Raw genomic sequence first — 72,089 nt, forward strand, 5'->3', positions numbered from 1 at the left:
GAATTAGAGCCACGACTTGCTCTTATAAGCTGCGGCGCTAGTAGAAGTCAGAGGCGAACCCAGGTGGTGCATCAACACGCAGGCCGCTACCTGGGTTTAGAGGGTCGCGGTGCCTGAAGACTAAACCAGAATTTGAAGTACCTTAAAAATGACACGGGTCGCGACCTAAGAAAGGCCAAGTCACGGCCCGCCTATGGAAAAAAGAAGAAATCGTGGTTTTTTAGTATAAATTCATACTTTATGTTTTAATTAGGGTTATGTTAGATTTTAATTACAAATTTAGAGATTAAATTTGATTCTGAGACAAGTTTTTCTGCACTTTCATATTTTTTATTTCTTCAAGTCTTTGAATTTTATGTTTCTGAATAATTATTTTGTTGTTTTAGTCATGTCTGATAAGAACTAAACAGCTCTATCTAGGGGTTAATGTAGTCGCTTGGATTTCTATTTAATGTTATTATGATGTTCTGTTGATTCTTCTTCTTTATTTTACTCTATATAATGTTTGCTTAATGGTAGTAAATACCTGATCAATATTTTCTTGATTTATGATTTTGATTCAAAATTCGAAAGATGAGAATTGAATATGTTATCGTTAACTAGACATAGGTTACATATTGGACGAAAGTACATATATGGCTTGTGTAGCAATTAGTTTTTTTATGCTTAATGCCTGCTATATGTTTAAGTTTATCGCAGAGATGTAGAAAGCCTGCATATAGGTTAAGATCTTATATCTTGAAAAAGAATAGGAATCGATTTATATTAACCTACAATTAGAATAGGAAGAAAGAATTTTAGAACTTATTAATAAAATTAATAGAATGAAAAGTTGATAAAGTTAATACCGTATGTTTTTTTTATTATTGATTTTCATCTTTTAATTAATTATTTTGTTTACAGTTATTTAAATTTTATAGTTAGATCTACTCATCTTAATTTTACTTGCCAAATAGAAAGTAAAGAACGATTATTGGTAATTGATTAATAGTCTCTGTGGGATGATATCCGTTCTTCTGGAATTTATTACTTGACATGACCACATACACTTGCGTGCATATAATATAGATCATGGAAAAGACCTTGGCCAACTTTATTCAAAAAGTAAAAAGAAAAGAAAGGCTTAGTCCAGCCTTCTATAGTCAATGTAGTTGGGAATAAGTTTATCCCATACATAGAAAAATTATACAAAATGGATGCAAATAGAACTATCCATTAAAATTCATTTGGAATGTGACCATTATGTAAAAGTGTTTCTCTATAGTAATCTATTATATCCATTAGGTCATATTTTTCTTCAAACTAATTAAGACAAAATTAATTGGAAACCACCCTTGCATAGTGAGAGTGAGTACAAAAATGGGGCAAAGTAAACATGCACCATTAAAGTTAAGGAAAAAAAATTGAGGCAACTCATATACTTGTCCTATTTGATTAAAAAAAGTTGTTCAACCCATCCTGCTGGTGCCATATCTCTCACAACTCCGCATACCTGGGACCAATATAATAGTTGTAGTTAATATTTGCATGTTTCTCTCATGTGCCCTGTTTTCAGACAATTGCTGCATGTTTTAACTTGTCCAGTTCTTCGAGATTTCTTTGAACCAGGTGGAGGTTCATCTGTCTCCCTTCGCCTAGCTTTCTTAGGTCTTTCAGGCGGCTTCGTCTCAGGTGGTGGATCAATTGGGTTGAGTCCTGTCTGAGGCCACATAGCTGGACTAGGCATAGGATGCACACTCTGTTCATATGCTTTTTGCAACGATTCTTTTTTATAGAATCTGTGGACATAATCAATGACATTACCTCCCATGAACCAGATAGTAGCTATTGCATGGCCACAAGGAAGCCCAGATAGTTGAAACCTCCTACATGTACAAGTTCTGAATTCCAAATCAACAACCAAGGCACTACCATTGCTGCATTGAACCTGAAACTCAAACTTGTCAGACATAGTAATTAGGCAATGCTTTGCAACCTCTTTTTGCTTCTCAATTATCTTCAAAATTCTCTTCCCCACAGGTTGAGTCATCTTCTCCAACTCAAATTTTTTGTTATAAAACCAAGACATCAACCAAAATCTAATTTTCTCTAGTAAAGTTATAATTGGCTTGTCGCGAGCATCAAGTATGGCTGCATTGAAACTCTCACACAAATTATTCACCAAAATGTCACATTTCAGGTACTCTAAAATATGTGACTTGCTCCATTCTGTGGGGTTCTTCCCTACTAGCCAATTGTAAGCACCATCTGATACATCCTTGACTTCTTCCATTGCTCGAGCAAACCCAGCTTGTGTTGTAGTATTAGTTGTTGCCCACAAAAGTTGTTTAAGTAAAAGCCCATGATATTCCTTTTTAAAGTTAGCATGAAGATGTCTAACACAATACCTCATTTCACACCCACTAAAGATGGCTCCCACTGCATTTTCTAATCCTTTTTTATGATCACTCATCATTGGTAGGACTCAAATTCCCGAGATCATCCTTCAATAGCTCCAAGAACCAAGTCCAAACATCGGTGTTTTCCTTTTCAGCAACACAGTAGGCAATGGGAAACATGGAGTTATTACCGTCAATGCCTATTGCGACCAATAAAATTCCCCTGCAATATCCTTTTAAAAAGCAAGCATCAAGATCAATTAGAGGTCTACAACCCCCCAACATCTTGACAACCCAATTAGAGGTAATCATCAAGAATGGCGTATTGTTCCTTGACAGACCCTTCTAACATCTTCCTTGCTTTTGTCTTGGCTCTGTAAAATGTCCAACTAGACACACATGAGTACTTGGACTTTGCAGTGATCTCCCTAAATGCAGTGTATTCCATACTCGGATTTAGCCTAAATTGCTCCAAAAAGTGCTTTGCAAACTAAGTTGAGGTCAGCTTTTTATTGTCCAAAACAATGCCACAACTATGCTTGTCAACAAGTTTTTTGACCCTCATTGTCTTGCCATCTGTCTTGTTAACTATTGAAGAAAACGACATCCATTCACAATTTGCACCCTTGCACTAACTCTAACTCTATTTGAATCATTGGCAATAAATACATATTCTCGATCACCTTCAATAAATTACTCCCTTATTGCATTCCTTAAAATTGTAACAGTACCAAATTCCATGCCAATAACAAATTGGAAGTTTTGCATTTTGGTTTTTGGGTTGAATTCTTTGGAATTCTTACCAGCATCAAACTCATCATCCGACTTCAATTCGTGTAACTCCTCCTCAGAACATATACCATCTGAGTCTCCATCATCAACATTTTGAGTATAAAAATCTGAAATTGATAGCCACCACCTCCTGGGGTCAGAATGTGTTCCCATCTCTCTCTCAGCTTCAACATCTTGCTCAAATTCTTCCTCCTCCAATATGAAATCTTCATCATTCTCTCTTCTACTACAACTAGTTTGCTTTCCTTTCCCTTTTCTATCACGTTGAACTTTGTATTGGCTCTCCTCAACTATACATCAGCTTGCTTTCCTTTCCCGTTTCTATCACCCTGAACCGGTTCTTGGTTCTCCTCAACTATATCTTCCCTCACATCCCCAAATCATCCTCTGAATCTGAAAGCACAACCACCTCTGGTATTTTTCTCCATATCACTTTCATAATCCATGCAGTCAAACTCTTCTTCATATTCCTCTTCATCAGGTTCATCAACTTCAGCACCCTGAAATTCCTCTTAATATTGATCAGCATCAAACTCTTCCTGTTCCCCATCCATGGCTGCATCAACAGGGATACCAACAACATCTGCAGGGACATCACAATCATCTGGTAGTTCCTCTATAATACATCTTTTCAGAGGAGGTAAAGTGGTAGTAGGGACATGTTTAACAGCTTTTGAATCTTCCTTCCAATCTAAATGTCGGACTGTTTTAGGAAAAAAAAGATATGTGTCAATCTTTGTAGCCCAATTCCTCTCAATTTCCTCCACAACTCTTTGGATCTCCTTATCCCTTACCACCATGAACCCATATTAAGCACCTTGTTCTATTAGTTTGTACAGAAAACCCACTGGAAGTTTATGTCCTAAGTCCAAGGCTATTCCATCCAACTCCATCCTAGTGAAGTAATCAGTATCAACCCAATCAACATAATCAACTTTACCTCCTTCATATCTTCTATTTTCGAATGGAGTAAACCAGCTTCCTCTGTGGTGTATTGCAAGAGTGAAGATGTTAGTATGGCCACATGTTAAATAAAGACAACACTGGTTTAGAATACTACCCTAGTCAACAAAAATAAAAACTATTATGTCAACAATTCACACACACACACACACACCAACTGAAACACAATATACTTCACACACTTGAAGAGCAACACAGTCCACCACACGATTGAACCATGGACCAAAACAACAAAGATTCCCTCAATAAACAAAGCATATATTTCAATGGACCCCACTCTGTCAACTGTATAAACATGCTTCCCAACAACAATTTGACTCAAATTTAATACTACCACCTACTGTAAATCAACAAAACTCTCGACCCCCAAAAAATTTAAAAACTGATACCCTTCCCCGCCCAAAATGCTCTATATAGAGTATCCTTATCATTATCCCCAAAAATTGTAAGAACACTTTGAGAAGAAATAAAACCCAGTCAACAAGTTCTGTACAAAAGAAAAGAACTCACCGTAGTCGAGTGGTTGTTCCTCCGGTTGTCGAACGGTCGACATTGTGGAGGTGAAGCTGTCGTCGTCTCTTGCATGCTCCTATTGCAAAATGGATGGCTTCTTTGAATATTTTCTCTCAAGCTCCTCCTCTGAACTTTCTAGGTAAAGAATTTTTAGGGATTCATTCGATTGGGTTTCCAATTGGGTTATATTTTGGGTTTGGTTTTAGAATATTTTTTTATTTTATTTTAGATTAATTTTAGAAATGTTATTAAGATATTAAAAAAAACCAGTTTTTGTTAATAGTTAATTACTTAACAATATAAATATTTTTTTTATTTTAAAATTTAACCTAATCGGGTTGTGCCACGTGTACCCTAGTATACTCCTAACGGCTCAGAGACCAACGGCTGCACCAAAACATTAACGGTAGGCATTATTGCCGCCAAAACTTTTACATAAGCATTTAAGTGAAACAAACTTAACTACATAGACATTATTGCCACAAATATCCCGTTAATTTTTAACTAGTGTTTCTATTCACACCTCTATTGTTTCTTTCCACATCTCCTTTTTGATTAATTAATTCTTCCTTAATATATCTTTATTATAAATTTACACAAAATATTTTTACTAATTATTTAACAATAAAATTATATTTCTTCACACACTTTTAACATATAAACTGAATAACAAGTATAAAATAAATTATCAATGTTAATTTTTTTTTACAATCATGAAAGACAAACATATTATAATTTTCTAATTTTTTTATGTAGGAAGTTTTTTTTTTAATTTTAATATCACTTGTTCTTATTTTGTGTTTCAGCGAAAAAAATGAAATTTTACAATTGATTTTTTCTTAATTAATATGGAGAAGTATCATTTTTTTATTATTTTAATCAACTACGAGTGTAGAAAGATATTGTTTTTTTTTTCATTTCTTTATAAAAGGGTAATTTTGTACTAATGAAAATTAGGAAGGGGTATGAAAATAATTTTTTTTCAATTTTTATTTTATAAGGGGTGTAAATAGAAAGGTGGTGAGAAAATAAACACAAAAGGATACAGGGACGGACCTACATTAGGTGCAGTGGGGGCTTAAGCCCCCATTAAATATTAATTAATTATTTATCTAATTTTAACAAAAAAAAAAATCTCAAATTCTTTGTACTTTACTAATTATTAACTCAATATTAATAAAAAATCACCATAAATATTTTTAAAGTAATTAATCCTTCATAAATATAGATAAACTACTAAAATTAATTATATTTTTTATTTGAAGTAGACAACTACAATTTTTATGTTTATCAATGTAAATTAATACATATATTTTTTATTCTAAGCCCCCGTTGTATAAAAATTATGAGTCTATCACTATAAGGATGTGCCAATTTAATTTAGGGTGCTTCTATTCACACACTCTTATTTTTATTTCTCACCAACTTTCTCATTAAACACCCCATAAAATTTTAAATTATAAAATTATGTTTTAAAAATAAATACTAAAGGAAATACTTTTTTCTCAACCCCTCTACATTATTATTTATTAATTTTCCCATCTAATATATATATATATTCTTAATCAAAATAATTATAATAAGTCTATGGAGAATAATAAAACTAATAGCTTAGAAACATTAACCATACTTTACAATAGTTCAAATATAAAAAATCACAGCTGATCACATTAAAAAATATATACAAATACATATACATATACATATACATATATATTTTATGAATCAGGCAAAAACATCTCAAAGATGATATATATATATACTATGACAACTTACTTCCTAATCCTTTCACATATTGTTTTACCCTAACATACGAGCTCGATTATCTTACCCGGGGTACAACTGGCAAACAATAAATGATGGAAACTGGACTCTAAATTAAATAGCTTGAGGTTGTGCCACCAAGTTTGGGATAGCTTGAGATCCTCCAGATCGCCTCAAATGCCGGTAACAGAGATCGAGATACATGGTGTCTAGATCTTCTTCATCAACCTCCAAGCATGATCCAGGTCAGATCATCATGCTCCCATAACATCCAGTTCGAGTAGCGCATCCATCTCGCGGAAGTCCAATGATTTACATAAGGAAGAATCTCAACAAACTTAGTGATTCTTTATGCATAATAAATGTTTATAATCTTTATGTATCCAATGCCCGATATAACAACCATAGGTTTAATTAAGGCATTTATGAATACAATTATTTGGGAAGTTGCCCATTCTTGTAAGTTACATTTTATTGTACGATTACCCAATATTGTCCACTGCAATTCCCTATAAATATAGAGGGAATTGACAATAAAAGGGATTGAATTTTTGTATGCTAAAAATCTGCAAAAATTACCATAAACAATTTCTCCAAGAATTCCTAAACAGAAATAAGAGTGACTTGTGGTCTAGGTGGATTTTAACCACTGAACCATGTAAAATCTTGTGTGTTCATACTTTCGATTTATTATAAGTCTAATATCTCTATTTTGTATTTCTTAATCCCCTGTTGGAAAAAAAAATTGTGTCAACATATTGTAGCTTTCATTTAGAGAAGATTAGGCTTGAAGTTTGTCAAAAAATATTCAATCCCAACAACCATCATGGTGGTAACACTTCCTATGCGTGATAACGAATCGGAGAGACCTGGTGATCATGGTGATTACCGTACGGCTGACCCTACTAGAGAGGGCACCTCCGTACAGCACCATCCTAGAAAGAAACACGTGAACCATGACGATATTGGAAGCTCAACTTCAAGTCCTCAAAACTCGAATCCAGGGTATCTAACTGCCATCGAAATTGAGAATTCCCAACTAAGAAGCCAACTTGCTCAGGTTAATCGATGAATAGATGAGATCGTGTCTCAGTTACCTCCTCCTGTAACTGACGAAAATGTTAGAAGGAGACAAAGTGGGTCCCACCGATCTCGATCCCACAGAAATAACCACCCCAACGTGAATCGTTTTGTCAGAAAAACAACCCTGAGCTTTGTGCCATCCGAACAGACTCCTAGAAACAACCAACCTGCCAGCAATCGTGGAATGAACAAATGACCCACACCCTCAGGAATCAGCCCAGTCAAGCGAGGCGAGCAGGGACTGCATCAAGAAGAGTGGAAGTCCCTATAAATACCCCAGCACCTTGACCAACAGCCCAGTCACAAAGAAGTACAAAGAAGTGAAGGAACATTTCCATCAATTCGCGATATAAAGGTGGATAACAGGCGAGCTAGCCTGATACGTCATGATGGGAGGCACATCGCCTTACCAATAAGGCACCCTCCATCACCTATACGCCATTCAACACCCCCATGACAGCAAAGAAATGTTCCAGCTCGTGAGAACAATAGGAGAAATTATGTACCTGCAGAAGATACGTATGTCCCACGACCTCAACTATGAGCAGTTGTTTCGTGAATGACAGCTATTGGACAGAAAGCCATCATAGGGGCAGATCAGAGAATATTCACAATAACTCCCGAAGGCAAGAAAGCAATCTGAGAAATCATTTGAGCTTAGCTCAAAGTTTACGTTCTAACCCTCAATCTAATTTTCATGAACATTTGAACGTACAGAGATGATAGCCAACCTGTATACTCAGGAAATGGGAGATCTGTCAATTGTGTGTGATAATGGGAACATCCCAAATAACTGAGCTTCGGCTTGGAGGGACAATAACTTGTATAACGCGCAGAAAAGGATGGGAGCTAATAACCAGTTCCCAAATAACCTAGAGATGAAGGATCCAACCCTTGAACGGCTGGCTTTGATGGAAGAACAGATGAAAAGACTTTTGTCCAGGAAAAATGTGGACGACTACGATTCTGATGAGGAGCTCGAGCCATTTGCTTCCCACATTGCAACAGCTCCATATCCCATTGGCTTCAAAATGCCAAACATGCCCACGTATGACAGAACCAATGATTCGTTGAACCACAACGGGACCTTCAACACTTTAATAAAAGTCCACAATGTCGACATCGACCTGAGTTATATCTTGTTCCTAGTCACTTTGACAGGACCAGCCAAATTATGGCTCAACAAGTTTAAAAGGCACTCGATCACTTCCTGGAAACATTTATCGACTAAGTTCAAAAATCAGTTTCGAGCTGCGAAAGAATTTCGAGTAGAGGCAAACTCCTTCGCCAATATAAAACAGCAACCGGGTGAATCCCTTAAGGCATACATCAACCGATTCACAAATATAGCAGCTCGAGCTAAGGATATTGATGATAGTGCCAAGCTCATGGCCATGCAGTTAGGAATCACTGTAGGAGGTGAATTGTTGAAGGAACTCCAAAGGAAATGAGTGAAGAGTACGGAAGAGTTCTTGGCCCAAGCTCAGGAATGGAATAACTTAGAGGAAGCAGAGTCTGTAGTCGCTGAAACTAGCCAAAATCCCATTCAACGTTCTAGAGTGGCGGCGAATGTTGTAGCCACGGCTCAGCCTGTTGCCCATAACAACCAAGCGGGGGGTAACAAAAGAAAGGGGAATGGAGAAGGCAACCAGGTTGGGTCCAAGAAGAATGAGCTCGAAGAGAATACATTTCTATATTCGCTAAAAAAATTGTTTTCATAACAACATTGTCCATAACACTGACTATTGTCGTCAATTGAAGGATGGGATCGAGACACTCATCCGAGCTGGGTCGTTAGCACAGTATGCTCAGAAACAGGGTAGCTCCCAATCCACCAACTATGTAGAACCCTCAACCAGCTCAGGGACACCAAGCAAATCCACCTCTAGCTCTCCCAACTCCAGGCAACCAAATTATCCCTCCTCCCGTTGAAGGAAGATATATAGCCACCATTGCAAGCAACCCTCATTTGGCGAACACAAGCAATGAGGCTCAGAAGAGATATATTCAGGAGATGAAGACTCATGAGAGCACGGTATTCACCCTGAAGCAGAGGTTATCAAAAAAATAGCAATAGGATAAACAACCAATCATTTTCACAGAAGAAGACACTAGCCACGTCCAATTCCTACATAATGAGCCGCTGGTGATAACTATTTATCTCACAAATTGGAGGGTGAGAGGAATCTTGATTGATAGTTGAAGCTTGGTAAACGTGCTATTCAGGTCCACGCTAGAAAAGATGGGGCTATCAGTAGTCAATCTTAAAGAAATCTCCAAGACTCCCCACAAATTTTTGGGAGAAGGAATGGTTGCCATCAGGACAATCGAGCTCGTGGTGACTCTGGGAGAAAAAGCACGAGATGTTGCTAAAATGATTGAGTTCGTAGTGATCGATAATCCAGCTGCCTATAACGCAATCTTGGGAAGATCGACATTAATGACATTTTGAAGATGTAACTTATGTTCACCATTTAGCTATGAAGTTCCCCTTGTCCTCGGGGATATGTACTGTAAGAGGGGACCAGCTCGCTACCTGGGAATGCTATAGCATTTCCATGAAGGGAAAATCACAACCCGGGCAGCAAGCCATGGTGATAATTGAAGAAACCAACGGAAATATATCCAAGGATAGGCAAAGACTGATCTGAGCTCCATGCCTTAGAGCTGCTAGAAGAGGTAATCCTCGATCTAGAAACACCTTTAAGAGTTGTAAAGATCGGAAAGAATCTAAATGTTGAACGAAAAAAGAATCTAGTCGAGTTCTTGAGGAAAAACCTCAAAGTCTTCGCCTGGTCACACGCAGACGTGGTAGGAATCTATTTGAATGTGATTATGCACACGTTGAATTTGGACAAAAATGTGCACGCAAAGCAATAGAGATGGAGACTTTTAGGAAAAGAGCGAGGAGAAGCTCTAGAAGAAGAAGTATCTCACCTACTAAAATGTGGATTCATTAGGGAGGAAATATATTCGACCTGAATAGCCAACCCCGTTTTGGTTCCAAAACCAAACATAAAATGGAGAACCTGCATTGAATTCTCCGACATCAACAAAGCCTCTTCGAAAGACTGTTTTCCCCTACCAAGAATAGATCAACTAGTTGACACCATGGTCGACCACGTTCTCATGTCCTTCATGGACGCATATTTTTTATATAAAAAGATCGTGATGAACCCTGCGAACCAAGAGCACACCAACTTCATGACTAAGCACAATGTTCATTGCTACAAAGTCATGCCCTTCTGGCTAAAGAATGTTGGAGCAACGTATTAGAGGCTGGTCAACAAAATGTTCGTTGAGCAGATCGGAATGAACATGGGAGTGTATGTCGACGATATTCTTGTCAAATCGAAAATTGCCAGCCATGTATCTAATCTGGAAGAATGTTTTGGCATCCTGAGGAAGTATAATATGAAGCTAAATCCCCGTAAATGTACCTTTGGGGTCTCGTCGGGGAAGTTTTTCTGCTTCATAGTAAACTCAAGGGGGATTAAGGCAAATCATGAAAAGATCAGATCATTGTTAGAGATTTCATCGCCAAGATCGCAGAAAGAAGTCCAGAGTCTAACTAGAAAAGTTGCGACCTAAATTGGTTTGTATTCAATTCCACGGACAAATGTCTCCCCTTCTATAATCTGCTCAGGGGAAATAGACAATTCGAATGGACAGAATAATGCAAACAGACATTTCTAGCTCTGAAAAAGCATCTAGCTGAACCCCCCATATTGTTAAAAACCAATTGTTGGGGAGTGTCTATATTTATACCTAACAATAACAGAGACGCGGTTAGCGCAGTATTAGTTCGAGAAGAAAATTAGGTAGAGAAACCAGTGTACTACATAAGTAAGAGGCTTCTGGGAGCTGAATCCCAATGTCCTCTAATTGAGAAGCTCGTGTTTTGCCTGATTTTGGCCTCAAGGAAGCTCAGACCGTATTTTCAGTCCCACACGATACATGTCTTAACCGATGAACCTTTAAGGCAGGTCTTGCAAAAGCTTGAAGCATCGGGACACCTATTGAAGTGGGTTATCGAACTCAGTCAGTTTGACATATTATATAAGCCACAAACAACAATAAATGGCCAAGCGCTTTCTGATTTTGTAGCTGAATGCACCGGGTTCCAAGATGAGCCTATGAGGGAACCGGCACAAGAGTTGTTGTAACGACCCAAAATTACTAATGAGGCTTAAGGGCCTTGATTAGTGTGCCGGGAGGGCATAATTGGAGGTTAAGAGAATTAATGGCAAGAAAGCATGAATATGGGTATTGGATAAGCAATGCGGGCCCTGTTTGGCTGGTAAGGTCATAATTGTAATTTTGGCCCGTTAGGGCATAAACGTGATTGTGTGTGTGATAAATTGTTGAGACCACATTATTATGTGGATAGGTAGATATATATATGTATGCATGTGTGTTTGTAGCTTTCGGCACAAGGCGATCCTAGGGCTAGATAGCGGGAAAAGTCACAACGGAGCTTAACAGTTGACTTTGGATAAGTCATGGGTATTTTAGGTATCGGGTAGTTATTTAGAATATCTGGTTATGATAATAAATATATGGAGATATATTTGAGGTTAGGAAGTCTAAGCGGGAATATTGGGGAATTTTACCGTTTTGCCCTCGGGGACGGTTCCGGCACCCCGAGCCTCGGGTTTGACCTAAATGATAAGGTTAGACTTAAGAAAATAGTAGAACACAAATAAACCGACCTTTTTCTTTCTTCTCAGCTTTTTTTTCTCTCTCTCAAGGAAACTAGGCAGGCCCACAAGGAAAGAAAAAAAGAGAAAACCAAGTGGATTGAGCTGGGAATTGCTGAGAATTCAATGGGGATTTAGAAGCTCAGTTCAAGGATTATCCAAGAAATCTGTAATCAAAGCCAAGGTGAGAATTGAACTGTGTTTTGAAGTTAGAAACTTTGAGCTTTTGACTGAGTAGTAAGATGATTGTGTTGTTGATGTTTAAGGTTAAATTGGAGCTGATAAACTTGGGAATTAACTGGGATTCTGCTTAGAGAAGGGGTTCAGCTGAAGAGGTAAACTTTAATTTATGATTAGAAGCTTAAACTTGAGTTTTTTTTGGTTGGTTTTAGTGTTTGAAGTTCTTGAGTTTCAGAGATTGAAACATGGATTTTAATGAGTTTTAGGTTGGATTTTCTGTTGAATTATGCTGTTAAAGTTATCTTAAAAGTGTTGGGAATAATTGATATTGAAATAGGGAGCTTTGGGATGATTTTGGGTAAGGTTTAGAGGTTGGAAATGGTGGAAATTCTGGGCTCGAAAGGAAGGGCCGCGGCTCTGTTCTAGAGCGTTGCGGCCCTAGGATGAAGATGAGCCAAGAGGGCTCGGCCAGGGTTGAGCGTCGCGGCGCCCAAAGCAAGGGCCGAGGCGCGTGTCTTCTTCCATGGAGGGCTTAGGTTCTGTTTTAGGGCAGGGCCGCGGCTAGGCTTCAAGGGCTGCAGCCCTTAGATGTTTACTTGAACATTAGGGGTTTTAAAGCACGGGAATCTAACCTAAAGTGCTTGGGATCGATTTCACCACCGTGTTTGGTGGAAATCGATTTCTCGGAAGCTAGTTTTGTACCCGAAAACCTATATTTGAATATTAATGGAATCCATTATCTTGGTTGTGACTAGGTGATAAGCTAAGGCTCGGGAAACGGATCGTGCTCAGGGGTCGTCCTTTCTAATTAAAGCACTTGGAATTAAGGTAAGAAAACTGCACCTATGTAGGTGGATAGGATGGGACTAAGTGTTCCCTATATTTGTATGTGTTGTTATGTGACTATGATAAACCATGTGAATATGTTGGGACTAAGAGTTCCCTATAATTGTATGAATGTCATGAGGTGGTATTATGCCACTGGGACATTTGATAAACGGCCTAAGGGTGCCGAAATCAATACTTGCGCACATGGCGCGGCTCGGACACTGGTATCCGAGGATAGCTTATTAATCACTGAGCTCGGTTAAGCTGGCCGGAGTCAGTGGGTATGTCACTAGGCTTGGCCTAAGCGAGCCAAAGACAGTGAATTAAATAGAGGGTGCGGTCTGCGGGCATTAACCCTAGTTATTGCTTGACATATGTTCTATTGTTGATTATTGTGTATGACTTGATGAGTATCTGGAGCTGAATTATTAGTTATTGACCAGTGTGCTGCCTTGAATGTATTTTATGGTTTGCTGGTAACTGATTAATGCCTTGTAATTATTGGATTATGCTCTATGAACTATTATGTTACGATATTATGTTTTCTTACTAGGCCTCGGCTCACGGGTGCTACATGGTGCAGGTAAGGCAAGTTGACCATGGGTTGGAGAGCTCTGGGGGCGTGGTGTACATTGTCAGCTGCTCGGCCACCACGGATGAGGAATTTTTCAGGGACGGGAACCTAAATCGTATATTTTGCCATTAGAGTGGCTTGGTTATTTATTTGTTATTTAGAATTTTGTATTTACGTTATTTAAACCTTGTTTTGGGATCCCATGTATCAAACATGTATTTTAATAAAATTTAATCATTTATAACCAAAATTATTTTTAACCTAATTTGTTTATGTCATTAGATACACATTTTGATTTAAATGACTTGATTAGCAAGTCTTGCACTATTTCAAACACATAGTGTAACGGTCTTGGTTATCCAGGGCGTTACAACTTGGTATCGGAGCATCCTAGGTTTAAGGGTTCCTGGAGATAGGCTGGACATGTACACTCGCCACTAAAGACAAGCTCGACTTAGGGTTCTATAATTGAATATATGAGATGGTATGTTTAAGCTTTTGATCGAAGTATGAATGTATCATGTTGTATGACCATAGGGAGCATGAGAACTGATAGGGCCTGGCCCTTGACTATTATTGCATGATGAGATGGAGGCGTGCTGATCAGCATTGCTGTTGCATGTGAATGAATATTTGAACAATGGTTTGCATATTGATTGCTTGTGGGTGATTGCCCAAGCTGAATTTATATGTTATGCTTGTCTATTGATTTATAGGAAGCATGAGAAGGCGTGAATAAACATGGCAGCAATAAATTTGGTAGCTAAGTGCGTAGAAATGTGAATTAATGTCTATTATGTTCTATGTGTGTATGAATATTGTGATTACTTGGACCTGGATGTAGTTTGGTTCGGAGTGTGAACCTCAGGGTTGAGAAGTTTAGTCAGCAGTGGCGGATGAACTCAGATTGTTTGCATCCAGGATGGTTAAGTAGACCTGGCATCGTAATACAGGAGGGTTGTAGATGATAATTGGGGTTGGAAACCTCCATCTACCCTGAAAGTCACAGAGATGTTCGCTAGCATATGAGTAAATGGTGTTGGTTTAGTATAAGGATACAGACAGATAAAGGATACTAAATGGAAGGCCTAAAAGGCATTATCCTCTGGTTTGAAGAGGAAAGTTTGGGTTTGCCTAAGAATTATTTAGTGGATGGGCAAAGCTAATTCCATTCTTGGTTATATAAAGGTGAGAGGTCATAACTAAGGGATTGTGCTAAGTACTTGTGGCAGGAGGATGCTAGGAAATGGTATTCAGATTGAGATATTGGCATGATGGATTGGAAAGAACTCAAAAGGGGATTCGATAAAAGAAGTTATAAGGACACAGTCTGAGCTGCAGAGATTAATAAATCTATGAGCTTGATTTGAAATGATAAGACAACGACAACATGTGTTAATGAGTGTTAGGAGTTGGATACTTCATTTTGGAAATTTATACAAGCGGTGGTAGTTGGGAATAATGACCCATGTAAAGGTTAAATTCTGGAATGGTTCAGGGTGACAGGGCCGCTCCAATGTATCAGATCTTTGGTTGTATTTGAGCAGTAGAGAGGGCCATGTTATTTGAGATCTGTGGAATGAGGTATCGAGCATGAATGCTGCAGGGCAAGGGATGCAAAAGATAGTACTTCTATTGGTAGGATTCAGTAAGGACAGATTTTCGATTATCGAGGTAGAAGGACCCTAGACAGTGCTAGGGCACCTAGTTTGTGATAGGAAAAGGGTCTGATTGAAAAGGTAGTTGTGAAGAGGGTGACGGGAACTAGGGAGGTTATTTGGTATGCACCTGAGGCAGAGGATGCAACCTGAAAGGATGTAAGGTGAGGGCACTACTTCTACATGAAATAATTCGATATGTTAGGATGGATTTCCCATGGTGAGGGAACGAAAGACTAGAATGTCTCGTTACATTCGAAGTTCGAGGCTGGTTCCTCGAAGATGAGTATTTAGCTAGATAGTCTATGTTTAGGTCATGTAACGAGCTAGAAGAATTCAGTGTTGAGAATGTTCCGAGAGAGAGTTAGACATAGAGAATTTGCCTCAAGGGTACTGTGCGAGAAGCTAAAGATAGTAGTATTTATTGAGGAGGAATTAGAAACTTCTGGCAGATGAATTGAGATACAAGTAATCAAGAGGGTCGTAGTGAGAACAATGGAGTTCGTCGTAAGGAAGCCTCAACATGAGTCAGAGTGAAAGTGAATATTTTAAGAGACAACCATGGATTGTAGGGGATATCATCTGGAGTATTTTAACTGGACTGAATGGAAACTAAGCTGACCAGTGGAAAATTTAGATGGGTATATAAGGAAAGATTGGGTGTACTTCAAGGTCAGACTACAGGTAGGTTTGGTATCAGGAATGTTGTGGAAGATAGTACTTGTTTACAGAAAGAATTACTGAAGCAATTGAAGAAATTTGACCTTGGATTAGACAGAGCATCATACTGCGGGGATTGTTAGCATCTTCGGATAGGAATGAAAAGCTTTAATGTTGATACAAGATGGGACAATGTCTCCAGGAATTGATCTACAATTTGGTTTTTACTAGCTGGAGATCAAGGAAAGAGACATTTAAGGAATTACTACTTGTATTGAGTAGGGTGTGATGAAATTGGTAAAAAGGGTTCTTAACTGGTTCAAGCTTCAGCTACACAGGTAAGCTCTTCAAGCAAGAAATATAAGAGCGATACAGGTAAGTCTTCTTCAGGTTTACATGCAGTATGTTAGATTACTCTCCAGTCAAAGTGAGAAGCAAGTGACCATTATGCTGAAGACATTAGCACTAAGGAAGCAGGGTCGCAGGTAAGGTTCTATGAACTTTCAGTTTGGTTTCGCCAGGGGTACTCAGTGTAGAGCTACAAGAAGAAGGGACGGGTATGAGGAGATTTGATGTGAATCCACAAAGAAGCTACTGAATAACGTTTGAAGAACAAGAAGTACAACGAGACTTTCAAGCGCGTCATCTATCACATAAGTATCTTCGCAGAAAATTACACCAGAGATTGGAGAAACAGTAAAACTTGAAGTTAGACTGAATGGATAGTGTCAAATCAGAGTTTAGAAGACAAGGTAAGAATTGATTAGCACTTGGTGATGCAGGAATACACGTGTTATGGTTGGATATGGAAGAGTAGCATAAAGAAGCGAACTTCTGAGAAAGATATAAAACTGTGAGGGTACACCACGGGTTGGGGCATGCCCAGGCTCAGACAGACGCGAGGATGGATCGAGCCTCGCGAGAGGTAAAAGAATGGGAACATGGTGGATACACATGGAATGTTAAATTGATCGTTTATGCATAGTGTAAGGTACTTGAGTGTTTGGTCATTGGTAAGAAAGATAATCTTGAGACTAAAATTTAATGGAACGCAGTAGATGGATGGTTGATGTTAGAAATCCTTGACTGTACGAGGAGGGGATTTAATTAGAGGCGGGTCTCTTACCTGAAAGGTATCAGTTAAAAGGAATGGCACAAATTACAATGGAATGGGCAAGGTAACGATTGAGATGGGTATAGTATTAGTGTGTGGTGATGAACATATACGTTTTCTTTGGATAATGGAATCCAGAGTGATGGTTTTGTGGAAATGGGGAAGAACCCTATGAGTATAATACAAGATAAGGTACAAGGATTAGATGAATGGTCTAATGAGAGTTTGATGTGGAGATGAGAAATATAGGTGGGTGTCGTTCCACCTCCTATGGTTTGATGTACCGGGAGGTTTTAGCGGATGGTAGAATTTGGTACTCGAATATTGAAAAGTAAAATAATATGATGATGGATCATAAGAATGGACCACATTAGACTGTAAATAAGGTGATTGAACAGGGGAGGAGTTGTAACTCAGCTGAATGAGATAGCATAATTTGGTTTGTATAAATTAGTAATGAAGTAGAGCATTGGTAATGTTGAGTTGAGACCCTGTAGTTTCTAAACTATGGAAAGGGACCAGAGAGCGAAGAAAACAGAGTGGGAATCTGGAATTACTGATTGATTGCAGATAGGATAGCAATCTGAGGGCTTAACAATTATGTTAAGGGATTAGGCATTGAATGTGCAACATTTGGGATATCAAGGGAAGTGTATTCTTTGATGAGACAGTCACGGCACTGAATGTTGGAGTATAGCTAAGGTGACACAGCATAGGACATGGTAAGATAGAAAGCAAGGAGTACTATATAAAGTAGAGAAATGAAAAAAGAATGGATACTACGGTTTAGTATTGGTTCAGGGAAAGACCAAAAAGGTTGTTGGAATCTTAAGGAAAGAGTGTATGCTTGTCTTAAAGGACATAATAAGTTGAAAGTTATTAACTTTAAAATACAAAGTTCCAGGAGGAGAGATTTGTATCTCTCCAAGTATGTGCAGACAAGGGAAGTTCTGACTTTTGATTCAACAAGAATTTTAAGGTTGTATCAAGGTTTAGGCCGGGGGCCTATAAGCTGAGCTCACCTTGGTAGGGGTGATGACTCATTAGTATCTCTGGTAATGAGAACAAATCAATGAAGTGATTGTTGTGAACTAACAGACTCTGGGGATTCAACAGATCTTATGTGTAAGTAAAAGTTAAAGAAAGTATAATTTTCAAACAAGATCATGTGAAACAATATTGTTACTCACGTTTGAGTATCATCAAAGATTAAGAGTAAAGGCATTGGACCTTGGGAATTATCGTCAGAGGTATGAGGTTTACTGTCTGATGTGTTCAAGAAAATTTCGGGGACAAAATTATTATAAGGAGGGGATAGTCGTAACGACCCAAAATTACTAATGAGGCTTAAGGTCCTTGATTAGTGTGCTGGGAGGGCATAATTGGAGGTTAAGATAATTAATGGTAAGAAAGCATGAATATGGGTATTGGATAAGCAATGCGGGCCCTGTTTGGCTGGTAAGGGCATAATTGTAATTTTGGCCCATTAGGGCATAAACGTGATTGTGTGTGTGATAAATTGTTGAGACCACATTATTATGTGGATAGGTAGATATATATATATATGTATGCATGTGTGTTTGTAGCTTTCGGCACGAGGCGATCTTAGGGCTAGATAGCGGGAAAAGTCACAACGGGGCTTAACAGTTGACTTTGGATAAGTCAGGGGTATTTTAGGTATCGGGTAGTTATTTAGACTATCGGGTTATGAATATAAATATTTGGAGATATATTTGAGGTTAGGAAGTCTAAGCGGGAATATTGGGGAATTTTACAGTTTTGCCCTCGGGGACGATTCCGGCACCCCAAGCCTCGGGTTTGACCTAAATGATAAGGTTAGACTTAAGAAAATAGTAGAACACAAATAAACCGACCTTTTTCTTTCTTCTCAGCTTTTTTTCTCTCTCTCTCAAGGAAACTAGGCAGACCCACAAGGAAAGAAAAAAGAGAAAACCAAGTGGATTGAGCTGGGAATTGCTGAGAATTCAGTGGGGATTTAGAAGCTCAGTTCAAGGATTATCCAAGAAATATTTAATCAAAGCCAAGGTGAGAATTAAACTGTGTTTTGAAGTTAGAAACTTTGAGCTTTTGACTGAGTAGTAAGATGATTGTGTTGTTGATGTTTAAGGTTAAATTGGAACTGATAAACTTGGGAATTAACTGGGATTCTGCTTAGAGAAGGGGTTCAGCTAAAGAGGTAAACTTTAATTCATGATTAGAATCTTAAACTTGAGTTTTGTTTGGTTGGTTTTAGTGTTTGAAGTTCTTGAGTTTCAGAGATTGAAACATGGATTTTAATGAGTTTTAGGTTGGATTTTCTGTTGAATTATGCTGTTAAAGTTATCTTAAAAGTGTTGGGAATAATTGATATTGAAATAGGGAGCTTTGGGATGATTTTGGGTAAGGTTTAGAGGTTGGAAATGGTGGAAATTCTGGGCTCGAAAGGAAGGGTCGCGGCTCTGTTCTAGAGCGTTGCGGCCCTAGGATGAAGATGAGCCAAGAGGGCTCGGCCAGGGTTGAGCGTCGCGGCGCCCAAAGCAAGGGTCGCGGCGCGTGTCTTCTTCCATGGAGGGCTTAGGTTCTGTTTTAGGGCAGGGCCGCAGCTAGGCTTCAAGGGCCGCAACCCTTAGATGTATACTTGAACATTTGGGGTTTTAAAGCACGGGAATCTAACCTAAAGTGCTTGGGATCGATTTCACCACCGTGTTTGGTGGAAATCGATTTCCCGGAAGCTAGTTTTGTACCCGAAAACCTATATTTGAATATTAATGGAATCCATTATCTTGGTTGTGACTAGGTGATAAGCTAGGGCTCGGGAAACGGATCATGCTCAGGGGTCATCCTTTCTAATTAAAGCACTTGGAATTAAGGTAAGAAAACTGCACCTATGTAGGTGGATAAGATGGGACTAAGTGTTCCCTATATTTGTATGTGTTGTTATGTGACTGTGATAAACCATGTGAATATGTTGGGACTAAGAGTTCCTTATAATTGTATGAATGTCATGAGGTGGTATTATGCCACTGGGACATTTGATAAACGGCCTAAGGGTGCCGAAATCAATACTTGCGCACATGGCGCGGCTCGGACACTAGTATCTGAGGACAGCTTATTAATCACTGAGCTCGGTTAAGCTAGTCAGTGTCAGTGGGTATGTCACTGGGCTTGGCCTAAGCGAGCCAAAGACAGTGAATTAAATAGAGGGTGCAGCCTGCGGGCATTAACCCTAGTTATTGCTTGACATATGTTCTATTGTTGATTATTGTGTATGACTTGATGAGTATCTGGAGCTGAATTATTAGTTATTGACCAGTGTGCTGCCTTGAATGTATTTTATGGTTTGCTGGTAACTGATTAATGCCTTGTAATTATTGGATTATGCTCTATGAACTATTATGTTACGATATTATGTTTTCTTACTAGGCCTCGGCTCACGGGTGCTACATGGTGCAGGTAAGGCAAGTTGACCATGGGTTGAAGAGCTCTGGGGGCGTGGTGTACATTGTCAGCTGCTCGGCCACCACGGTCGAGGAATTTTTCAGGGACGGGAACCTAAATCGTATATTTTGCCATTAGAGTGGCTTGGTTATTTATTTTTTATTTAGAATTTTGTATTTACGTTATTTAAACCTTATTTTGGGATCCCATGTATCAAACATGTATTTTAATAAAATTTAATCGTTTATAACCAAAATTATTTTTAACCTAATTTGTTTATGTCATTTTATACACATTTTGATTTAAATGACTTGATTAGCAAGTCTTGCACTATTTCAAACAGATAGTGTAACGGTCTTGGTTATCCAGGCGTTACAGTTGTGGAAACTCTTTGTTGATGGATCATCCAATGAACACGGATCCAGAGGTGGAATAATCATGATCACACCTGAAGAACATCACTTCCATACAACTCTCATATTCAGCTTCAACGCATCCAATAACGAAGTGGAGTACGAGGCTTTGTTGGCTGGACTTAGGGTAGCAAAGGAGCAGAAGGCGAAAACAATCCAATGCTTCAGCGATTCTCAACTCGTGGTTAATCAAGTGTTAGGGGAGTATCAAGCTTGAGGAATCAAAATGGCTAGCCTCTCTAGCAAAAGTAAAAATCAAGCTGTCAGAATTTGAGTTCTATTCCATCGATTAAGTCCCTCGCGAGAAGAACACCAATGCAAACGCTCTAGCCTGACTCGCCATAACCAAAGAAGCTGACACATTGAATGTGTTCCTGGTGGAGTTCTCAGATAAACTGAGTATAGAAGAAGAGGCAAGTGAGGTCAGAATGATTCGTGAAGGACCGACCTGGATGACCCTGATAGTAGAATACCTCACATTTAGAAAATTGCCTAAAGACTGCAAGGACGCTCAAAAGTCTCTGTACTAGGTCCCAAAGTATATTATGGTCGAGGGGATTCTATACAGGCGAGGCCATTCCATTCCTCTTGTAAGATGTGTTCTGCCCGAACAAGCGCATGTTATCCTCAAAAAAATCCACGAGGGATTCTGCGGAGACCACGCTGGGGGGCAAAGCTTGGCCTTGAAGGTACTAAGGCAGGGTTATTTTTGGCCCACACTAAAAAAGGACTCGACGTCATATGTCCTAAAGTGCGACAAGTGCCAGCGTTTTGCCACTATTACTCGAGTTGCACCCACGGAGTTAACCATGATCACTTCTCCCTGTCCATTTGAAATTTTGGGAATCAATCTAATTGTTTCATTACCTACTGGAAAAGGAGGGGTTCGCTATGCGGTGGTCGCGATCGACTATTTTACGAAATGGGTTGAGGCAGAACCACTGGTGAATATAACATCGAAGAGGGTACTGGACTTCTTAGTGAAGAACATAATATGTCATTTTGACTCCCAAAAAAGATCATGTCGTATAACGAAACTCAATTCGATAGCGATCTATTCACAATTTTTTTGAGAAATATGCTGTGACTAAAAGTTTATCTTCAGTAGCATACCCACAGACCAATGGGCAGGTCAAGGCAGTAAACAAGATTCTAAAGGTGAGTCTAAAGAAAGGACTAGAGGATGCTAAAGGGCTATGGCTTGAACAACGTCCACAAATTTCCTGGGCCTATGGGACCTCACATCGCACTCACTGAGCAAACTCCCTTCTCCCTAACCTTTGGAAGCGAGGCCATGCTCCCAGTTGAAACTTTGGTGATGTCACATAGACAAAGAACCTTTGACCAGGAATAGAATCACGACATGCTTAATACATCCCTGGATCTAATTGAAGAGCAACGAGAAGAATCTCAGTTGCAGGTTGGCCATTACCAGCAAAAGGTGGTGTAATGCCCCGGATTCCCTAATATGGTTTAATGGCTGGATTAGTAGGCCGGGAGGGCCATAACTGTTTAATTATGCCATTGAATGAATTTATGCATGTTTATGAGAATTATATTATAATATGATGTTAAATGCATGCATGTGGGTCCACATTTGTTTATAGGAGTATTTTGGCAATTTGGCCCGTTGAGGGCATAATTGTATATTTGTTTGCATGTCAATGATATATTTTGAGGCCACATTATAATGTGGGTTGGTTCGAGTATTTCGGCATGAGACGATCTTTAAATGTGATTTATCGGTTTGGTCATAGCAGGTTTAAGCTCGGGGCTCGGGGCTCGGGGTGAGTCTCGGGGTGTTTTTAATGATTAGAGCATTACCGGGGATTATAAGGTAACGGGATATGAATTATTGGTGTTTGAGTATATTGAGATTAGTGGGAATTGGGAAGCGTTAATTATGATTAACGGGATAAGTAGAAAGTACCAATTTTACCCTTGGAATGACTTTAGAAACCTTGAGTGACCTAGGGGCATTCAGGTCATTTGGGTTTGGATTTATATGACTTTAAATGGCTGTAGAAAAAACAGAGCAAAATAGGGTTTTACTTCTCCTTCCCGTACATCATTCTCCACCATTTCTCCTTTGGAGTTTTTGAGCTCAAAGTGAGGTTTCAAGCTAGGAAATCAAGGGGCTGGGTTTGTAGACTTGGTTCAGCCATTGAAGGAGGTTCAAACTCGGATTTTAGGTGAGTTCACCCATAAGTTTCTGGTTTTTACTCTGTTTTAGTTTAAGATTTCAGTTTGTGATTTCTTGATGATAGTTTGGATTTATGGAGGTTTTGATTGATGTTTAGCTTGGGTTTTGATGAGGGTGAGTTATAGGTGATGTTTAGAGGTTGAATTGAGTGTTTGGAGGAGGTTTGGAGTTGGTTTGAAGGCTTGGTTCCAAGGGAAAACACAGGGGAGGTCAAGCTAGTGCGTGTTGGATTTTTGGCTGGTCTGGGTATTGAGCCGCGGCATGGCTGTGGTGCGCTGCGGCCCATGGTGTTTGACAGAGAGGGTCACCCCTGTTTGAGGGGCGCGGTGCGGCGCGGCTAGGGAGGGTCGCGGCCCTTAGGGAAATTTTGGCCAGAATTACGTTTTTATCTTGGGGATTCAAGCCTTAGGCCTCGGGGTCGAACCTATTACCCGGTTGAGTAGTGTTTGATGTCTCGGAGGCTAGGTTTTGGTTTGGGAACCCTTTGTTATCATTTTCATTGATGAATTCTATATTTTGGTTATGACCAGGTGACCGTCAAGGAATTTAAAAGATTGATCGTTCTCAGGGGTCTTTCTTATAATAACTTTCACTCGAACCAGAGGTAAGAAAACAGTGTATGAATATAGTTGCACCCTGTATAGGTATTTGACATGCATGGTTTGTTATTGAAGCATGTTGGTTGATATATGTGGACATGGATTTCATATTAAATGCTAGTGATTGTTGATTACTTGTTTATGGCACTGACTAGTCAGGGACACTGACCCAAGAGTCAGAAATGGCAGAGCGTTATAAACGCCGGGCCAAATGAAGATTAGATCTGATCGATATCAGCATTGAATGGCTCCATGGCATTAATGATGGACCGACCCTAAAGTCAATGAACTTATAAGCGCTTGGCTAGTCTAAGACTAGTACTCAAAGTCAGGGCATAGGGCCCCGGTGACTGTTTGTCACATGGCTAGGGAACGTTGTTCCATAGTTACGACTCTAGAGTCGGGAGGAAGGTTATGTTGGTGACCATTCACCATACACCTATCCTGATCAAACTTATGAAAGGACAACTTATCAGTTAAGCCCTGGTGACCCTATCGTCACATGGCTAAAGGGAGCTGTACCCACTTTTGGTGACTTTTGCTACTATCACCTATCTGTTTTGGACTGTTAGTCCTGGATGATTATTATGATCATTGTTGATAACATATCCTGCTTTATTGTGTTTTCTTGCTGGGCCTTGGCTCATGGGTGCTATGTGGTGCAGGTAAAGGGAAAGAGAAGCTCACCCAACCTTGAGTGGAGAGCTTAGGCGGTGTTGTGTACATATTTGGCCGCTTGACCACCACAGTCAGGGAGTTCTCAGAGGGACTAGGGGTTTACACTATTTTTGCCGCTTAGGTCGGCGGGGATTGTAAATTTGAAACAATAGCAACCATTTTGTATTGTAAACAACTTGTAAACGTTTTGAAAGGCTCATGAGCAGTTTATTTATTTAATGAAATGTATCCTTTCCTTTTTACTGGTTTTTCCCCTTAACCTGATAATAACACTTAGATTACATTTTTAACCAAAGGACTCAGGTAGCGGGTCAAATTTCCGGTTCACTATTCACCGTAACTGTTCTGGGGTAACCAGGGCGTTACAGGTGGCATGTTACTTCAATTCAAAGGTCAGAGAATGAAGACTTGAACTGGGAGACTTAATGCTTCAAAGAGTATTCCTAGCCCAAAATACCCTAAGGATGGTGTACTTGGACCAAACTGGGAAGGACCCTATCAAATTGTGGAAATTTTACGAGAATGATCCTTCAAACTAGCTCGCCAAAATGGAGAGGTGGTTCCACGAACTTGGAATGCCTTGCATCTAAAAAAGTACTACCGGTAATAGGAAATTTTGTTAGGATCCATTTATATTATCTTTTGTAAGGCTTAATTATAAAATTCGTGTCTTTTATTTGAATTTTAATTAATAGAAAGTTGTTGTGTAGTGTAAACACGGTACCATAATTTTTTTTCTCATATAATCTTGTTGTTTAGCACGAGTTAATTGTGTAAAAAAGATCTAGAATATTTATAAATTCTAATCGCTTGGGGGCATATATAACCCTTGATAGTCTTTGAAATATTCTACATACTTAGGATAAATTTTTGCAACTTAGAATTTGGAAATTTTGCGGCTTTTTAAAGCTCGAATTTTCAAAATAATTTCAAATGCGAAATAAGTTGAGAAAATTCAAAGCAAAACAAAAATTCTAGAATTTAACAAGGTACAAAAAATCCTAGAACTAAACTAGATCAGAGGCTTGAATCCTAACAGGTATGCGCAAATAGGTGATCAAACTCCAGGACATAACCAGGTATACGACCCGAAGTTAACTGGTCAAGCCATTAGGCATACATTTAGATCTAAAAAGCACTCCTTAAAACTATGCAAGTGTATAAAGACTTTGAAAGTCTAATAAACACAATAATAAATAGTAAAAGGAGATAGGAGAAAGATGGAGCATAAAAATAAAAAACATATATAAAAGAAGTATATTTAAATTAAGGACGATGATCCCTAAGGCAATTGTCTCGATTTAAAAGGCCTCAATACAAGGGGATTGGAATACCCCCAATATATATATATATAACCATAAAAATATAGAAGAGCCTCTCATCCCTGAGTTCCGGCAGCATGCCCCTGGGATGAAACGTCTTCATCTCCTCCTACACCTCCAACCCTGGAGGCTGTCTCAATCGTCTCGGTTGGCTCCTTCGCTAATTGATCTTCCAACTTAGCAAGGTAATGCCCCTAAAGCTCAGCATCAAGGAATGAGAAGTCCCCGTCTTGGTTGAAAACCCAGACCTGATAGAACGTCTCTTCCAAGGAGCTCTCCAACTTGTTCATTTTCTCCTTCACCTTCAAATCGAGCTCCTCGATCCGAGCAGCGTTCTCCTTGGTCTTGGAATGGAACCTTTGAATCTTGGCCTCATACTCAGTGGCCTTCAACTTGAGCAGCCCGACCTCTTTTTAGAGTCAGTAGCAACTTTGGATCACCTCCAAAGCCTACGCCTTAGTTATTCTCTTGTTATTCTTTGAGGTCTCCAAGGCTGTTATAACTTCCTCCAATTCCCTCAGTTCTGAACGGACCCAAGCGATGGCCGGGATATGGGCAAAGCAGGACTGCGACAGAAAATTAAGGGGTCAATTCGCAAAACCAAGGAAGTTAAGAAAGGGAGAGTAAGGACAAAACTTATGGTCAGAGACATCCCCAACAGGGAGTCGAGAACACTTGTGGATGGGTTCCCCTCAATTTTATCCAGCTCCCTCGTGCTGACCTGGTTTACATGGGCAATCAAATGGCTCGTGATCCCCTGGAGCGAACCCCACAGGGTTTCTAGATGCTTCCCCACCTTGATGTGGGGAGCTGGCATTGTGACAGCCGAGACTATGGCCTGGATGCCTTGGGGGATGTACGGTGGATCAAAAGTAGCTAGATAAGGAGCCTTCGTGGTCATAACCGCTGAGGACCAAGGCTACTGTTGGGTGGAGACAATTATCTTAGTCTTAGTTGGAGCTCCAACTTCGAGAACAACTTTCTATAAAACTCTCTACCTCTTAACTTCAAGACCAAAGCAGAAGACATCCTGGAGGTTCATGTCTTCTTCTGCAAAAACGAATAGAAAAGTTAGAAAAAACAAAATTAACTCTAAAAATCATGAAGTAAAAAGTAAGAGAACCCAACCCTTCGAACTAGAGGAGGAAACTACTACAATCAGCTCCAGATTATGAACTAGGCTGGTTGCAACCTCTAACTCTAGTGTGGCTGGGGTTGGGGGAAATTCTAATATAAGTATTTTGCGAGGTTCACTAGTTTTGGGGTTCTTCATCCGAGCTGGGATCATACTCAGCCTGCCTAATGCCTGGGGTAAGGATTTGGCCTTCTAAGGTACACCAAGGTTGAATATTAGTATCGTATTGTTCAAAAATAGTGGACCTAAAACGAAAGGTATTGTCTACTACTACGGTATACTTGGTGTAACGTCCCAAAAACCCCTAGTAAGGTTAAGTACCTTGGTTAGTGTGCCAGGAGGGCATAATTGGAAATTATGTGATTTAACTAAACATGTGTGCGATTTTGTGTATTATATGAGTTATATTATGATATGACTGTTTATGCATGTTTGCATGTATTAAATGTGCTTAAAGATCCGCTTTTGTTACAAAATGACATTTTCGTAATTTTAACATGTTGATGGTATAATTGTAATTTTGTATGCTATGAGTTTGAGACCACATTATTATGTGGATATATTTGATATATTCGGCACAATTCGATCCTTTTGAGTAAATTAGCATGAAAGTCTCAACGAGGATAAATACTTGACTCGGGGTGAGCCTAAGGGTATTTTGGTAATTTAGCAAACTACCGGGAGTTTTTAGTAAATGGAATTGATTGGGAGAATAATTGGGATTGATGATTTAATTGGGAATTGGTGGTGAAATTTGAGGTTTAACGAGAATTTAGACAAAATGACCAAATTGCCCTTGTGCTTAGTTTTGAGGATAAGTATAGCTAGGGGCAAAATGGGCTTTTTGACCATTAAGCTGAGTAAGGTTGGGACTAAGTGCTGAGGCATATCACTCTTATACATTCTCTCTCTCTCTCTCTCTCTCTCTCTCTCTCTCTCTCTCTCTCTCTCTCTCTCTCTCTCTCTCTCTCTCTCTCTCTCTCTCTCTCTCTCTATCCCTCTTATGTTGCTCTTCAAGTGGTTGTGTAAGGAGAAGGTTTTGGCTAGTGATCATCATTTTTTCAGAGATTGAGAAGGGAATTCAAATTCTTGGAGGGGCATTAGTAGCTGTCCAAAGCAACAACCAACCTAGGGTTTCAAAATTCAGAGAAAGAGATAAGATTTCTCACTTTTTCTTCCTTGGTGTTTATGAATGGGAGCTTGAGGATTTAGTTGATTTTTGAATTTTTGGAGTTCTAAGTTATTTGACTATATCTATTGATGTTAGGAATATGTTTATAACTATTGCAAAGATTTATTTGTAGCTGGGAATGGTGATTTAATGTTGAATTTCGGATTTGAAAGTAAGAGCTTGAGTTCAAAGCTCAAAGATTGTGATTCTTGGTGTTTTTGAGTTTCTGAATGTTTTGATGTTGTTTATGGGTTCTTTAGCACTTGGGTAACCTATATTGGGGTCAAAATTACTTTGAAATCTAGTTAGAAAATTTAATTTGGTGTTTTTTGGAGGCTTGGGTCAGTTTTGGGTGAGTTTAGGTCGAAGAAAACGCAAAATGGGAACCTAGAATTCTAGGTTCGCGTTGTGGTGCCCCTGTGCTAAGCATGGGAATTTTTTTGGGTGTCTTTATGCTTTTTGGTGCCCTTGCACTAGCGAGTGGTGCCCCTGGGCTATCACCATTTCAGAATATGCTTTTTTTAGGTTTCAGGAAAAGCTTGGGGGCTCGGGGGACGGTTCCATCACCTAGATTGGTGGAATTGGAAGTTCCCAGTTCTAGGAAATAGTCCTGGAGTTTGTGTATGGGATTAGTTCTTAATGAGGGTACTGTTTATGTTGTGACTAGGTTTACTACAAGGCTCGGAAAAGGGGATTGTAATGCCCTACTACCCAGGGACTGTTACGTTGTGCATTTTAAACAGTGTTAAACTCGCTAAGCGAGTCATTTGGCCATATTCGTGTAACTAGGTATGACTAATGGTTTAGGCTTAAAAATTTTGGTCAAAGATACAATGTTTCACTAAAACGTTTACTGTATACATTGGGATCCCAAAATATATTTTAAAGGTTAATTATAATAAAATATTTACAACAGCTGACCTAAGCAGCAAAATAGGGTTTAACCCTAGTTCCTCTTTAAACCCTCAGCCGTGGTGGTCGAGCAACCGCATATGTACACATCGTCATCTAAGCTCTCCAACTCAAGGATGGTCCAGCTTTCTTTTGCCTTTACCTGCACACCACATAGCACCCGTGAGCCGAGGCTCAGGAAGAAAACTCAACATGCTCATAAACAGGTAATAACATGTCACTAAATCATAATAAGCATGCCTAACAGTAATAAACCTATTCATGCATGCAGGCAAATCCAAATAAATGATTATGGGATCCGTTCCCTGAATAGATGACTAATAATTCTATCTCTTGGGATACGCTCCCTGAATAAATGACTAATAAGTCTATCTCTGGGGATCCGCTCCCTGAACAGATGACTAATAAGTCTATCTCTGGAGCTCTACACCCTAAGCCATGTGACATTTTAGTCGCCTGAGCCTTTTGGCCCTGACTCTATGTAACTAGCCTTTAGACTAGACAAACGATTTTAGTTTTCTTCGACCTTAAGGTCAGTCAAGCATTTAATGCTCATGTTGATTAGATCTAATCATTTCAGCTCTGCGTTCAATACGCTTATGCCACTCTTGACTCATAGGTCAATTCCATACGACCAGTGCTCAGTACTATTGACGATTATGACTAATAAGTCAAGACTTCACGACCAGTAATAACACCAATGTCGTTTCTGACTAATAAGTCAGTGCCACTCACAAGTAAGCAATGCAGCCAGGCATATATCATATGTCAAATATCCAAAGATAGGGCATTCAGCATGCTTACTCAACAATCATCAGCATAATTATGATCATGCACATTTACAGAGACTCAAGCTCTGATCAATTCCATATTCAATATTCATTTCATGCCCTAATCACATGTATCGCATGCATCACATGCATCACATAATGGGTGCAGTTTTCTTACCTTTAGTCCAACAACAAGTTACCAATGAATGACCCTCAAGCACGATCCTAGTTTTGAATCCTTAGCGATAACCTAGTCACAACCATAATATAAAATCCCATCAAAACGAGTAAATAAATACTTTCGGACCAAGTCCTAGCCTCTGGGACGTCGAATCCTACCAAATCGGGTAGTAGGATAGATCCCGAGCCCTTAGAGTTAAGTTCACATGACTAAAAACCAAATCTGGCAAAACTGCCATTAAGCGTCGTGGCCCCCCAACACTGATCCGCGACCCGCCTCCGAACAGAGACACCAGCCTCAAGATGCATGCACCACGTGTCACGGGCCAGCCTCCCAGACGTCGTGGCCCCATCGCCCTACAGCCTCTTCTTTTATCTTCACTAAGCTCAGGTCGCGGCACCCAAGAACAGGGCCGCGACCCCACTTGGAACTCAGCCAAAAACCTTCGTTTTTCTCCTTTTAAATCATTCCAAAAACATACTCAAACATATTCAAATCCCAAAATTAAAGCTCCCAAACATCCTAAATATCCAAAACCATCAAAACCCGAGGCTTAAACAACTCAAAAACTCATCAACACATAAAATCCAATTCAAGCTTAAAATCTTGAACACTTAAAACTTATTACTTGGATTACCTCTGATTAAGTGGTTGGGGTTTTATGCCCTAATTAAAACCAAATTTCTTTGTAATCTCATTTTATTATCAATAAAAGGATAGAAATCATTTTCATGTTTTAATATAAACTTCTATTAAATCTCGAGCATATAGCTAATCTTATTTATAGTGATGTAATCACAGTGGAATATAAATATGATTATATGTTCAAAATAAGTTAGTCCTAAGATTAGTCAGTGCACATAATTTACATTGACTTGTCAATCTACGATATGATCTACTTACACATTACAGTGTTATGTTCTTTCCAGAATATTAGCAAAGTAGATAAGATCGGATGTATTTGTTACATCGGACTAGCCCATACTTACATCTTGGGAACTCGGTAGTATAATTGAGTGGGAGTGTTAATCATAGATATGAACATCTATAGCTTCTGATAAAGAAGTGAAACGATGGTTTCCTTTTAGTTTGGTTCAAGGTGTTAAATGATAGAGATCTCATTTCAGTAATTAAATTAGTTTACTGAAATATCATTTACAAGGAACTAAGTGTTTTAAGGATAAAATACAATGAGGGGTAAAACGGTATTTTAGTCCCATCTCATTGTAGACCGTCTATAGAGAATTGAGTAACAATTATGGTTGTAACAATGGATAATTAATAGTGTATCTATATTTTTTATAGAGCGTTCTATGAATTCAAGAGTGCAATTTCGAGTCTATAGTGGAGTCACAATGAATTAATAAGTTAGTAAATTTATTTGTTAGATTTATGAAACTTATTGGAGCTTGATTTCATAGGCTCATGGTCCCCATTGTACCTTGGATAAAATCATCTAGATAGTCTCAATTAATTGATTTAATTATCAATTAGAATTATCAAAGTTGACCAGGTCAATTTTGGATAGTTTCACAGAGTTGTGTAATTTTGAGAAGAAAAGAGAAATTATAGTAGATTTATTAATTAAGATAAATTGGTATCTAAATTAATAAATAAGTTTAAATCAAGGTTCAAATTATAAATAATTAATTTTATAAATGATTTAATTAATTAAATCAATAGATAATAATACACGCCTTGATTTTAAGTCCAGTAGGCTTATAATCAAATGGGAAATTTCACGGGCATAAAGCCCATGATAATTTCGACCTAGGGCTTCAAATTGTCTATTATTTTATTGATTTTTTAATTAAATTAAATGTCCTAATTGAGTCTATAAAGGTAGTGCTTAGAGAGAAGTCGAAATACAAGTTTGACAAGTCACAAGTCAGATTTTTTAATAGGTTTTAGATTCTCTCTAAACACAAGTCCTTTTTCTAAGCCTCTTTGTTATTTTCTCTTCTTCTCTCTATTTCTATATCATGTGTTGAGAATTTCCCACTCTAGTCTAGGTGATTGTAAGGATACATTGGAAGATTGTGAAGAAATTAGAAGAACGGTTTAGTTTCTTGATAATACTCTGCGACAAATGACTCTTTCATTCCGCTGCGTATACTGTAAGTATTTTTATCATTGTTTCTCTTTGAATTCAATTTTAGAAACATGTTCTAGGTTATCTCATATTAATTTGTTTAATATTAGATCTACATGAAAATAAATAATGATCATGTATAAGTTTTCCCAACATAAGTTGTTTCCCAACTAAATCATTCAGCTAATAAGCTTTTAATCTTCCCTAGAATCGCTATGCCTCAATCCTTGCTTGAATCCGAGTCCTAAAACTCAAGTTTCCTTCGAAAATGTGAACAATTGTCGAAAGGGGAACAAGAGGGAGAGAGAACGTTCGGAACATTCTTTTATAATTCTGACAGGTCACTTCAAGCTTAAGTAACCTCAAGCAAATCCTAATGCTCGGGGTCCCAAAAACGCCCCTGGGGTAAAATAGTCAAAATTCCCAGAATTCCCTCATGGTCTCACTAACTCCTAATTTATCATTAAATATTTATTCCCATTACCCAATATCCCAGTAATGTGCTAAATACCCAATACACCTTTTGACTCCCTCCGAGTCAAGTATAGATCCCGTTGTGACTTTCCCACTAGCTTGATCCCTAGGATAGTCTCGTGCCGAGTAACCCAAACATAACCATATAATAATGCAATACCACACCCATACTACATATATGCCAAATATACCCAAAACTGGCAAAATTATGAAAATTTCCCAATTAAACAGAAATAGGCCCACATGCATATTTAATATACCTAAACATGCATATCAAGTCATATTATAATATAGCTCACATAATCACATAATAATACACATAAATATCATATAATCACATAATTCTATAATTTTCCATCCTGGCCCCCTAATCAAGTCTCTAAGACTTATTAGCAAATTTTGGACATTACAACTATCCCCTCCTTACAGAAATTTCGTCCTCAAAATTTTAACTGAGTAGCCCGAAATATCAATCCCGCATATTTGATTCTAGTTTCCCAAGTCGTTCCCTTGACCTTACTGTTTTTGTATAATACCTTAAACCAAGGTATAGCTTTGTTTTTCAGAACCTTGTTCTTTCTGTCTCATATCTGGACTGGCTATTCCTCACAGGATGACTTAGTCTCCAGTTCCAGATCCTCATAACTCAACACATGAGTCTCATCAAACACATGTTTTCCTCAAAATGGAAATATGAAATACACTGTATAGTGCTGACAGTGCCAAAGGTAAGGCCAATCCATAGGTAACCTGACCGATCCTATCCAGGATTCAAACGGTCCCACAAATCTAGGGCTCAACTTTCTCTTATTTCCTCACCCCTTTCCATGGTCATATTCTAAGGAAGATACAGTCTTCCACTTGGAATTCCATGTTCCTGCACTTCAAATCAACATAACTTTCCCATTTACTCTGGGAAGCAAGCATCCAAGCTCTAATCTTTTCAATAGCCTCAATGATCTCCTGAACTACCTCAGGATCCAGATATAACATCCCATCCCAATAAATGGGCGATAAACATTTCCTACCATACAACATTTGATAATGTGTCTTTCCAATATCTGGATAACTCCCTCTGATTTACGATCAGTCTGAGGATAATAATCCGTACTAAACTTCAACTGTATACCCATCGCCTTCTACAACCTTTCCAAAAACTTGGAAGTAATAACAGAGTCCTCATCTAATAAGACAGACCTCAAATTCCATGAAGGCATACTACCTCTCTCACATAGAGGTCTGTATACTGATCAATTGTATTACTCGTCTTTACTGATAGAAGTGAGATGACTTTGTATATCGGTCCATAATGACTTGAACCAAATCATGCTGACCCACTATCCTGGGCAACCCCACTGCGAAATCTATCGCGATGTTCTCTTATTTCCACTATGGAATGCACAAAGGATGCAATGGCCTTACTGGTTTCTATTACTCTGTCTTGACCTGCTAACAGGTTAAGAACCTTGCCACGTATTCAATTGCGTCCCTCTCCATCCTAGACCACCAATATAAAGCTTTCAGATCTTGGTACATCTTCCATGAGGCCTGGATGAAGAGAATAAGAGGATAGTATGAGATCCGTCCAAAATCTCCCGTTTAATCCCAATTCGATCCCTATACCTCAATAAACTTATACCTGACACTACATAGTCCTTAACTAATCCAGCTAAGACATTCCCTTCAACTATCTCCATCTGTGGTTCACTTAACTATTTTTCCTTTGATCCTCTATGAAATAGTAAACTTAAGTGCAATATTGGCCAACTAGCCCACCAGTAACTCTACTCAAGTTCTGGTCATATCCTTCAACTAACATGTTGCTTAGACACTCACCTTTTCTGTCACTGAGATATCATCACAATCTATAAACCAGTTCTGATCTGTAAAAAGACTAAGAACTCTTCCACAAAGCACATGTAATATGTTGCCCATCCAAGGAAACTCCTGACCTCTGAGGGATTCCCTGGTTTTGGTCAATCTCTGACTAAAATTATATCATAATACCGTCGATCAAGACGATCACAAATCCAATTCAGATAATCTTGAATACTATGTTCATTTAATCCATCAAAACAACTCGACATTGATCAATCCACAAAACATAACTCAGCAGTCCTAGTGCCCTTAACTGATATAAAAATAAATCTTTAGCATATTCTTCTCCCTGATATTCAGATGATAATAACCAGATCAAAGATCCACCTTGGAGAATACCATCTTACTCAATAACTGAGCCTTTAGTTCTTCCAGCTCTGCTGAAGCCATTCAATACAATGCCCTAGACCTGATTCCGTCCCCGACACCAACCTAATCACCATTTTATCTCTTTGTGTAAATGTAATCCTAGCAAATCCCCTGGAAATACATCCAGAAACTCACAGACTAGTCCACTCTGTCCCGGTCCCATTGGCGTGACCTAAGTGGTATCCACCACACTAGCTAAGGGTCCCATGCATCCTCCTGCAATAGGTCTCTAGCTCTAGGTACAAATGTCATAAACATCCAAGGTCCATGTACAATGCCAACAAATACAAGGGTTTCTCACCCTCAAACCCAAGAGGTACCATCATTTTCTTGCAATCTAACATTGCTCCATACTTGGTTAACCAATCTATATTCAGGATTATATCGAAGTCAATCGTAACCAACCCCATCAAATCAACTGATGAGTCCCTTTTCACCATGACCTAATCCATCTCTTAAAAACACCAATAGAATATCACATTCTCATCACAACATAACCATGTAACCTGCATACCAAGTCTATGCCTCTTTCTAAATGCAACAAGCAAAGAACTGTTGGGGTTTTATGCCTTAATTAAAATCCAATTTCTTTGCAATCTCATTTATTATCAATAAAAGAATAGAAATCATTTTTTGACTTGGTCAATCACTTTGCTCACATGTTTTTTTTTCATGATTATTTTTTTAATATAAACTTCTATTAAATCCCAAGCATATAGCTAATCCGTATTTATAGTGACGTAATCACAGTGGAATATAAATATGATTATATGATCAAATATAAGTTAGTCCTAAGATTAGTCAGTACACAGGATTTACACTGACTTGCCAATCTACGATATGATCTACTTACACATTGTAGTGTTATGTTCTTTCTAGAACATTAGCAAAGTAGATAATATCATATGTATTTGTTACAACGGACAGGACCAATATTGACAGTTGATAGGATAAGTAAACATACAGTTATTATCTATTCTAGTCATATCATATCATATAGTTGACCATAGGTCAATTCAATCTCAATTCTGAGTGGTTAGTATTCTAACTGATTGCATTATTTGAGTTCTTTGACTTGTTCGTTACTAGCTTACCCTATGGACTAGCCCATGCTTACATCTTTGGAACTCGGTAGTATAATTGAGTGGGAGTGTTAATCATAGATATTAACATCTATAGTTTCTGATGAAGAAGTGAAACGATAGTTTCCTTTTAGTTTGGTTCAAGGTGTTAAATGATAGAGATCTCATTTCATTAATTAATATTAGTTTACTGAAATATCATTTACAAGGAACTAAGTGTTTTAAGGATAAAATACAATGAGGGGTAAAACGGTATTTTAGTCCCATCTCATTGTAGACTGTCTATAGAGGATTGAGTGACAATTATGGTTGTAACAATGGATAATTAATAACGTATCTATATTTGTTATAGAGTGTTTTATGAATTCAAGAGTGCAATTCCGAGTCGTTAGTGGAGTCACGAGGAATTAATAAGTTAGTAAATTTATTTGTTAGATTTATGATAAATTATTGGAGCTTGATTTCATAAGCCCATGGTCCCCACTGTACCTTGGATAAAATCATCTAGATAGTCTCAATTAATTGATTTAATTATCAATTAGAATTATCAAAGTTGACCAGGTCAATTTTGGATAGTTTCACAGAGTTACGTAATTTAGAGAATAAAAGAGAAATTAGGACAGATTTATTAATTAAGATAAATTGGTATCTAAATTAATAAATAAGTTTAATTCAAGGTTCAAATTATAAATAATTAATTTGATAAAGGATTTAAATAATTATTTAATTAATTAAATCAATAGAAAAATAATACATGCCTTGATTTTAAGTCCAACGGGCTTATAATCAAACGGGAAATTTCACGGGCCTAAAGCCTATGATAATTTTGACCTAGGGCTGATTGTTGGCTATTATTTTATTGATTTTTTAATTAAATAAATGACATAAATAAGTCTATAAAATGAATGATAAGAGAGAGTTGAAAACACAAGTCAGATTTCAGATGACAGACACTGGTTTTCTGATAGGTTTTAGATTCTCTCTAAACATAAGTCATTTTCTAAGTCTTATTGTTCTTCTCTCTGTATCTATCCCATGTGTTGAGAATTTCCCACTCTAGTATAGGTGATTCCAAGGATACTTTGGAAGGTTGTGAAGAAAATTGAAGATCGGTTTAGTTTCTCGGTAATACTCTGCGACATAAATGGTATAAGAGTTAGAGAAACTGAAGGAATGACTCTACTATTCCGATACGTATAATGTAAGTATTCTTATCATTATTTCTCTTTGAATTCAATTTTAGAAACATGTTCTATGTTATCTCATATTAATTTGTTTAATATTAGATCTACATGAAAATAAATAAAGATCATGTATAAGTTTTCCCAACAACTGGCTTCAGAGCCTTTGGTAATCTTTATTTTCATGCATGAACATGTTAAAAATTGAATTATTTCATGTGTTTGAATAATTGGATGAATTTTCATGTTTTTATGAAGCATATTGATTTTATGTGATTATTAACAATTTTAGGTTTTTTTGTTGTGTTTTCTATGTCATTAATTTTTATATATGCTTTATTTTGTGTAAAACATGTTAAAAATTAATTAGAAAACGTTTTTAGTTTGAAAAATTGCACAAACAATTTTTGGCCTTGCTGCCAGCACCCACGCACGCACCCGCACGCTGCCCCACCTTCCTACGCGCGTCCCTCGGCGTCGCCCCTCCTACGCACGTGCGCGTCACTAGCCAGCAGCCACGGTGAACAGTACCCAAAACAAGTACTATTCATCCAATTTTTTTTAATTTTTTTAAATTAAAATGTGAACATTTATTATAGCCAAAATATCATATTTGTTTTTGTATTTAAAAATATTTTTTAAAATAAGATATTTTTGTTGGTTGAGATTTAAATAATTAGATATTTTCTACAAAGAATCAAATTCAAATTTAAAAATAGACTAACAACTTAATTTTAAATATTTTTATATATTAAAATATTAGAATTAAGATATCAAATATTTAAGATATATTCTTTTAAATACTTGATATTTTTATTAAATATTTATTTGAAAATATAAATATTTGTTTATTCTATAGTTTTTAATATTTAAATTATTTTAAATTTAAAAATTGTTAGCTAGATATATTCATAGATATTTGAATTTGTTTAACTATTTTAAGATATTTTAGGGTTGTTATAACTATTAATATTTTATTTTTTTTAAATGGTTAGAATATTAGCTTATTGTTGTAACAACACAAGATATTTTTGAAAAATAGTTAAGATATTGATTTTCAAATTTAAAATTGGTTAAATTTTTAAAAATATCATTGTTTTTTCAACCAATTAATAAAATATTTTTTAAATAAATGGGATTTAAATTAACTTTGGTTAATTGTTGATAAATCCTATTTAAATTAAATTGATTTTTTTATTAACCTAAACCAAGTTTATTGTTGATAAATGAAATTTAAATCAACTATTGTTAATTGTTGATAAATTTTATTTAAATTGACTTATTTTTTGTAAAAATTTAATTAATTCAAATTTTTTATAAATTCTAGAAAATTAATTCTGGTATTTTTGTAAATGAAATAAATTGTGGTATTTTTGCATAAATTCATAGACTTGCTCATATGGTAACATGATTAGGTTCATCTAATTATAACATGTTTGTTTGCACTATGTGGTATTTTTGCAATTGGACTTAGATGCATATAGTGGCTCATATGTTTGCTAGATATATGGATTTTTTGCCAAATAAAATATTCATAAAATGATAGGTTTTATTTGGGCCCATTAGAAAATGTAAAGTTTAAATTCATCTCTTGTGTGTGATTCCACTTGTGAATGCTCATTTGCTTTGCATGACTATAGTGGGCCTAATCAATTAATAACAATTAATAAAACGAAGGTTTAAATTTCTGTCTTTTGGACCTTGTATAGAAGTTTGAGGACCTTAGTAGTGGGAACGACATACTGAACTCAGCCCTCCTCCATACAAGCCCAATTGCTAAGGCCCATTTACCTGAGTTGGACTTAATTTTATAAGTTCATTATATTAGTTAAACCTAAATATTAATTAACAACAAATTAATTCTAAATTAATTGAATTTGTTTCAATGTGACACTTTAGAATTAATAGGAAATTATAGGACTTTGGTTTTAAAAATTCTAATCTTACATTTTTTTGGAGAACCAGTCATTAATTTTCGAAAAATAATAAAAATACTATTTTTTTTAATTTTATAATGAGCTTATTTTAGGAATTATATTCGATCTCCACCGTTGGTTTAACAAAGTCAATAGCTTAATGGGGCCTCGAGACGCTTTGATTCGTCCTCCTACGAAAGGTGTTTATTAGTTATTTTGACAAGGTTAGATTTCGAAAGATAGATAATTATAGGTCAAATTCCACTAGACTCACCCCTACGGTGACTACTAGGACTAAATCCAATTTTTTATATGGAGACCAAGGATGGGGATAGGGGCAGGGACAATGGAGGCATTCCCTCCCCATTTCCATATGTAGTTATGTGTTGAAAAAAAATTATATGTTTTATAAACTATATAATCAAAGTATTATGTAAATATACATTACTAAAATAATATTTTAAAGTATTTGTAGAAGTAATTTTTTCTCAACAATAATTTAGAGCATAACTTGTTGTGTAAAATCGATACGCAAGTACACGTAATTGTAACACGTAATAAAGAGTAAGTGAGATCGTTCCCACGATGACTATATATTAAGTGTCAAGAATTAACTCCTATTTCTATTTGGCTAACGATAATCGAGTCACAATAATTAACTAAAAAATCTAAAACAAAAACTGAAATTAACATCAAGAAATGAAAATAAACAACATTAAGAAAATTCAATGGATTAAGAACTAGCGCAATCAATTTCATCAACCATCCCTTATAATTCTCATTAACGAAAATCTTACTATTCAATTTTCTCTTGTGATAGCAGGTCAAAAATGATAACTTATATTCGTACTAGGATATACAAGTCTCAATCCTATGCAAATTTTCTACATCTCTGTGATAAATAAACATTAAGATTAACAACCCTAAAACTACACAGACCACACAAGTACTCTCGTCCTAATATGAAATCTATGTTCATTCAATTCTCACTTCTCAGATTTCGAATCAACATCATATATTTCATGTCAATGGTGATCAATCATTCACAAGCATTAGATTCAAATTGAATAAATCACAAGATAAAATTGAAATCATAAAACTTGCATTAATTTAAAATAAAGGTTCGGGAGAATCCACTAACACCCTAGAAAAATAACTTAGTTGCTCAACATCTTAATAATCAACATCCAATAAAAAAAACCAAAAAATAGTGAGAAACAAAATAAAAGAATTGAAGACGATTGAAGCGTATATGCCAAACTCCAAAGAGGCTCTCACAATTCCCTAGGGTTCTAAGACCGATAAAAGACATTCTTAATGTGTTTTTATAGAGCCCTAATGATTACATGTGAAAAGACCAAAAAAACCCTCGCTAAAATGCTCAAAATAGAAATTTCCTTCGAAGTGGCGCAAGGGTGCCATCAGTAGCGTCGGGGCACTACTTCGAACTGGTTTTTAGGCTTCTTTGACTTTGCATAGCGCATGGGCGCTATTAATGATTTTCTAATAGCACAGGGGCACTAATTGTAGCGTAGGGGTGCTAATGCCTAGAGCGAAAAATGCTTAAAAATCCAATAGCACAGCTGCCCTTCAACATTGCGCGGCTGCGCTAATCCAACTTCAAAAATACTTTAAAAACTCCCCGAAAATCAACGTTTCTTGCTCCAATTTCCTCAACTATTATCCAATTCACTTATCAAGTCCAAAGTACCTAAAACAACACAAATAAAGCGTAATTTTGCACAAAACAACAATAAACCTTAAAAATAAACACCTAAACACAACTCTAAAATCACGCCTAAACTAGACTTAACAGAACTATATGCAAATGGATGAAAAACAAAGAAAATGGTTGGGCATACAGTAGAGTTATAGTGGTTCATCCTAAAGAAAAGTGACCTATGTTCATTGGCGAGTCTTATTTAGTATTTCAGTTGAAATTTCAGCAACATAATCTATTAGAATCCAATCATCCTTCCTATTTGAAGTCTTGCTTGTCCACCATTCTTCACACCAAAGCATGCTTAGGATAATCAATGAGACATTTCGCCCTCAAATTGTACCACAACCCACCACAAAAATGTGGTGCAATGTGAGCAGTTTACACTTTTCACCAAATAATTTAACAAGAAGCTAAATTAACAATTAACAAAATACAATACTCATTCAAAATCTTATACACATATACTCATTCAAAATCAAGAGACTATCATAAACAAAATACATATTCATGGTCAATAGAATACAAAATCAATGCAGCAATTATTAATAATTTATTCAATAACTTATCAAATATTACAAAAACTAATATCTAACTCAAAAACTCAGCAAGCATTAGCATAAATATATACATAAATATATATATATAACTTATAACTCAAATTAGTATATTATATAAAGGGAAAATACCAGTTTTGGCCCTTATGTTTTTCTCAAATAAGCGATCGGCCCCTGTGTTTTATTAAATGACAATTCGGACCCTACATTTTACAAAATTGATCAAAATAGTAACTTATACCCAATTTTGGTAAAAAAAAATTAAATATAATATTTTATTCTCAGCTCATCGACCATTTTCTTTGCTTCTCTAAACCCATCACATCACTAATGACCCGAGAATTGATCTTATAATTAAAAATATTTTGACCAAAATCAGGTGTATGATACTATTTTGACTCATTTTGTAAAACACATGATCCGAAATATCATTTAACAAAACACATAGGCTGATCGCGTATTCAGAAAAAACACAGAAGTCAAAATAATATTTTCCCTATTATAAATAATGTAAGCTAAACATTTCAATGCATATTTACAAAATAAAATAGTAACAATAAAGTATAAACTAAGATATATATAATTTTGTAATAATAAATTGATATTTTTCTAATAATGTGGTGCCATGCGATCTAAATGATTCCAAAACCCATATTTTTGTAGTGCGGACAGTTTGAACATCTAATATTCCAACTACTGTAATTAAACACACTTAACCATCTATAGTCGCATTTAAAACAAATACATCCATTATCATATCATCCACAACTACCTTTCGAAAATAACTGTCGTTTGTGAGCCATAAAAACGCTATAAATAAATTAGATATCTCATCTCGCAACTTCATAGAACACTCATCGATCCCACTTAACAAATAATTTAGATCAAAGACTTCTAAGGTGACGACATTTAAAGGGAAGAAAGATTGAAACACAAACAAAATACACTACAAGCATAACATACACAAGCATGGTGATCTGAGTTACAAACTTCCTCCCAATTGGAGGGGGGGGCCTACCCAAGCTGGTATTTGGATTCCAATGCCACTAAAAACTCTCGATTTGATGATATTCAAATCAACAAATTTTGCTTATAAATCGGTATCAGTGGTACAAGATACAATCGTATATTTGATATTCAAGAATTTTGCTATGACAACGTACACTATGGAAGAATCAACACTTCTGAAAGACGGATACCGTTTCAACAACGCTGAGACCATAAATTAAAAATTGGCCAGGTTTCCATTTTTTGGATCCTGTTCAAAGCTTTACCCTGAAGATTATGCCAACTTCCATGGAAACAGAAGAGTTAAAAATCACTTATACATAGGCCATTTGGATAACACAATGAACATTTGTTCCCTAGCTGTAGCATATTTTATCTGTCCTCTCATTTGAATCGCTCTGTACAGTGTTTGCCGCCTGATGATGGTAGGAGTGGCATGATGACTCCTAAGTACATTTCCCACCAGCCAGCAGAGCCCATATCACAAGAAACAAGGAAAAAATGCAAATGAAAACCATGCTGAAGTAAACATAGCCTGCTGACTTCCAAAGAATATTTTCGCCGATACAGTTACAAATTCCTCTCACAGGAAAAAACAGACCATAGATTACCATCAGCCAACCCTTTTCACCTCCGCTAATCTCATAAGCCATCCACATATAACTGACTCCACTAATATTGCAGTGACTTACATATAAAACTACAATTGACATATAGTCACTGGGCCAGCTTGTGTTTCAATGGAGGTTGTGATTTTAATTATAATTTTACTTCACAATATTCCATTCAAAACTCTTTGATAATAATCATACTGTCGTGTTCGCCATGCATCCAAGCTGCTGCTAATCAGCGAAAGCACCAAGGACACACATTGCTGAAGAGAGGACAAAAAAATCTAAATATATCATCAAAATCATAGCAATAATGACATGAAAAAAAAAAAGGATAATTTACAAACCTCTTCTGTTAAACTAAGATGGAACCGTTTCCTTAGGTTCTGTATTGTTCGTGGACCACCTTTAAAGCATGGGAAGCCAGAATCCTGATTCAAACATTTTACAATAGTATTTGCGTCAATCAAAATTCAAAAAGGCAGGATTCAACTTTCTTTATTGTCAACAGTATACAACATCACACCAATCACCATCACCAGCATGAAGAGATGCCAAGTATTAGAGTAACCAACATTCCAATACATATTTCTTTCCCAGTTATGCTAAATACATCTTTATGCATGATGTTTTGCCTACTTAAGATTCTAAATATATTAATTCTGCATCATTCACAAAATCTTCACATATGGCTCTCTTTTTTTTTGTCTTTATTTAGTGTTTTCTATTAGAAAAGGCTTGGGATCACAGGGGATTGTGTCTAAAGGGTTCTAGCCAATTCAGCTTTCATTATAAGGTAAAGTGTATAGTATAACAACAATTCCAATTTGAAATGATTTTAGATAGAGCTAATAATATAAAGTTGTACGGATTTTTTAAATCAACAAAACGCCTTCTATAATTTCTTATACTAAACAAGTACTTCAAAGCCAAATAATATGATTGAGGCAGCACAAAAAACTTCATGACTAGTGGTGCTATAACATATTGTGCATTGCCACAGAGCAAGCTGAAACAAAAAAGCTACTTTACATGTTTTTAGCTTTAATCTTTTAGCATAAGCAAAGCAAGAGATATTGCCGCCAAAAGCCTTGAGCTGACTTGTAAACAACCGTATTATTTGGACCAATACACAATTGTACCATCTAAAATTATGATTTTACCAAAGTTGATCTCGAATATTAAATATATATATATACCAATCAAGGGCTCTTGGTGTTATTCTTTCCAATAGAAGGTATTAAGAATTATTTTAACAATAGAATGTTTGTAATTTCACAAATCATGTTTAACTGCTGCTGCTGCTGCTAATACTAATACTAATTGATTGATTTAAATTCTCGAGTGTTTTTAATTCTCATCATCCACTTCAAACTCATCACCCTGTGTTTTTAATTCTCATTGTTCTAGAAAGAAGGGTCATTGCTGTGAGTGTTAAGTCACACCTCCTAGTGAAAGAACCAATACAGAGACCCATCATCTTCCATTCAGCATTTTATTTTCCTTTTTCGAAAAAACAGACCCTTAACCTTCTAGTAACAGCAATAGCCGTCATCTGCCTATTATATAAACCAACAGCTAAAATCCCTAGTTTTAATATTCCAGTTAAACAAGCACCCTTGACCTTTGCTTGTTCAATTACCATGCCCTAATCCTCTGCCTATTAATATCACTTTCACCTTCTTTGCTTGTTCAACTTCCATGCTCAAACAGATTGGCAGTATCCAAGCATTATGGACTAACGACAACATTGATTTTTGTTCATAAATTAAATCAAGCATATAATGTCGGGGATGTAAGAGGAAGTTCAAGTTTGTGATACCTGCAACATCTCAACAAGAAGAATAATTCGCTCTGCATGCTTACGGCATGTGAGGAAGCCTTGAATGCATAAAACCTGAATTTGAGAAAGAAACTTGAGAGCATGACACTTATAGGCATATAATCTAAAAAGCATAACCCCTAGGTTCATCGGCTTCATATCTTGGGAGGGGAAAAAAAGGAAGGGACTTTTAGAATTACCTTAAAATAATCAAAAAATTCACTTGGAACTCCCTCAGCATCAGAATCCATCACCTGGAATCATAGCAAGAATCCAATCACTTGACGATAGCAATGTGATACAAACTAGTCTAAAAACGATAAACTATAGGCACAACCAAAGGGAATTGCATGCTGGTTGCAGGCTAGAAGAAAGATGGTCAGAAAAAATAAAGAACATAGATAACCCAAGCTATAACTTTATAAATCACAATACCAATATCTAAATAAATAAAATCAAAGTCCTTTTATTTCTGCAGTGTGAAAAAATAGCATTTGGGGAAGAAGGCAGAAGTTCTATAAGATGGGAGAAACAAACTAAACTTATCTAACACATGAGAGACTTCACAGTTCAAAAGAAGAAAACAAAATCAGTTTAATATGGAAACTCAATATTATTATGCAGCAGGGGATTAACCCTAATCAAAATAAGTGCACGGCGGAGGAAACGAACCTTAAAAAAAATCTAAATAAATATAACAAAGAAAAAAAATCAACAGAATGATTTAAATCCACACAACTTGTAGAAAAGAAAAGCATCACAGTTAAAAAAAAAATAAAGCCAGAGAACTAGAAGTATTACCTCTAGAAGTTCGCGAGTTAATTTAAATGGAGCACTCTCAAAATTTACTCCACCAGGGGAATTAGAGAGCATAAACCCAAAATCAATATGTATAATATGACCTTCTTCATCCATTAGCAGATTTCCATTATGTCGATCTTTTACCTAGACAAGAATAAACACCCGAATGACAAACAGATACAACTTTTCATGTTCTAGCATTCATTTCAGAGAACTAACCAAAGATAGCAAGAAAAGAGCAGAAGAAATTAAACCGATCTGTTAGTAACTCAGCATTAGCATAAGCTTCAGAGCACATGAATGAATAATCTTCAAAAAATGTATCATAGGCATGGCAAAACAGTGTTCTTCTATCTTTTGACCAAATATGAGAGGAAATGTTCCATACCTGTAGAAGGTAGCACACGAGAGAATATCCAGCCATACTTTCAACAAAATTTCTCTGAAAAAAATAATAACAAAATAAAATTCAATCATATTTTCATTGTCAATATATTCTAAAGAAGACATAACAAATTTACTACAAGTGGTTCCAGCTTTCTGTAATTAGAAAAGTAATTATAACTTGTATCTATAAGAATCATTTTCCTGAAATGAAATGTTAAGAAAGTTCACCAATATCATTTAGGAACATCAATAATTACCTGGGCAAGCTTAAAACTTGGAGAATTTTCTTGGTACTTGGCAATGAAGAAATCTCGTAGACTACTAATGCTGGGATATCTACTTTTGATAGAATGAAGTGAAGCCTGAAAATAGTAACAGAAAAGTAAAGCTAACTAAATCATGGAATTACGCATTCCTTAAAGAAAACAAAAATGCTTAATTACCGTATCTGGAATTGTTTCAATTAAAGCTGTGTAGGAAGAGGTAACCAAGACTTCATAAGGTCGCAACCATAGTGGAAGACCAGCTTCTTGGAATATATCTAGCACCATGAATAAAATACCATTTGTTATAGGAAGAAAGAACACAATCACATGTACTACTAGTTATTGAATACAATTAATCATGTGAACTGGTCAATGTTTAAAAAGGTGTTTCTGAGGCACGCCTCAATTTGAGGCGTAGCAAAATTGCCTCAAGGCTTATGCCTTGATTAAAGACACAGGCGTACGCCTCACCATTTTGAGGTGCTAACTGGAAGTAACTGAGGCGAAAAACAAAGAGGTGCACGCCTCACTGGATCTATTTCATATTAGGCTTATGTAATCCCTAAAAAGCCCAATTTGTATTTTTTTTATTTCTCTTCTTCACAGTAATGGGCTTTTACTTGAATAACTAAAAAAGCCCAATAAAAACACATCTGATTAAAAATAAAAAGCCCAATAAACCCTAAAACAAATCATTTAAGAAAACTTAATCACTCTTTCTGTACGCTTAGCTGTTGCTGTTGTCACTCGTTACTTTTCAATCATAGAAACAACAAACTAAAATAAAAAATAAAAAACGAGGTTGTCTTGCTCCTTACATAGCTGAAGCTTTTTTTTCCAAACGTAAGAGGAGAATTAAGGTATATTAAGTGTAACTTATATTTTTTTTTCTAATTATATATTTTTATTTCATAACTTTTGGTTATTTTTTTATTATGTGTAGATAATAAAAAGATTAGAAACTAAAAAAAAGTTGTGATGGAGGAGGGTGATGGTGATGTTGATGATGAGTGGATTTTACAATATAACCATACTTCAAGCAATTATGAATTGGAAGATGATTTCTCATCAAGTTTGTTCTAGGACAGTAGAATCTAAGATTCTAGTTCTAGATTTATCTTTATTTTAGAAATTTAGACAATTTATGAGATATTTATGACTGATTTTTATGACACATTTTATGCTATGTTTGAGTTTTAGAAGACATGTTATGCTTAATAACTTTGAATCATTCATCCTTTATTTTAAAAATATATTTTTAATTAAATATTTGAGGCATAGACAAAGACAAAACGCCTCAAGGCTTAAATACGCAATTTTAAACATTGGAACTATTAGCTAATCTTGAAAAATGAAGTGATGAAGCAGTTCAGCAGAACTAGACTTTTTTTTTTTTGGAAGTGGGAGGATAGGTTTAGTTTAAAGCCCAAAAAAGTTGCACCGGCAAAATAAGACACTAAATCAGACAAAACTGGAAGATAAAAAGACCAGGTCATAACCAACATAGAGACAAGAGGAAAAGGAAAGAAGACCACCAAAAATTAAATAAATAAAGAACTAGCTCCATGAATAGAATTAGAATAAAAGAATTTCTAGTAAAAGACACCCACCATAAAAGTGTGAAATAAGTTGCACAGCGAGGTGTTCCTGCCTACAATCATCACCACTCTTCACAATTACCTACATGAAACAAACAAGAGACCTACTCATGCCACACTTTCGAGCAACAGAAAACACCTATCGAATCATGAACAGTGAATGAACAACTAAAAGACAGTCACAAGAGACCTTTCAATCTAAACATCCTGAATAAGAGGTGAAAACCATGAAATATATACCGTTCACATGCAGCAATTAAGTTTAGCAGGGATAAATTATTCCGAATTTCAGGTAGCTAGCAAGTGTACTACAAATATAAGACATGTGAGTTTCCAATTCTCTTACTCCAATCTGGAACTGCAATCTCAGATAGCACATTTAGCACTAGAATGATACGGAGCTAGCAGAAACTAATATTTAACCATTTGCAAGTGACTGTCAAATGTTCTTATTTCAATAGTTATGTGAACATGTAAGAATTTGCAGTCTACCAGAAATACCATTAAAATAAGTAAAAAAGAAGAAAAAGAAGAAAGAATTTCAGCATGTAGACTTACAGAGCGCAAGTCCCAACCAGTTAATTTTCCATAGACTGACGCTTTGCGTATTCTCTCTTTTTTTACCTCCCAAAGTTCACCAGACAGGGCATCACTGGCCTTGGGAGTAGCACCATTAACCTGTTGACATATGTAAAATTTATAATAAACAAGGGTCCACCGCAAAAGAAAATAACAATTTTCAGCTTATATAAAACTTAACCATAGGCTGTGCATCTGATGAATCCTGACCAGCCCCTTTCAAAGGGAGTCCAGGAGGTGCTTCTCCTTTTGCAGCAGCTGCCTGAATAAAGATATTTGAATCATAAGTAATACTGCAGAATCTTTTATCTGAATCAAGAATTTCTTTTTCCAGAAATAAAAGCAGATTTTTTTCTCCATGCACATCTTCCATTACACAAAAGTTCACGGCAAAATAAGCATTATATAGAGTAAAAACTTCATACAGCTGCAGCATTAGCTCACGAGGCATCAATGAAGCTCAGAAAAGATGGTTGGTAGATATTTTGTTGTTAGGTAAACACAAAGCAAAACAAAATATTTTATAGGATTTCACATTCCAAGCACCAATTTTATCTGTCTTGGAGCTGGTCTATGATGCAAGAACAAGCTATTGTTTCTAATCTTTTATTTTTATTTTTAAACAAGACCAATGCTTGCATTAATTAGCTATTGTTTCCAATTAGTAATTACTGAATAGATCTTGCTTTTTTACATCCAGAATTAATTTATGATACTTTTAAAAATAAGAAAATAGAAAAAAGGATGAAAATCATAATCCCAATTAAAAAAAAAGTAAAAGAAAAAGGTATCACAACATCAAAATGGAATTTAAACCTGAGTTAAGAGAACAGTGTATTTTATTCATGCCAAAAGCATGCATGACCTGTGGAATTTCCTTAAAAAAAAACATTTATTAAGAACACCACTTCTCAAAAAAGTAAACAAGAGGAATTTGCATTTAATTCCATTCCTATTTAGGCGTCCAAGAGGGACTCAAATCTCAGTTCTTGTGGGAGCAAACAACTGTAATAATAGCATCAAACAGAACTTATAAGCATCCAAAGACTCACCTTGACTTCCTCAATAGCTACTGTACTTGGAACACGACGGTGTTCCTTTCGACGTGGTGGACCTTGAACCTCAATGTCATCCATCCTAACACCAGGGTCTGCTGTCAGCACTACCCTTACCCACTCTAAATCACAATCATGGGCTGATTTTGATGCATCAGCTCCATCATCTCCACCTTCACAACTCTTAGACACAATTTGAGTGGCACGAGCACTAGCACTATGGATATTTGCACATGAATTAGGTTTTCTCATGTCCTCTGAATGGCTGCAAGATCGCTTCTCCAAAGAAAGTTTCACGTTAACAAACTTTACTTTTGCCTCCGACATGTGAGCCATAGCCTGGTCAATTGCTTGTGCAGTAGAACTTGACATCCTATCATTACTATTGCGATACACCTCCTGGACAGTCCATAATGGATATGCCCAAGGAGGTGGCTTTGGCAGAAGTGCATCACCATTTGCCAAGGGAATCCCTCCTCTAGAAAGCTTTTGAGAACTGGATGTATCCTTTGGGTTACTAAATCATTATTTGTATTTTAAGGGAAAGAAAAGGGAAACAAATCAGTTTGAATGGATTAATAAGTGAACTCAAATCTTTCCAAAAAAGAAACTTATTTCAACAGTAGTTGGAATTAAAAATAAGCTATTTGCAGCTCATTTAACAAGTTAATGAAAGAATACCTAGGTGTTTCACTTTTCAAGACTTCAACACAGATAAGGTAAGGCGCTTTCTCCCTAGAATTTAAAAGCACAGCTTCATCTTCAGGTATATGAACCACACGAAACATTCCCTTTCCCATCGGAAAGCAAACTCCTAGAATATATAATCAAAAAACCAAATAAGAATGCCACTCTAGCTTAGCACACTATAAATGCATAATATGAAGAAAAAAAAACACACACACACACATTCAAGAAATATATCAACAGTAAACCAAACTAGAAGCAAAGTAGAAATGCATTACAAAAGACAAAAAAAAAATATTAAGTCTAAGCAGTGCTCTCGATTCCCTGATGTCTAGCATGTCAATATTTGTCCATAATCATCTTAATAATGTGAAACAATGTGGTTTTGTTTTTTACTTTCTTATAGATTGGTGGAGGATCCTTAGTCCTTAGCTTAGTTCTTTGTTTCACAAAAAAGATAATATAAAATAAATTCACATTTATAAGCCTTTAAATGGCAAGCAATCCTTGAACTCAATCTAAATAAATTTGCACTAATGGTATTTTCAGAGTTTAACCCATAACAAATTAGTGAAAAATAGCACATTATTAAAGATTCCTTTTCCAAAACCCACCACAAAAATCCTTAATACTAATGTTAGACAATCTTTTCATGAAAATCTCATATCCTGGACAAAAAAATTTACTTATAAAGAGCTACAGATAACTGATACTAAATTGCATTGTGCTCCAAAATCTATGAGGCCATGCCCAGAATCATAAATGGAAAAAGAAGTACCTCCACTATTTTGGGCCTCAGTTACATGCTGATTGATCTCTACAAGAGACTACAATCACAAAAAAGAGAACACGTCAGAAGACATTCGAGCACCTGCATATGCACATCACAAATGGAACATGAAATGAAAATAATATTGATAAGTGATTAACAACCTCACAAAGAGCATTTTTGCGATCTTCAATTGGAAATATATCCACCAAACCATATGATGTGTCGCATAATGACTGCACAAAGTCCAATGATTCATGATAAGCCCCTTTGCGGACCTGGGATGCAGTATGGTTAGGAAGCGGGGGTTTAGCATTTGCTTTCTCATTCTGTTGCTGAGGCGAACCAGGATGTTTCTGCAAGATTAAAAGCACATTTAAGTCTACATAAATCATTAAAAGACAATCAACTAGCATTTCTTTGAAGTCTCTTCAATCAGTGGAGAGCAATAAACCAAGTATAATATGACTAGTCATATTCCTTCAGCCTAAAAAATGCCTCCGACCATGAGGCAGCAAACCAAATGCTTAAATATTTGATTAACCCTTTAGTCAAATATAAAGTAAAAGAAAGAGTAGCTGACAATTAGCATGAAGCATCCTTGATTCAATGCCTGCATTTTGTTCAAGGTGGACTTAAACTATTAATTTTATCTCAATTTTCATCATTGTATCAGCTCCATTCTTCTAGTTACAAAGACAACCACTTAACTAAATGTAATTTCTAATTCACTTTACACCATGTACATCATGGCTACATGTCTTAAGTAAAAATATCCCATACCAACAACCTTGTTATGAGGTAGTAAGGTTGCAAGTTCATAGCATGAAGGTGCTACAATAAACCTATAATTAACATTCATCCTTTCATTATAATATATTGCACAATTGTAATTATAAATCCAGTTTATAATGCAAATCATCACTCCACAAACATGAAGAAAAGTAATTATCTACAAGAAATTGTGACTTCGAACATATAGTTGTGGACAGGAAGATGATATCCACAATATCTACCTTCATATATATTATCAGAAACAAGATTGTATAAATAAAAGATGATAGGAAATCATCTGTATTACAGTCTAAAGAACCACAAAGAGGCTGCTCATTCTAAGACAGTGTATAAAGCATAAATAATAAACAAGCACACACACAGAAACACCCTCCCAGAAAACTATCGAATTACAACCACAAGTAACAATCACAAAGGAGCATTAAGAAGGAGAGTATGCCTTAAAGTTCTAATTGTTGAAAATCCAAGTAGCAACCCAATGCTTAACTCTTTCCCATTCATTTCTACCCATATTAATGATGCCTGTAAGTATAAACAATGATTGCAAGCTAGGATGATAACAATATTATATATAGTAATTACATTCAAAATGACCAGTAAAGGTAAATAAATCATACTTCCAACTGCCACCTGAGCAACAGACCAGGCAACCAAACAAAAAGACAGAATAAAATACCTCTTTATGCTTTTTTGAACCAAATAGCTCAGAATCTTCAACTGATCGGTCCCGATCTCTAAACAATTTGCGAAAAAAATTCTCAGTTCCTGGGCTACTTTCAGCCAAGCCACCATTACTGTTTTCATTTGCCACATTATTTTTAGCATCTTCTGGGTGCACTCTAAATAACCTTTTGAATAATGAAAATTCAGAAGAGTCATCTTCCTCCCCGTTGACACTTCCCTCGTCAGCTTTATCAGTACCATCTCTCCTGTCGTCAAATTTATCCCTAAAGAATTTCCGAAAGAAGCCTTCTTTATCATCATCTTCAGTAGATTTTGAACTTTTTTCTTCAGAGTAAATCACTTCTTCATCTTCATACCTATCAGTTCCATCCCTCTTATCATCAACTTTATCTTTGAAAAACTTCTTAAAGAACCCTTCTTTTTCCTCATCCTCGGCTGATTTCAAAGCTGATCTATCTTCGGAATCATTCTTGCCATCACGAAACAACCTCTTAAAAAAACCATCTGAGCTTGATGTTAAGTCCTCATCATCCCCTTTACTATCTCTTAAAAGTCTTTTGAAGAATCCATCCTTCTCAGAGTCATCATCATCCTTCTCCGATGACTTCCTGAAAAGTTCTCGAATCTTTGAACCCCCCTCATCTTCACCCTTATTATCCCTTAAAAGTCTTTTAAAGAATCCATCCTTCTCAGAGTCGTCATCATCTTTATCAACAGATTTACGAAAGAGCAACGCATCTCGAACCTTTGCACCTGGGATAAATTTTTTAAATATTTTGTTCTCGTCAGGAGACTGACTACCATCCTCTAGCGCCACACTTCCTGAAGGCGAGAAAGATAGAGACTTCTGAGGGGGAGGAGAAGATGTCAGTGACAACAGCCTTTGTTTTGATGATAATATTTTATTCAAAACCTGGTTCTTACTTCCAGGGCTACTTGACTCACTTTGGGGCCGTATCAAAGTCGGCCACTCCCCCATCAAGGTGGCCGCAATCTGACACTTCTCTTGGATCCTACTAATCCCTTCATTGTCATCGGAGTCCTCTAACTCGGCCAACAAAAACCAGTGCACCTTCAAAGCTATCTTAAGAGATTTCGAGCAAATATCAATGACAAATTTATCCAAAGAGGGACTCGGCTTGTGAACCATCATGTAACATATTTGGAATAAATAGCTCTCAACACCCGATAATGGAAGGGTGTACATTCGATTACATAGGTAATCACGTACCCCTGAATGCTCATGCTTGTAGAGGTAGCTAACAGCAATCCACTCACAGAAAAACGCAGAATCGAAGAATCGAATAAGCCACCCGTTCTCACCGGATTCACTCGTCGGGTTTGCCCGCGACGTAATCTCCCGAGGCGACTCGTACGAGTCTCCGCGAGTCAGTCCCAAAAGCCGCACCATTCTCGATCTATCATCATAAACCCTATCCACCACTCAAAATGTTTAATGGGATTAAAAAAAAAAACCCAAATTTCTCGCTACCAAAACACAACTACAAACCCAACCAAATAATCAAACAGATAGTGATACCATTTCTTAATTACAAAACCCTAAAAAATCTAATAAAACCTTTAGAAAGCCGTAAATTCCCAAAATTATCAAATTCCAGCTCCTCGACAATCCAGTTCAATGTGTTAACTTGTAAATCCCCTTAATCAAGTTGGACAATAAACCGCAATTGCCGAAGCCGTAACACCGGAGAAAGCACTTCCTGTTCGTTGCCCGGGAAAATAGTAGAATGAATAAGAATTGGGCAGAGAAATTCCAGAGACGATCGTGAATTTTGTCGAGAAAATGTGAGGAAAAAAAATGAATTTGAAAACAAAAATATAGATAGTCAAATCGTGCGTACCAGAAATGGAGAGATGAAGATTCGTCGTGTAGATATATATTGGAAGGTGAAAGTGGAATTGGAATGGATCTTCTTCAGCTTCAAGTGCACGATGCCGTTCGCTGGCTCCTTCTTGCTGGTGTTGGTGGTCTTCGTTGTTGCCTGTTGGACAAAGAAGAAGGGAGGGTAAATTAAAATAATTTTAGTTGTTTAAGCCTAAACAATAGTTAATAATTAATAATGATCATCAACATTTCAAATTATTATTATTATTATTATTATTATATTCACTCTTTTAATATTAAATGTTGTGTTCATTAAATCAATAATTTCTTTTCCTTTCAAAAAGTGTACTTACTTCAAATAAAGAATAGACGTGTGGGGGTAAATTTCAAATTTTAGACATCTTACAAACATTGCCTAACTTTAGGCCTATGCTAAATGAATGTTACAATTGTTTGTATTATTATTTATAGCAATGTCATCCCCATATAAAGAATATTACCTAGTTAGTTAACTAATGCTATTCTTTTATCCATTTAAATTATCAAACAAAAATCAGATTTGGTTCAAGTTTAGAACCAAGAAAATATAAAAAATGACATAATCATTTTTGCATGGTTCGGCATGATTTCTCACAACCTACTCCCTACTCCATGAGACCTAATCCGGACCTAATCCAAGAGGTAAAGCAAATCCACTAATATAACTAGTAATATTACAAGTTACAAAGTAAAAAAAACAAAGTTAAAATGTCTTTTAATTTGCTTTACAAACAAGCAATCAACTCCTTATTTTGTGAAAATCTTCAAGTAACTAGTCTCTCATGGGTTTTGTGATTTGTTGGACTCCTACGAGCTACTGCTCAAGCTCCCCTTGAGACTTAGCTTAAAATCTCTTCAAGCTTTGCATCAAAAATAACAAGAAGAATGGTGAAGAATCACCCAAAAATGTCATGGGTCAATGAACAATGAAGTACTAAATGCTTAAGACATTTTCAGAGAATGTTTCTTGGAGAAGACACTTTTTAACTGCTAAAAAAAGTAGGAGAAACACGTACAAAACGAATATATATGCTAGGGCACAAAATATGAAAGTCAACTCATCAAAACATGTGTTGAATTATAAATCACGTGTTACTAAGTTTTCAATATTATAACATGAAAACAATGTTTAAACACAAAGTTCAATACATGACAAAAAAAATAACACTTACACCTAGTGTAAAATTAGACATATTAATCAAGTCATTACATAATAAAATATTACTTTTACACATTCGAATTGATCGGAAGTAATTACAAATTTTTTGCTAAAGAAAAATACATATATATATATATATATATCACTTCCTTGAAGTGAAGAGTTGGTCATGACGTGCAAACCTACTTTCAAATAATACAAATACGTGCTAGTGAGAACGCAAGGCTCATTACTTTCAATTAAGATGATGAAAAATTATTTCAATTTTTAGTTGGAATTTTAGGCGGTTTTTGAAAAAAGATAGCGAAAAAAAATAATTCCTAGAGTTGAGACTAAAAGAAATGTATTATACTTTGATAGATTAGATCGTGGTTATAGCTGAGGAAGTGCTCGCATGGGATGATGCCCTCATGAAGGTGCTTGTGTCACATAAATAATATTTCATTTATTTAATTTAAATATCCTTCTTTATTTTATTTGTGTTAATACTAATGTGTATATAAATACAAAGTAACAATTACATATTATTTTAATATACTATCAATGGTAACTACACAATAAAACATTTATTAGGTGATAATTAATATTTAAAATTAATAATATTTAGTAGAAAAAAATAAAATAAATTATATCTATATAAAATATTTAACATAAATTTATATATTTGAGTATTTTTTTTATTCTTATGCCAATTAAAAACTCAAGAATATAACATTTTATCTTTCAAATACATTCAACAATGCATAAATGAAAACTAATAAAAATATAGATTGGGTCAAATATTTTGTTTTGTTATTTGCTTAATATTATGTATTTGGAAAAATAATAATACTAATAATGTAAATATAAAATTTAATGATATTGACGGCGAAAATACATAAATTTTTAAAATTATTTGAGTCAAATATCTAAGCTTTTTTTTTTTGCTGCTAAAATACATTTCGTCACACTTTTTTGACAATTGTAAGTACTCACCCATTAACTGTCACGTAGATGCATACGTGGTAGCTTTTAATTGGTCCAAATCAAGAAGTTTTATTTATTATTTAAAAAATCATAAATTCAATATATCATTAAAAAATTATTTAAAATTCATTTAAATATTTAAAAAAATTATCAAAAATTATTTAAAATGCCCAAAATTTAATAAAAAAAATATATTTAATGAATTTTAAATTGTATTTGTTGTATGTATTTTCTGTATACGAAAACGTGGTCTCAGTGAATGGTGTCGACTTGAGCCTGATTCGTGGAGGTATCATTTCATCACGACTAGAGTTCATGCTAGGCATTGTAACGACCCAAAATCGCTAATAAGGCTTAAGGGCCTTGATTAGTGTGCCAGGAGGGCATGTTGGGATTTATGTGTGATTTTATGAGTTAAATGCATGGTTATGATTTAAAGCGTGTTATGTAACTATTTGATTATTTGAGATGCATGACTATGTATATTAGTATGCATGTAGGCCCGGATTGTGTTAGAAGGGCATAATTGTAATTTTGGCCATGTTGGACATAACTGTATTAATATGTGATGATTGTTGAGACCACAGTGGTATGTGGGTATATCCGTGATTTGTAACTTTCGGCACGAGGCGATCCTAGAGCTGGATAGCGGGGAAAAGTCACAACGAGGCATTATGATTGACTTTGGACAAGTCAAGGAGTATTTTTGATATTGGGTTATGAAAATAAATAATTGGAGATATATTTGAGGTTAGGATGTCTAGGCGGGAATACTGGGGGATTTTACCATTTTTGTCTCGGGGATATTTTGGTACCCCGAACCTTGAGGTAACCAGCTTAAGTTATAAAAACAAAACAAATAAACCATTTGGAGACTTAGAGAAACCGACCCAGCCTCCACCCTCTCTTCTTCTTCTTTCTTTCCTCTTTCTTTCATGAATCCACAGAAATCTTAGGAGAAATCAAGCTTGAATTTCTGAAAATTGATGGTGGGATTTGGAGGTTTAGCTCAAGAGTTAATCAAGAACAAATCAGGGTAAAGGTAAGCAATTAATTATTTTCTCAAGTTAAATTCTGAGATTTTGTTGGGTTGTGAATGTTTATGGATTTTGATATTCAAGGTGGAATTTGAGGCTTGAAACTTTGAAGATAGGTCATGGGATCCTTTGGGAAACGATTCTACAACTGAGGTAAGGTTTAAATTAAAGTTTGATGGTTGAAATTGAGAATTTCCATGGTTGGTTTTGAGTTTTAGGTTTGAAATTTCAGAAATTTGGAATTGGGATCTTGGTGAGTGTTAGGTTGGATTTTTGGTGGAATTGTGTTGTTTAAACCATCCTAATGTTGTGATTATTAATTGGTTTTGAATTGGGAGCTTTGGGATGGCTTAAGGTGAGGTTTTAAGCTTGAAAATGGTGGGTTTTTCTGGGTTCGAAGGGTCGGGCCGCGGCATGGTTCTTGGAGGGCCGCGGCCCTTGAAGGCTAAGATGCGCTGAGGATGGAGGGCGGGCCGCGGCATGGTCCTTGTAGGGCCGCGACCCTTACCTGTTTCTGGGCATTTTTGTGGCCCTGTTTGGGGGCCATGCCGCGACATGGTTGGGCCATGCCGCGGCGCTTAAGGAATTTTGGGATTTTGAGAATTTAGGCTTGGGAATTTAACCACGGGTGCTCGGGATTGAATCTTTTTATATTTTTGGTGAAGTTCAATGTTCCGAGGGCTAGAACTTGGTTTAGAAACTCATTTGAGATTAATCTTATTGGTATCCATTATCTTGGTTGTGACTAGGTGTTAAGCTAGAGCTCGGGAAGTGGATCGTGCTCGGGGGCCGTCATTTTTCTATTTAAAGCATTTGGAATTAAGGTAAGAAAACTATAACACCCGTAGGATGGGGCATGGGCCCATAGTATGACTGCAGGGCGCGGCCCTATATTGCATCACATGTTAGGGTGCAGACTTAAATGAATTAATATTTGATTGCATGTTGTTGTGTTATGTTATATGTGTGATTATAATGGAATGAACGGCAAGGGCCGAGTGCGGCGTAGGCCGGGGCGGCCGTGGGGCCGAAAGTAACACACAGCACATGGGATGCTTATATTCAGGGTGGGACCCAAGGGATACATGAGTTATCCTCGCGGTGAGAACCGATACCCCAAGCTTCGGTAAGGCTCTGGGGCGGCATGGCCGTGTTTGCTTAGTCTAATGGTTGACTTGTTTATCTGTGGGCTATCTGATATGATTAACTATATATATATTTGCATATGTTATGTTCTGCATGAGTTTTCTTGCTGGGCTTCGGCTCACGGGTGCTCCGTGTTGCAGGTAGGGCAAAGACTGAGTCAACCAACCATGAGTACGGAGAGCGTGAAGCGACGCGTACATGTTTGGCCTGCCCGACTGCTTTGGTTGGGGGTTTGTTCGAAAATGGCTGTAATAATCTATGATTTTTATGATCAATCAACTGTAAACTCATTTCAAGATGTAAATAGTTTTCAAACCTTATTTTGGGATCCCAAATGTTTAATACTAGAAGTTTTATTGAAACGACGCATTTTTCTAAGATTACAGCCTTAACTTTTATTTAGTCACACTTTTGTTTAAAAACCTCGGTTAGCGAGCTCTTTGCACACTGTTTTGTCTTAAAACTCACTTAGTAACGACTCTAAGGAAGTAGGGCGTTACAGGCATATAGTGTCTCAAATTTACTAATAAGGCTTAGGGCCTTGATTAGCATGTCGAGAGGGCAATAATTGATTTAATTACGTTAATATATGAATTTGATGAATATGTGATTAGAAATGCATGTTTAGGTGAATCAAATATGCATGTGGGCCCCATTTGGCTATTAGGGGCATATTTATAATTTTAGCCTGTTGAGGGTCTAGATGTAATATTTGTGTAAATTGTGATTGATACCATGAGTGAGTGGTGATATATTTGTGATGCACGATCCGAGACGGTCCTAGGGAGCAGTTTAGCTAGATAGTCATAATGGGGTCAAATACTCGGCTCGAGAGGAGCCTAGGGATACTTTGGGAATGTTATATGTGTTCGGGAATTACCAAGTAACGAGTAGTAATTTAGCAATGATTTGGACATGTCGGGATTAAACGAAGATTTATAGGAACACTCGAGGAATTAGCGGGACATGGTAAATGAAAAAATTGGCCTTGGTAGCACTTGAGGATTTGGATAGACTTAAGGGGCATTTTAGACTTTTTGCAAGGGATAGATTTGGACCCCTTTGACTACAGAGACTCTAAAGAGACTTGGAAGGAAACAGAAGAGGAAAGAAAAATACCAAAGTATCTCAGCCCTTGCACTCTTTCTCTCATCCTCTTGGGGACTTAGCTGAGCTTTGGAATTTTGGAGGGAAACTCATAAACTAAAGCTTGGAACTTGGGGAAGATAAGCTTAGGGTGCTGGAGAGCTAGTCTAAGCTCGAAATCTTCATTGAGGTAAGGTTACTAGCATGTTTTGATGATCAATTATGTTGAGAATGAAACTTAGTTAAGTTTTGGACTTAAGATTGAATTTGGTCTGAATTGGGGTGAGTTAGTTAGCTTTCTGGGGTACTAGCACTGCTTAAGGTGTAGTAGAGTGATTATGGGACTCAACTCTAACTGTTGGGTGTGTTTAGATTGATTTTCTGGGAGGTTAGCTCGTAAAAATGCATGAGAATTTTGGGTTTGGAGGCTCGAGTCGCGGCCCTGTTCTTCAGGCATCGCGGCCCGTGTGTTCGAAGAGGCTGGAAAGCCTCTGTTTGCCGAGGCACGGCGCGGCACAAGGTGTAGTGTGTTGCGGCCCGTGTCCCTCAGCAAAGAGGCATTTTGCCTCTGACTTGAGCACGCTGCAGCCCTTAAGGGGGTGGGTCGCGGCTCAAATGCTAAATAATGGATGTTTGAAGGTTTTTAGCTTGGGAACTCAAATGCTAAGGCTCGGGAAGGATTTACTACCCAGATTGGTAGAATCCAAGGTCCCAGAGGCTAGATTTATATTTTGAAATTATTTATTGGTTTAGAACTTGATGGATGGTTATTATGTATGCGTTGTGACTAGGTTTCCAACGAGGCTCGGGTTAAGAGACTATGCTCGGGATCGCGATGCTCAGATAGGTAAGGAAACTATTGTACTTGTAGAGCAGGGTGTGGCCCCATTGTTTGTATTGCAGGGTGTAGCTCTGTTGTTTGTATTGCAGGGGCGTAGCCCTATTGTTTGTATTCAATTTTTGTTTAAATATCTGTTGATATTATGCTATGTGATGCATATTTGTGAGTGAACGGCGAAGGCTGGGAACGACGAAGGTTGAGAACAGCAGGAAGCCGAATACGACAAGGGGCCAGGATCATCGTTGAGCACGCTGAGTGCAGGCCGTTAGGGTGAGACCCTCCTAGGGTGTTGGAGTCACCTTTTCGGTGAAGACCGTGAACCCAGGGCCTAATAAGTGCCTGGGACGGCGCTGGCCGCTATATGTTTAGCCCGTTGGCTGTTTTTAATATATTGCGGATTGTCATATATGTGTTATATGCTTTGTGTTGAGTTTTCTTGCTGGTCTTCGGCTCACGGGTGCTCTACGATGCAGGTAAGGGCAAGGGAAAGGTCGACCAACCATGAGTACGGAGAGCGTGGAGCGACGGGTACATGTTCGGCCTACCTGGCTGCCACGGCCAGGGTGATTTTGGGAAAAAGCATTGTATTGATTCATTTTTTCGCCTAGGTCAACCTTGGCTGTAACCTTGAGTTGTAATAAATTTTCTAAACAGTATTTTGGGATCCCAAATGTATAACTCTTTACAATTTCAATGAATGACTACATTTTTATACTTAATGTCTTTAAACAACTTTTATTTCAGTTTAGTTACACTTTTAACTTAAAACCTCGATTAGCGAGCTAATGACACATTTTTTTAACTCACATAGTAACAACTCTAAGGAAGTAGGGCAGTACAACTTGGTATCAGAGTGAGCCAAGGTTTGTGGTTCTTGGAGATCGACTGAACATGTATGCTCACTGCCAGTGATAAGCTCGAATCAGGGGGTTGGTATTTAATGAATTATATGTTTGATTGCTTGTTAAAGTGCCTTGTTTTCCTGGACATTTAAATAGAGCATGATGAATAAGTTGACATATGCATGATACTAGGGCATGGCCCCCTTGGTTTTTGTATGATATCTGTGATATATGGATTTGCTGGTTGTGATTGGTTGATGAAATTGGGAGGTGGTTTTGGATGTTGTTATCATGCCTGATAAGCGGTGTCATTGATTGCATGCATATTGTGGTAATGCCTCGGTGACTAATCAGACTCTATGGCAATAGGGCCGAGGATGAAAACCAGGTTCATGACCCTCCACCTGTCCCACCGAATTGGCAACAGTTATTTGCCGAGATGGAAGCTAGACTTAACAGAACAGAAGAAGAGCTTCAACAGTTAAGGCAACAGGCCCCTCCTCATGGCATTGGGTTACAGGTTCCACAGCCTGTGGCACCAGTGCTAGCCCAGCCTATTGTGGAGAATAGATGGGAACCTTTGTATGAGAGGTTCAGGAAGCATCATCCTCCCACCTTCATGGGCGGACCAGACCCACTGTGGGCAGAGTAGTGGATGAACATGATTTCTTCCATAATGGATTTCATGCGGGTGGAAGGGAATGAGAGAGTAGCTTGCGCCAACTACATGTTGAGAGAAAATACCTGCATATGGTGGGATGTTGTGTCTCAGAGAAGGAACATCACAGTTATGACCTGGGAAGAGTTCAGAAACATTTTCAATGAGAATTTTTACAGTGTCGCAGTCCGAGCTGTGAAGGTAGATGAGTTTACCAACCTGACTCAGAACTGGATGACGGTTACTTAGTATGCTTTGAAGTTTGACTGGTTAGCGAATTTTGCTCCGGATTTGATGCCGACTGACATGGCACGAAGAGATCAGTTTGTGCGGGGATTAAATGTCATGATTGCCCATGACGTCAAGAAAACCTTGGATCTGGGGACTACTGCTTATGCATAAGTAGTGGACAAGGCCCTTACAAATAAGGGGGCTGAGGATCAGATATGGAGAGAGGGTGCTGCTAGGTGCGATGCTCGGAGGATGATGCCTCCTTTTATTGGATCTAGCTGGGGTAGTGGCCCCAGTGAGTAGAAGAGAAAGGCCCCATACTTTTTTGTTTCTCCTGTCTCTGATAGGAGGATATGGGGTGCTTTCAGTGGTCGTCCGGGCGGGGGAGACAAGTGGAGGAGTTTCCCAGTGTGTCCTCAGTACAGACGACAACATCAGGGAGAGTGCAGGATCAGGACTTGCTTCACTTGTGGGAGCATCACTCATTTGAGGAAGGATTGCCCACAAGCCAGGAAGGAAGAGCCGAAACAAAGCGACAGTCTCACTCCTGTCAGAGTATTTACCCTGACCCAAACTGAGGCTAAGGCTAGCCCCTCGGTCATGACAGGTTAGATTTCTAGTGTTGGTTCTTCTTTTACTGCATTGATTGACTCAGGGGCTACTCATTCATTTGTTTCTGCTAGAGTGATAGATCAGTTGTGTAGACCTAGTGATTTGTATGCTAGGGGATTTCAGACTTTGTTGCCAACTGGGGAATTGGTAGTCTCTAGGAGATTGGTTAGAGCACTGCCAGTAGAGATAAATAGTAGGGAGTTGTCTGTTGATCTAATTGAGTTAGCGATGGATGACTTTGACATGATCCTAGGGATGGATTGGTTATCAAAGTCTGGGGCAACAATTGACTGCAAGCGCAGGATGGTGACCTTTGAACTGGAAGGGGAGGTACCCTTTGTATTCGTGGAGACCGTGAGTGGACCGGGAGTACCTATGATTTCACTACTGAAGGCTAGAGACTAGATGCAGGAAGGTTGCATAGGATTCCTAGCAAACATTGTAGATACTGCTAGAGTTGTTTTGGTTGGACCAGAGGAGACTAGACTAGTATGTAAGTTTCCTGATTTATTCCCCGCAAACTTGCCAAGGTTGCCGCCACACCGAGAGATCGAGTTTGTCATAGAGTTGGCGCCAGGGGTAGAGCCAGTATCTAGGACACCTTATAGAATGGCTCCGATAGAGTTAAAGGAACTAAAGATTCAAATGCAAGAGTTACTGGATTTGGGATTCATCAGACCGAGTTATTTGCCATGGGGTGCTCCAATGTTGTTCATCAAGAAGAAGGATGTATCCTTAAGGATGTGAATTGACTACAGAGAACTGAACAAGTTGACCATTAAGAACAAATACCCACTACCTAGGATCAACGACTTGTTTGATCGGCTACAGGGAAGACAGTGTTCTCTAAGATTGACCTTCGGCCAGGCTACCACCAGTTAAGGATTAAAGAGGAGGACATACCAAAAACCGATTTCCACACGAGGTATGGACACTATGAATTCATGGTTATGTCCTTTGGATTAACCAACGCCCCAGCAGCCTTGATGGGCTTATTGAATATGGTCTTCAAGGATTATCTAGATAAGTTTGTGATTATGTTCATTGACGACATGCTGGTGTACTCTCAGTCAGAGACAGAGTACAAGCAGCATCTACGCCTAGTATTACAGTGGTTGAGAGAGCATAAGTTATATGCTAAGTACAATAAGTGTGAGTTTTGGCTATTGCAAGTAACATTTCTAGGTCATATTGTTAGTAAGGAGGGGATTCTGGTTGGCCCGAGTAAGATTGAGGTAGTAAGAGATTGGCCTAGGGCGAGTAATGTACCGAAGGTTAGGAGCTTTTTGGGATTGACAGGGTACTATTGGCGGTTTGTCGAGGGATTCTCCAGGATAGCCACACCATTGACCGAATTGACATGTAAGAAGACTAGGTATGTATGGACAGATAGGTGTGATAACAGTTTCAAGGAATTGAAGCGGCGATTGATCACCGCTTCAGTATTGAGTCTGCCGTGAGACAATGAGAAGTTTGTAGTCTATTGTGATGCTTCCAGACAGGGTTTGGGGTGTAAACTGATGCAAGCTGGAAAGGTAATAGCCTACGCATCGAGACAGTTGAAGGAGTATGAACAGAGGTATCCCACACATGATCTGGAATTGGCTGCAGTGATATTTTCACTTAAGGTTTGGAGGCATTATTCATATGGTGAGAAGTGTGAAATATACACTAACCATAAGAGTTTGAAGTACTTCTTTACTCAGAAGGATCTGAATATGTGCCAGAGGCGTTGGCTGGAATTGGTAAATGATTACGATTGTGTATTCTATACCATCCTGGGAAGGCCAATGTTGTAATTGTAGGTGTTATATAAAAAACAGGCATGGATGACATGGCAGACATTTAATACACATGGCTGACATCTGGCAGAATTCTTGCTCGACTATCGACTAGGAAGATATCTATTAGCGCAACGCTCAATCTCTATATATGACCAGCTTGGTCGTATACACGTGATATTCGGAGAAAATCTTATGCAGTTATGATCGAATTTGAAATTATCTCTCATGATTTCCTGAGTATCCGATTATTTAGGAAAGAATATCTATAACAAATTAATGTAATCTTCCTTGAGCCTATAAATAGAGAAAGATAGCTCAAGGAAGAGGAACTTTTGGCTTTCTAATTATCTGAGATTAGAGTTATCATATTTGAGATATTGTTTTGTTCTTCAGAGGTTTGTGAAACTCATTGAACCCTAGTTCTTTGATCACTCCTTTGAACCCTATATCAATAATAGTTCAAGTGGACGTAGGTTGTTACCAGATTCTGGGGCAAAACCACTATAAACTCTTGTGTGCTTTATCGTTTTTGTCATCATTCTCATTTCAACGTATTTGTCCACATCAAGCATATTTGACTCCGTGTTAGTTGACCAAAATCAGGGTCAACATTCTGGTGCTTTCATTGAGAGCTTGATACAGTATCGCTGAAATATCAATGGCGAAAACTACCAAGAAAACTGGACAGGCGGCTAGCGCTGCACCATCTCACCCACCTCCTCCTCCTCCAAACGTGACTGAGGATGAGCCACATTTGGAGTTCGATGAGGAAGAAATGGATTCTGAGATGCTGAGGAATACCCTGGGGGTATTGCAGGATGAACTGGCCAATCTGAGGGCCAGTCAGGAAAGTGCTGCCGAAATTATGGCGCGGCAGCAACAAGAGATTGAATGACAGCACCTGGAACTGAGTGAAAGGCAGGCGGAGATGGACAGTCGCCAGAGGGAGGCCATGGCAGCCCTCGAAGCAGCCCTACAGCTGGCTAGGAACCAGGCTGCACCTGCCTCGCAGCCTGATCAACCTACAAATAGGCCGCCCCAGAGGGGTCCTAATCCTAGCCCGCCTATCCAACCCTCGAGCCCCCAAAGGCCCGAGCAGCCATCGGTGCCTCAGGACGATGTCCTGCTGAGGGACCCTGAGGCACAGCCTCCATCCCAAGCTGGTCGCGGCAATCCCCCGCAACAAAGGTAGAATAGGGCATGGCAGCCGCCTCGCAGTCCTAGACGCCATAGGGGCGATGAGCCAAACCCTCCGAGCAGAGGACATCGTCCTCCTGGTAACAGAAGGAACTCAGAGTCAGGCTCTGTGGTCCGAGGCCCCCCACGACATGATAATGCATGGGGACCTACCGACCAACACAGGCCACCCTCTAACGCTCGGGAGGTTCCAGCTCGGGAAGGCAACCGAGGGAACAGTCGATCCCATCATAGCCAATCCAGATTCAGAGATGGCCATGATTATAATGAGGCCGACTCAGGCAAAGGAAATGCCGGTCGAAGAAATGAAGAAAGAGGTGGAGGCAGAAGCCTACCACCTAGGGATGACCAACCCGAAAGACGGGACGCTGGGGGACAGCCCAGACAAAATAACGTCTTCAACCGGCTCGGAGCTAGCAAGCAGTGGAGGAGAGACGAGGATTTAAGAGACATACTCAACGATCGCTGGGAACGGCACGACGAGTACGTTCCCCCAGCACCAGAGGCCCCGACGATTCCTGGCGCCGTGCAAGCCCAGATAGATGCCCTCAACTAGGCAGTGCAGCAGCTGGTCGGGGGAAGAACATCTTATATCGACCACGATAGGAGAAAGGGCACTCCTTTCGTCCAGAGGATAGCTATGGCAGAAACTCCTAGCAAGTTTAAAATGCCTACGCTTTCGAACTTTGACGGGTATGGTGACCCGGTATCTCACGTCAACAAGTTTGAGATACAAATGGACATTCAGAAAGTGTCTGAAGACGCTCGGTGCAGGATCTTCCCTGCAACACTTTCTGATGCCGCATAGGAGTGGTTTTTCAAATTCCCTCCTGCAAGTATAGTTTCCTGGGAAATGTTCGTGAATGAATTTTACGGACAGTTCTATGCGGGTTGTGTGCACTCGACTGAGGCAAATCAGCTGGTCGAAATACGCCAGCAAGATAGAGAACCACTGAAGGACTACGTCCAGCGTTTTATGCAAGCAGCTACTGGAGCAAAAACTGTGGGAGACGAAGGCAAGATGATGGCCATAACTGCAGGGGTTAAGCGCAGCACGCCTCTCTGAGACAGCCTTAGAAAACATGGGGTCAGAACTACCCAGGAATTTTTGGATCGAGCTGATCGATATATCAAGCTCGAGGATGCCATCGCCAATGAAGGAAAGCCCCCAGGCAAAGACAAGGGGACAACCGAGCCCGCCAAAGCCACCAATGGGTCGAAGCCCAATGGCAACGACAAAGGCAACGGGAACGGCAATGGCAATGGGAAGAATGGGGGGAAACGGCCGCACAATGAGCCTTCCACCTCTGACAATAAACGAGCCAAGGGTAATCGTTATGAACCTCGGTTCACTAACTACACTGTCCTTATTGAGTCTCGGGGAGAGGTTTATCAGGCCACGAGCTCCAGTGTGCCTTATAAGAAACCTGCCCCCATTCGAAAGGATATTTCGAGAAGAGACACTACCAAGTTCTGTCGTTATCATAACGACTACGGACATGATACCAATGAATGCAACCAGCTGAAGGATGAGATCGAGTTCCTTATTAGACAAGGACACTTGAGAAGATATATACGGGCCTCGGGAAATTCCCAACGAGAAGCTCCAGGTGGCAACGAGCAAGCGCCCACATGCCAACGCTCGCCACCTTTGCAGCCTGATCCCGTCGCTCGCACTTTACTCACCATCTATGGAGGCCCGCACCTTGCGGGAAACAGTGGAAAGGCTAGGGAACGATATGCTCGGACTTTGCGCCACGACCAGGACATCGAGATGATGATTGTGGATGACCGCGCGCCAAAAAAGGCTTGGACAGAAGAGGGTGAAATAACCTTCTCTGATAGCGACGCTCAGCATGTCCGGTTCCCACATTCTGATCCGCTGGTCGTGGATATCCAAATGGCCAATATGATGGTGAAAAGAGTGCTAGTTGACACAGGAAGTTCAGTGAACATCCTGTATAAATCTTTGCTGGAATGCATGAAGTTGTCTGTTAAGGACTTGGAGCCCTGCAACCAAACAATCTACGGCTTCTCTGGTGAGGGACTCGCCCCAGCGGGATCAATCAGACTTCCAGTGACAGCAGGTACAGTGCCTGCTACCAGGACATTACTCGCTACTTTTATAGTATTCGATTGTCCCTCGGCGTACAATGCGGTCCTTGGAAGGCCCATACTGGTTGATCTTCGAGCCATCACCTCAATATGGCACTTAGCCATGAAATTCCTGACAGACACAGGGGTAGGACGCGTGTTGGGAAATCAGAGGGAAGCCAAGGAGTGCTACAACGCCTCAGTCACGAAGGCGAAGAAGGGAACGTCAAAGAGCACTCCCCCAGATTGGTTGCAGATGGCTATTGATACACAAGCCCAATCCGGTGATGGAGTCACCAAATAGGGTGTTGCCCAAAGTGAGGATAGGGATTTAGATCCTCGCTTTGGGGATTTCGAGGAAAATGTTGGACCCGTTGAGGACCTGGAAGAGGTCCAACTTGACGAAAAAGACCCGACCAGAGTTGTGAAGGTCGGGAAAAACTTAGAACCAACCACGAAGCATGCACTGGTGGAATTTCTAAGAAAAAACCAGGAAGTTTTTGCCTGGTCACACAAAGACATGGCTGGGATAGATCCTGCAGCTATCAGCCATGTCCTGAACATTGACAAAAGTTTTCCACCAGTGCAACAGAAAAGAAGGCTGCTCGATAGGGATAGATCGAAAACCTTAAAAGAAGAAGTTGCAAGATTGAAGGAGAATGGGTTCATCAGGGTGGCGTTTTATCCATCGTGGGTCTCTAATCCAGTACTGGTTCCCAAGCCTAATGGCAAATGGCGAACCTGTGTGGATTTCACAGACCTCAATAAAGCCTGCCCAAAGGATTGCTTCCCACTCCCAAGGATCGACCAGATGGTCGATGCAACTGCAAGGCATGAGATCCTCTCCTTCATGGATGCTTACTCAGGATACAATCAGATTAGTATGCATCCCCCTGATGAGGATCACACCAGCTTTCGGACCGATACGGGATTATACTGTTATAAAGTAATGCCCTTCGGACTGAAAAACGCAGGTGCGACTTACCAGCGATTGGTTAACCACATGTTTAAGGAGTTGATCGAAGTAAACATGGAGGTGTACGTGGACGACATGCTGGTAAAATCAAAAAAAGCAGAAGGACATGTGAAGGATTTATAAGAGTGTTTCAATGTGTTGAATAAGTACTAGATGAAACTAAATCCTCTCAAATGTTCCTTCGAAGTTGGATTAGGGAAATTTTTGGGGTTCATCGTTAATTCAAGAGGAATCGAGGCCAACCTTGACAAGATAAAAGCCCTGATCGACATGAAATCGCCAGAAAAGATTAAGGATGTACAAAGTTTAACTGGAAGAATTACCACCCTAAGTAGATTCATTTCCAAGTCGACGGATAAATGCGTCCCTTTCTTCAATCTACTTAGAGGCAACAAGAAGTTCGAATGGACAGGAAACTGCGAGTAGGCTTTTCAGGCCTTAAAAGCCCATATGGCACAACCTCCTATTTTATCCAAGCCTATCGAAGGAGAAACTTTGTTCATCTACCTGGCAATTACCGAAGTTGCTGCTAGTGCGGTACTAGTACGAGAGGAAGAAGGCGTACAAAAGGCGGTTTATTATGTAAGCAAAAGGCTAATCGGAGCAGAGCTGAGGTATCCTCCCATCGAGAGGTTAGCCTATTGTTTAATCTTGGCCTCAAGGAAACTACGTCCTTACTTCCAAGCCCATCCCATTAGAGTCTTAACTGACCAGCCCCTTCGGCAAGTCCTCCAAAAACTAGAGGCGGCTGGGCGGTTATTAAAATGGGCAGTCGAACTAGGGCAGTTCGATATTACATATTCACCGCGAGCAGCAGTAAAAGGACAAGTCTTGGATGATCTTATTGCAGAGTTCACTGAGCTCCCAGACAATGAGCAGTGTGAAGAGTCTAGTGTGCCTGGGCCCCAAGGAGATACACCTTCGTGGAAGTTATTCATGGATGGGTTGTCCAACGAATCTCACGCAGGAGCGGGAGTGATATTGATAACGCCAGAAGGGCATCGATTTCACTGCGCCATTAGGTTCGACTTCACAGCGTCAAATAATGAAGCCGAATATGAAGCACTCCTCACTGGATTAAGACTGGCAAAAGACATGAGTATAAAGGTGCTAGATATTTACAGTGATTCACAGCTGGTAGTGAATCAAGTTCTAGGGGAATATCAAGCACGAGGCCTCAAAATGGTGGCCTACTTGAACAAAACTAGAGATCTGTTGGCTCAGTTTGAGAAGTATACCCTCCAGCAAATACCTCGGGATCAGAATTCAAACGCAGATGCCTTAGCCAAACTCGCAAGCGCGAAAGATGCTGACACTTTGAATATTGTGCCAGTAGAAAGATTGTGCGAGCCAAGTATATGAGCATACGAAACTAATATGGAAATCTGGATGGGGGACACATGGATGGCGCCTTACTTGGAATATCTTACAAATGGTGTATTACCGACAGATAAAAATAAAGCCAGAACCCTCCAAAGGCAGGCTGCTAGGTACATACTGGTCAATGGTGTTCTTTACAGAAGAGGATATTCCATGCCACTGCTCAGATGTATTACACCAGAGAAAGCTAAAGAGCTGATGAGGGAAGTACATGAAGGCTTCTGCGGTGATCACACTGGGGGGCAAAGTTTGGCAAAAAAGATTCTAAGGCAGGGCTATTTCTGGCCGACTATGAACGAAGACTCAATGGAGTTTGTGTGAAAATGCGATAAGTGTCAGAGATTTTCTAAAATCCCATGCGCAGCACCAAACGAGTTAAAGCAGATGCAGAGTCCTTGGCCTTTCGCAGTATGGGGTATAGACTTGATTGGATCCCTGCCAACGGGAAAAGGTGGAGTAAAGTATGCAGTCGTAGCGGTCGACTACTTCACCAAATGGGCCAAAGCTGAGCCGCTCGCTACCATAACGACCAAGAAAGTTCTTGACTTCGTCATCAAGAACATTGTTTGCCGATATGGTTTGCCTCAAAAAATTGTCTCAGACAACGGCACCCAGTTTGACAGTGACTTATTCATAGACTTTTGCGAAAGACACGGGATCATCAAAATCTTTTCTTCAGTCGCGCATCCACAAGAAAATGGGCAAGTTGAAGCAGTGAACAAAACGCTTAAGGACACCTTGAAGAAAAGACTTGAAGATGCTAAAGGAGCATGGCCAGAACAGCTGCCTGAAGTACTCTGGTCGTATAGAACTTCTCATCGAACAGCGACAGGTCATACCCCGTTTTCCTTAGCATATGGGTATGAAGCTATGTTGCCTGTCGAGTTAGATCCCCCCTCACATCGACGTATTACATACGACCAAGAGCAGAATAGCCAACTGATGATGGAGTCCCTAGACTCAATTGAGGAGAAACGAGAAAGAGCTCAACTCCGAGTTGCTGCGTACTAGCAAAAGGTCGCCCGGTATTTTAACTCAAAAGTAAAAGAAAGAAAATTCAACGTCGGTGACCTGGTGCTACGATGAGTTTTCTTAAATACCCGCGACCCCATTGCTGGAGTGCTCGGACCAAAATGGGAAGGACCTTACCAGATTGAAGAAGTCCTTCATCCGAGCACCTACAAGCTTGCACGCTTAAATGGAAATCTCGTTCCATGCTATTGAACGGTGAACACCTGCGCAAGTATTACCAATAAACAGTCCTTTTTAAAGGACCGGCTTGTATTAATTCTTACTTTTTACAAGTTTTGAAAAAGGGTTAGCCACGTTGTATGGCTAATCGCTTATAAGTGTAAGATCTTTTTAAGATTACTCGTAAAGACATGTTTAGTCCATTTTTAATACGAGATTATAAGGGACTGTGTGCAGCCAGTCATTCTTTCCAACCTTTGTAAATTTATTTTTACAAGTATTTGTTCATTACGTGTGTTGTCTTGCTGTATTATAAGTGTTACGTTTCCTATCGAGCAGTAATGTTCGCACAGGTCGTGGTCAAGGCAAGTGACTAAGGACCTAAAGCTCCTCGATCACTTGGGGGGCATATAAGGTACATTGATAGAAAAGCATACCAATAAGTATGTAAACACATGAACAAAATAAGTGAAAGCATGCTACGGTACTTAGAGTATTTTTCAAAATTTATATTTTGTTAAATCAAACCAAAGTACTATGCTAAGTTCGGTCATGCGAACAGATGTTATAATAAACAAAAATATTATAGTATCAAAAAGCATTCTGTTACACCGCGAGCAGTACTGCTTGGATGTAATTGTTTA

The 72,089-nt window shown here is 38.1% G+C and overlaps 2 protein-coding genes across 2 annotated transcripts; both read right to left on the reverse strand.

The window, feature by feature from the left end:
- Positions 1–1,516: 1,516 nt before the first annotated feature.
- Positions 1,517–2,392, reverse strand: LOC133826835 (uncharacterized). The gene has a single exon (XM_062258813.1). The coding sequence runs from the start codon at positions 2,390–2,392 to the stop codon at positions 1,517–1,519; it is 876 nt and encodes a 291-aa protein (XP_062114797.1).
- Positions 2,393–42,223: 39,831 nt separating this feature from the next.
- On the reverse strand, positions 42,224–54,421 carry LOC133802344 (phosphatidylinositol 4-kinase beta 1-like). Its single transcript, XM_062240646.1, has 17 exons — positions 54,223–54,421; positions 52,353–54,081; positions 51,046–51,237; positions 50,891–50,939; positions 50,107–50,239; positions 49,423–49,942; positions 48,552–48,632; positions 48,350–48,469; positions 47,804–47,873; positions 46,371–46,468; positions 46,185–46,289; positions 45,929–45,982; positions 45,541–45,684; positions 44,940–44,993; positions 44,740–44,814; positions 43,265–43,348; positions 42,224–43,180 (listed from the first exon to the last, which is right to left on the reverse strand). The coding sequence occupies exons 2-17, from the start codon at positions 53,769–53,771 to the stop codon at positions 43,079–43,081; spliced, it is 3,300 nt and encodes a 1,099-aa protein (XP_062096630.1). The 5' UTR covers positions 53,772–54,081; positions 54,223–54,421; the 3' UTR covers positions 42,224–43,078.
- Positions 54,422–72,089: the final 17,668 nt, after the last annotated feature.

Source organism: Humulus lupulus, chromosome 1, assembly GCF_963169125.1.
Source record: "Humulus lupulus chromosome 1, drHumLupu1.1, whole genome shotgun sequence".
Taxonomy (NCBI): domain Eukaryota; kingdom Viridiplantae; phylum Streptophyta; class Magnoliopsida; order Rosales; family Cannabaceae; genus Humulus; species Humulus lupulus.

Bases quoted from the DNA above. Each gene is read 5' to 3' on its own strand.
- LOC133826835 (XM_062258813.1), bottom strand. From the start codon at position 2,392: ATGAGGTATTGTGTTAGACATCTTCATGCTAACTTTAAAAAGGAATAT.
- LOC133802344 (XM_062240646.1), bottom strand. From the start codon at position 53,771: ATGGTGCGGCTTTTGGGACTGACTCGCGGAGACTCGTACGAGTCGCCT. The intron at 50,240-50,890 runs GTACTTCTTTTT...TATATATTCTAG, and splicing joins TGAGGCCCAAAATAGTGGAG to GAGTTTGCTTTCCGATGGGA. The intron at 46,290-46,370 runs GTAATTAAGCAT...TACTATTTTCAG, and splicing joins TTGAAACAATTCCAGATACG to GCTTCACTTCATTCTATCAA.